This window comes from Prionailurus bengalensis, chromosome B2 (genome assembly GCF_016509475.1).
Source record: "Prionailurus bengalensis isolate Pbe53 chromosome B2, Fcat_Pben_1.1_paternal_pri, whole genome shotgun sequence".
Taxonomy (NCBI): Eukaryota; Metazoa; Chordata; class Mammalia; order Carnivora; family Felidae; genus Prionailurus; species Prionailurus bengalensis.
The window spans coordinates 107,936,291-108,008,379 of NC_057349.1; the positions used below are offsets into that span (position 1 = coordinate 107,936,291).

Consider the following 72,089-nt stretch of genomic DNA (forward strand, 5'->3'; position numbering starts at 1 on the left):
GTTGGTGTGTTGGCCCTCATTTGTCCTTTTGCCCTGGGCTGTGCTGATATTAGGGGAGACCTATTCTCAATTCTACCGAGGAGAAAATCGAAGCCAGCTACTAAATAACAGAGCGGGGATTTGAACACCGATCTGCTCACATCAGATCCTCAGATTTCTGGTAGGGCGGTGGCAGTTTCTCCCTCTAGGGAGCACCTTAAAAATATAGACTTATGTAATAAATAGAGCTTCTTATAGAAGTCTAAGGACAAAAAGCGTATGAGAAAATCTTGTCCTAGAAAGATTTGTCTAGTGTTCTAAAGGCTATTAACCTTAGCTGAATAAGAATTGGCCTTGCTTCTTAATCTAAAGGTTTCCAGAGGACTGTTTGTTAAACCTTGATTCACCAAATGCTAATAGTTTTTACACAGGTGCACAACACAACAGATGTTCTCAAATTAATAAGAGTAGGAAATCCAAGGTTAAACAAAGTGAAATATCATTCTTTATTGCAGCACTTCTCAGAGTCTTAGATTTACTTATTTGAATTTCTGTGGAGTAGATAACTTCCCCAAACTACATGCTGAATAGCCTGTTTTGTGGAACATGGTGTGGATGTAGTGATTTGTAATCCCTCTCGTGGTGACTTTTCCATTGGAGGCAGTGGAGGGAAGCAGCCCCAATAGCTGCTGTGACCCACAGTGGCTGAAATGAATGGTTCCCATGTGTGACTACCAGTTGAGCCTCTGGCCAGTGAAGGAAAGACGGATCAGAACCTATGGCAAAATCCGTTTTCAAGGCACAGTGATGGTCCTGATAGCCAAGAAAACTTATTTGCACCAAAACTTAAGGATGCTTGCTTTTGGGGGACACCTGGGTGGCTCAGCCAGTTAAGCCTCTGACTCTTGATTTCAGCTCAGGTCATGATCTCTTGGTTCATGAGTTTTAGCCCTGAATCAGGCTCCATGCTGACAGTGTGGAGCCTGCTTGGGATTCTTTCTCTCTTTCTCTCTCTGGCTCACACTTGCTCTCTCGCTCTCGCTCTCTCTCTCTCTCTCTCTCTCTCAAGAAAAAGAAAAGAATGCTTGCTTTTAAGGGTTAAGTGCCTAGTTGTTCCACATAAATGAAAAACAAACTGAAAGGCAGTACCTTTACTTTTATATTTCTGCATTCAGAAAAATAAGAGAAGAAATAGCCATCTAAATAAATTTGGACAAAGGAGAAGGAATTGAAATTGTTCAGTATCTGTGCCTCTGGCTGGCAGTATTAGAAATAAAGCATCCTCAGCATGGGTGAAGAAAGAAAATTATGAGACAGAAAGATTTTATATTAAAAAAAAAGTCTTACTGCTTCAGGATAACAGGTCGAGAACATATTATCAGGCAATGTGGTTACCAATGGAAAAGGTGATGAGAGCATATAAATGGGAGCATTATTGACTAATTTTTACATAAGAAGTTTAAGAGAATAAGTTAGTGCTTTTCAAAAAGGCTTAAAAATAAAGCTACTAGGAGAAAGTATATGTTACAGATCTCCAGAAGAAAAGAGGTACAGCAAAGAAATATATGAAATGGTAAGAGAGCAAGAGAAGATAAGATGAGACTTACGGGAGATGTCTAACCCTTTTTGTGATGTGTCATTTGTGAAACTTTTGACACAGGTTGGAATGAGGAAGAAGGATGTGATGAACTTTCCAAATGCAGATCCTAGATTTTCTTTAATTTACAAAGCTCTAGCTGACCAGGGCTGCTCAAGCAAGTTTGGTTAGGGTGAAATTTTCAGTCCAGCTCAGAGTAGTATTAGCTGGCACTGGGTGAGACTCAGTTACTCTGCCATACCCAGACTTCTTCAGGGCAGCTGTGAAGATGTCTTGCAGTTGAGTGCATCTGGTCTAATGAAGTCTCTGCTTAAACATCAAGGTTATGGTCAGTAGGCTTTCAACAAGCTGCTAGAATGTAAAAGCAAAAGAATCAAATTAAAAGAATAATGCAAATAGTTTACGAAGTAACTAAGTAGTTAAACTCCTTATGTGTATATATGTATAATTATGAATATACTGTTGATTTTTACATACTTTCCATACGGTAGGCTTGTTTATTAACAATCCTGCTGAGTAGGATTTGGTGACATCTTTTGAATCCTGGGTAAGTGGGAGCCAAATTGTAGCCGTGGTTCATAAATTCGTCTCTTCCTCAGCCTCCTTAATTTTTGTTCCTGTTCATTGGCTTGGCTTTTTCCTAAAAGATCTAACTCTGAAAATATCTTGGCTCCTTTTTCAATTTAAGCAAGCCTCAATTTTATTGTGCATTTCTGCCTTTACCACAATTGCTGCTAGACTGTTGCTGCTGCTAGTCATTTTCATTTACCTCTGTTTACGCCATGCACTTGCACTGTACTATGGAGTTAGATGTATCTCTCTGTTTACTTAGGAAAAATGACTTTTCCTTTTGTCTGTTGCATTAAAGTTTTTCTAGTATAGAATTATGGGCTCTTTTTCTTTGTCCCAAAGGCATGTTTTAAAAAATTGGTTTACCAATGTAACCGTTTTTTCACCAAAAACAAATTTAAACATTCAGTTGCAAACCACACATATTGATTGATTGCTTCATGTGGGCCAAGTACTAAGTGAAGTAAATGTAAGAGGAAAATATGCCTGCCTTCAAAAAACTCATAATCTAGTGGAAGAACGAGGTAAGAAACAATGTAATACTTTAATATGAGAGCTGCCATAGCGGTTTTTGAAATGCTCCCCTTGTCCTCTTTGACAGAACATGCTCCTAGTTCTCCCATTTCTCTGGCTTCTGTTTATTTTTCTTTTTCCACTTTTACTGTTTACATGGCCAGCAACTTGAGGCCAGTTCCTCAAGGGTCAATTCTGGTCTCTTCTCACCTTGTATTCTCTCTCAAGGCTGTTTTTGTCTATCCATGCCTATTATTTTAATTTATATGCAGAAGACTTGTACGTTTTCTCTTGACTGAGAAATCTACTCTGAGTTTCAGACCTATATATCCTAATTTTTATTTAACATCTTTCCAGGGAACCCCCTACACAACATAAGAAAAGACTGAATTCAGTATCCACCGCCGCCCCCCAATCCCCTCCAATCTGATCATCCTCCATTACCACGATGTCAGTGAATGATACAAACATCCATTCCCTGTTCAAGCTAGAAAAGGACATTTTTATTTGTTTTTTTCTGCTCAATCTATCATTAAGTCCTATTGGTTTTCCTTTCTAAATTTCCCTCACTTAGGTTATTATAGCACCCTTCTTTTTCCACTCTCAAATCTTTTTCACCACTGAAGCCAGCATGATCCTTTTAAAACTCTAATCCTAGTAAGAGAGCTCTCTTCTTAAAATCTTTTATACTTTTCTATTGTTATTTTTTAATAATAACTTTATCAAGATATAACTTACATGCCATAAAATTCATTCTTTTAAAGTTGCAATTCAATAGTTTTTAGTATATTCATAGAGTTGTGAATTATCCCTAATTTTAGAATATTTTTATCTTCTCAAAAAGAAACCTTATATCCATTAGCAGTCACACTCCATTCCCCCTCTTCTTCCAGCCCTGACAACCACTGATGTGCCTTCTGTCTCTGTGGATTTTCTTCTTCTGTAAATTGCATATAAATTAAATTATACAATCCCGTTGCTTTTTGGATAAAGACAAAACTCACTAACCTTAGCTTTAAAACCCTGTAGAGCCTGACCTCCATTTCTTCTCGTGTCTCATCTTAAATTATGTTCTCTCTGATTCTTTTGCTTCTATTCACACTGGGCGACTTTCCTTACTCCCCAGTTGTCATGCTTCCTATTGTTAAGGTCTTTGAATGTGTTGATTTCTCTTTCTCCTCTTTTCTGGTAAAACTCTTGCTTCATTGTTCAACCAAAGCTCAAATGTCACTTTTTCAGGGTCGCCTTCCCTGACCCCTCTGACTAGGTCACATCTCCCAAGTACAGGATCTGAGGACACTGGTTGCTTTCACTTTGTAGCATTTGCCAGTTATAACATCCATTTGTTTTCAGAATTATTGGATTAATGTCTTGCCTTTAGTGGTCCATGCTTCCTGAGAGCAGGAGCCATGTCTGAGTTTGTATACTGTAGTAGCCCTAGTATCTAGCACAGAATCTGACTTATGTTGGAAGGCTGATTAATATATGCTTAATGAATGAAAGAAATTTGGGATAAAAAAGATTTATAGAAAATAGGTACTGAAGTTGAGCTGACATTAGAACAAATATGAAAAAATTAAAAATATAATTAAAATCTTATTAGTGGAAGGATGCAGCAAATATTAATGGGATTGGCTTCAGCATCCTGGAATACAACCGTAGCTCATTCTTCAGCGTCTTCTTGTCTCATTTTCCCAATCTGTAAAACATGGATTACATTTCTCTTTTTATGCCCCAGATTAATTCAAAGACCCAAATGAAGTAATGTATTTAAATAAGGTAAATAGGGGCCCCTTGGTGGCTCAGTTGGTTAGGCATCTGACTTCGGCTCACATCATGATCTCACAGTCTGTGAGTTCGAGCCCCGCATCGGGCTCTGTGCTGACAGCTCGGAGCCTGGAGCCTGCTTCAGATTCTGTGTCTCCCTCTCTCTGACTGCCCCCCCCCCATTTCATGCTCTGTCTCTCTCCCTCAAAAATAAATAAACATTAAAAAAATTTAAATAAGGTAAACAAACCATATGGTATAGAAATGTTCTTATTAAATAACCAATAAATATATACTCAATAATCTTAGTTATTGTAAGATATAAAACTAGGTTACATGGAAAATTGGAGGAATGATAATTTTTCCCCAATTGTGTATATAAAACACATATTTGCCCAATTACATAGATTAAGGCTTTTTTTTTATTGAAAAGAATGTGAAGGTCACTTTGCAATTTTATGAAAAAGAGAAGTGGTTGGATCTAAGGTAACATGACATATGTGACAACAGCATTAGACAGTAGCCAAAACACTGAACATGGGAAGAGATCTCTAAGACCATAGACACTGAACCAATAGGATGTTAAAGGTGGGTTTACTGAGCTGACTGATGTAAGAATGAGTCAGGAAGAAAAAAACAAAACTGTATATGGAAAGGGAGGTTTCGTTAAAAAAAACTGTTTTAGTTTCATATTGTTGATTAAACATTATAGTACTGTAATTCAAGCATTCCTCTGCTTCTGTGTGCTTTAAAACTCATCAATAGGTTGTGTGGGATAAGAAAATCATGTAGAGACCAGTCACAGCATCCTGGAGAGGAGAAAGATAGGTGTCAGCACTAAATACAGTGCCTGTTTAATAAAATGAGTATATAAATGTGTTATATATGTCGATATGTGATTCCTATATGCTTAATGCTTGATTGTGTTGTACATATCCAGGAACAGAAAGACTATTTGTGGACATTTATTTTCATAATATTATAGAATTTTAGGGTGGATAGGACCTCAAGTATCATTGTGTTATGATTCAAGGAGGCTATGGCTTTTCTTAGAGGCTTATAGCCAATTAGTGACAGAAATGCCTAGAGCACAGATAATGAGATTTCTGATCCTATGTTGTCTATTTACTACCCACTATCTTCATTCCTGAATTAAGAAAATTTTCAGTCAAGAGAGGAAAAGTGGTAAAATTACGGCATGTAAACATTTTTGCTGGATGAGGAAGATAACTTTAATTATCATATTGGCTCCATTTCATCTGTGGCTATCTATATTTTTATCTACACCTCCAGAGGTTGGCTTATTTACCTTCCCACCTGCAGGCCATTGTGCAAGAGCATCAAATTAAGTTCCTGAATTATTACCCTTTGAATTTTAGGGCTACCATGATTAATATCCATAGTGTAATTATTCAAGGCTTTCACGTCTAAGAATAAGCACTATTTTAAGCAGCCAGTCTTTAGGTTCATAGAGAAAGCCTCTTGGAATAGCAGAACTATAAACGTGCTGGGGCAGCCAGTGTTTGATGCTTATATTATAAGCTTACTATTTGATACATAAATATAAGTGGGAAATCAGCAATGCACATATATTTGAGTAAAATGAAAAGCAAGAAATAATATAAAGCTTTGAAAATCTGAGCAAAATTATTTTGAACCTAGAAATTTTACCCCAGATAATCTCTCAATCACATGTGAAGGCCAAAGGATAAATATTCAAACTTGGAAGGAGTTTATTTAAAAACATATATTTAAGAATGTACCCCACCAAAACGTAAGTGGAAACTAAGCAAGAGGACAGCACAGAAATAAAAAAAAAAAAATAGTACATTAAACTTGGAATGCTATTAAAAGAAATGTCAAAATGAAAAACGTGCATCAACTTTAGAAGAGATAGCAGGTTTTCTAAGAAGATTGTTTTCAAAAAAATATTCTATTCAACATATTTTATTGATTAAGAAGCTTCATGACTTAGTTATTTGGCCAAGGAGGCAAACATTTCTTTTGTGAACAAGAAAATAAATGTGAGAGTTGGAGGAAAATGTTAAACTTTCAAGAGAAAACAAAAAAACAAGCTAACAAGAAATCTTCCCCAGATAAATGAAACAAATTGAATAACTGAGAGTTTAAAATAAATAACTCATTTGAACACAAGCCTTTGATATACTTCAAGAAAACAGCTTTCAAAATAAAATTGCTTGTCTTCTGTTATTTGTCCAATTGCTATACCGGGTCCTGTAGTGAATAATATTTACATAATAATATTAATGGTTTTCAATCTTTAGAATTAAAACTTAGGCATAAAACATGAGAATAATAGTTATATAAAACAATATAAGTGTTATAAACTTTGATAGTGGAAAAGCAATGGTATATGTTGGCCGGCAGGTTGAATGTACAACCAGAGTGTGGAATAGCATTGATGGTGTTTTCATTTTCCAGAGTAGAGAGTGTGTCTTAAATTCTATCCAGTTTCCAGGGCTAACTTGGTCAATGACTACTTATCTAGTTCAACTAGGTGAAAAATCACTCTGTGATAATGTTTTAATCATAAAATGAAAATTTTAGAGTGTATTAAAGTCATGGTCATTGAGATAATATCCCGATTCTGAATATATATTTTAAGTAGCAATCTGAAAAGGAAAAGAAAATGTCTAAATGAAAATGTAAAACTAACAAATTGCCCAGTACTCTTGAAAAAATGGAAAAATACTTAAAATTTGATATGTATAAAACAATGTGTGTGAAACTGATAATAATGTGTACTTGAATTATTTATCAAGGAAGATAGTATTATGACCATAATAACTAACATTTACCGAGCACCTACTATGTGCTGGATATGTAGCAAGTAGATAATGTATATGAACACAAAGTAAATGCAAATGAATAGTTACCACCAGCATTTGAAAGGACAGAGGTGATAGGAGAAGCCCAGTGGAACCATTGAGAAAAGCATAACAGGAGAGGTGATACTGCAGAAGCTGACCAGTGACGTGGACAACACGGATGATGCTCGTATCAAACTGCCATAGTGTTTGGATTCCCTCTGGCTATATTTTAAAAAGTGAATTTAACTGCTTTTGAAAGTTTTAAGTGTTATTATTTATATTATGACAGAAATTACATCTTTGGTAACCATTTCAACTTAAGATGGAAAATGTAGAAGTCATTTTAATATTTGAGGGAATACAAAATTACTCAGAATTATTTCAGATAATGCCACCAAATAAGTATGAAGACCAGTGTAATAGCCAACCTTTATTTTCCCTTCCAGTTTTTTAATATCATGATTCAAGAAACACTTATTTAAAAATACACAAGCTTTATTTAATAGTTGGCAAATGTTTTGGGATAGCAGTATTGCTTAACTGAGATTTTTGCTTTCTTCTTTGAACTCATATTTCCATTATATTTTTACAGTAAATTTTACTCTAATACAATATAATTTTATGCTGCTTAAAGTCTTTTATTGGTCACCTATCATATTTCTCTACAACAAAAGTAATTGTATAAATTTTTAATTATTTTTATTTTTCTGGCCATAAAGTTCTAAGTGTTAACAAATATCTTTTGGATTGAGTTCGTGAAAATTATTACTACCCAGTTGAACAAAACAACATAACATTATATATTTTTGTAAATACTTATTAAATATAAAAATAAAATATTACTGAAAAATCTCTTAATAAGAATAACTTATTTGCTCCTGAATGAATATTAGTTATTTGATTGAAGCAAAGTTCAACATAAATTATTTTTATATTTTTATATTCTCCATATATGTAAGCCCTGAAAAAACGTATTATCATAAATAAGAAGATAAAAATGGAAAGAGTTCTGGGGTAGCAATAACAATTCTTTGAACTCCTTCCAAGTTTTGTGCCAAAAATTCATATAGTGATCTATCATCAAAAATATTTTTATTAATCTATCAGCTGACAATTCAATTAGGTTCTCATCAATTTTGGTCCTAACTTGCAAAAAGATTTAGCACCCTGTCATTAGAGTCATTTTATTCTTAATTTATAGGAAGTATACCAAAAAGGCTATTTTTTACTGAGATGTATTCAATAGCTATTATTATTAATTTTGATACACATTTAGTGATAAGTAGTCTTGATAAAATGCTTTCTTTTCACACACTTTCAATATATTATTGTTACAATCTCAGAACTATAGAATTAGCTAATATATGGAAGATGTTTATTTTACTCATTTGTTAAAGTCAGTCCTCATGTCAAACCAGTCAGCCAAATCAGATTTACTATCTGTAAGGAAAATGTGACTTTGCTTCTTAATCCAGTTACATGTGTTAATATGTGTATTCATGAAACCCTCTCACATCTGAATTCTAAATCTGAGAGAGGTAGTCACAGCACAGAGCCCTGCCAAGACTTTATTGCTTGGATGGAATAAAGCAGTTTTGGAGTTGAATTCTGTAAATGATTGGAATCTTGGGTGAAAATGTTGTAGGATGCATAAAAGAGAAATAAAGAAGTATTAGTCCCTGTCAAACATACCTCTAGATTTGACAGAAGCTGGGTTCCAAAAATGGGGGAAAAAAGAGACATGCATACCATAAACTGAGGTACTTTTGAAATGAAAAATGTGAAAATCTGATAGTAATATCGCTTATTATTCCTAGGGAAAAAAATAAAGGGGATACCAACAAAAAAAAATCAATGCACTTCACAGAATATGCTGTTATGAATCCAGACTGTAAAGTTCCCAAAATATAGAATGCCACATGTGTGTAAAAAAGTGGCTACGGTCTGGAAGAATATGAGCATAGGTAAAAGGCTAGAATAGTAGAGAATTGTGACAGAGTGTTATTGAGGACAGGGAGTGAGCTGGATAAGGACGAGATCAGCCCATGGTTTCCTAGATGCTGTATTACTAAGAGCTTTCCTCAGCTATTTTTCTTCCATATTCAAGATCAATAAAATCAGTTTTCCAATTGGAAAAGTAAAGTCTGAAATACATTATGAAACAATAAAATACACTAATCTCATTTATTTATTTTTTTTAACGTTTATTTATTTTTGAGACAGAGAGAGACAGAGCATGAACGGGGGAGGGGCAGAGAGAGAGGGAGACACAGAATCCGAAGCAGGCTCCAGGCTCTGAGCTGTCAGCCCAGAGCCCGACGCGGGGCTCGAACTCACGGACCGCGAGATCGTGACCTGAGTTGAAGTCGGACACTTAACTGACTGAGCCACCCAGGTGCCCCTGACACTTATCTCATTTAAACAAAATCATTTTAATTTTAATAAATTACCCTATCATTTATTGAAGGAGTTTATAACAGAGTTGCAGAATTTCCATCAGTAGTATTTAAAAAATCATGATTAACTTGGAGGCACCACATGAAGAGACTGACATTTTTCTAAAATCGTACAAGTTTTAAAGATTGGGTGTTGATATACTCAATGTCAATGTTAAAAAGTTTCTAGAACAAAAAACTAAAATAATTAACCAATGACCTCTTACAAAATACCTCTTTATCTCTCTCTTCCAAGAACCTGGCAGAATCTGTTGGTAAAAACCATGGGGGACCAGATCACAACTCAAGATGAGATAGATTTCATTAAAATTTATAGTGGCCTGAATTTGAACCATCATCATATCTGTATGTCTGTTGAGAATGCATGCATCTGGAAGATACTAAAGCAGAGACATCACCACAGACTGAAGGGCAATTGAGAGGATTCTTTTTTGGGTAGAACTGTATTCAGGCCATCTCAGATTTCAGTGCCAATTCTTAGTTTCTGGAATTCTGTGCAACTGTCTTGGGTGAATGGAATAGACCTGCTTAAGGAGCACAAATTTCTTTGCATGCTTTCTAAGTTTCACCCATTAGCTCTTCGTAGGAGATGGTGTTAGTAGTAGGTCCAGAGAAGTGTGGAAACTCACATGTGCATCATTGGTGAGGGTGGAGTTGGAGAAGGAATTGCTGTCTACAAATCTGTGCTATATGGATCATCAGCATAATCCACGGGGAAGACCAGTGTGGGTGTGGTTTGGATTCTCTTGGTGTTAAAATTTATCTTCCTCATGTTTAATCTCTAAGAGGTCTTTGCTGCTCTTATGGATTTGGAGGCTCTGCATCACTGGCAAAATCTCCTTTTTTGTTTGCTGCTATTGTATCTGCCCCTTACTCCTGCTGAAAAGTCAGTTACATGTTTTATTGATCATTCCATGTGGAGAGTCACATGGATTTGGCCTTATCACCACAGTGTTTTTCGCCTTCAGTTTCTGCCTTGTGGGAAAAGAGGGGTATCCAACTTTCCTCAAAAATTTGAATATATGCATTTGTAGGAATTCATTAGTTTTCCATGATAAAAATTAATTTAAAATTACAGGCCTATGAAAAGCAGGAATGGAGGTATAAGATAGTTCTAAGAGGTGTGTATACGTATATGTGTGCATGAATATTGAGATGAGTGGTTTCAGGCATATGTTGAAGTGAGGTTTCATTTTTATGTGTACAACAGACTCTACTCAGCAATCTCTTAGCTTCCTTTATTTACAAACCAGGAACTTCAGCTGTTTTATTAAAGACTGGATGTGAAAGCTGAAGTGCTTTGCCGACACAGACATCAAAGGGACTTAAGTGTATTTTCCCCCATATGTTTTAGCTACTTTTTCCCTTCATGCCTGATATCAGAGAGTGCTAGAATGTAATACCTCACACCTCAAAGATTAAACACCTTCTCAGTTGGTATTTCTGTTTCAACTTCATTTCCTGCCTGCCACCTTCTATCATAAGCACCTTGCACCATGTCATGTACACACTTGGTTCTGTCTGAGCAATGAGACTGTGTTTTTGAAAAACATTTTTCTGCAAATAAGGAGCCTCTGCGTTGTCTTTGACGTGAGCTTAGTTGCTGAATGAATAGCTTTGTTGGACATCGAGATAAGATTGTAATAGAGTCTATAATAGCAGTGCCAATCACGGGTGGCAGAAAGGCTGTTATTCTTGGGCTGTTGTATTTGTAAATCATGCTAGATTTCCCATGGCTTAATCTAAAAATGCTACACTGTCAGTGGTAGAGGCTTACAGAAAGAACATCCTACTCTTCTTTACTGTGTAATAAATAAGTTCTAAGAAGGGCTCATATCATCTAAGGAGTCACTCAGGTGGCATTTTCACTTCTGTACCTGACCCTGTAGGAGCCAGGAAGTTACCACACTCACTTGCATGTAAAATGATTCTTATTTCTGTTGAAAGTTGTATTTTTTTTTGTTTTAGTTTTCCTTTTGCTTGAATTAGAAGCATATGTCTTGAGATGGGCTAGGAAGTGTGGATTGTAGAGCTCTTTGTCTAGGGGGCAGAACTATAAAGAGGAAGAGGCAGGTCAGAGGATCAGTTAGGGGGTGAGGAAGAAACTCTTACCAACAGGAGGACTTGGAGTTAGGTATTAAAAGAAAGAAGGAAAAACAAAAAGGAAGTATTTTCAAACATTCTTTAGATCTCCATGGAATTGGTATGTTCTTAAGGGTAAAACACCAAGGTATAGCTAAATAAATAAGATTTTGTGTTTCATTGCCTTATACCTTCAGAGATGTTTCATTTTTTATCTGGAGTAGGTGGCTTTTCATATAATTTTCTGTCAACTTTCATATCCCTTCTATATACCCCAGTCACTAAAAGCAAAGTAATCACCACTGCATAGCTATAATAACAAAAGAGCTGTGGACTGTTTCTGTATAAGGAAAGGACCTATTTCAAAGTATGTTCTTATGTAAAGGCCTATTGTGAGTTAGGAATATAAAATCCAGAAATGATAGTAATATTTTATAACTAACCACTTAAATGAGTCAATACTTGTAGGGACCCTCTAGGAAAATTATAAGGAAATAGTCGGCAAATTTAGTTTTAGAAAGAACATCATATTATATTCCTCAATCATTGCAGTTGAAAGATAAACAAAATGAGGCTCAGAGAAATCAAAAACTGTGTCATAAGTTTTTTTTTTTAATGAGTTGGATGTGAAATCCTGATTTCTTGAATGTCATTCCTGCCTTCAAGCTCTCTTGGATATATTTGGTATCTTCTATAATGGAAAATGCTCATAACCAAATATGCTTGTTTTGTAATACATACAAGATTTTTTCTAAACCAGAAAATGTCTTTAATCATAAATTGTCAATTGTAATGAAGTAGCAATCAAGATCTAAAATACAACCAATTTCCTGTATCAAAAAAAAAGAAATTCTAAACATTGGATAACTGAGCAACCAACAAGAAAATTCTGGTTTGTTACAGCTACACTTTCCAAATTATAGCCACATAAGCACCTAAGTGGCTTATAGCCACATAAGTTAGATTAACTTCAGACGCAAACTAAAATTACTAATGTTAGCTTGAAACAAGCCAGTTCCCTCACCTGTGAAAGTGGGGATTTGACCCACCCATGCTTGTTATATAGCTGTTAAGAGGAGAGTTTTCTGACTCAAGGTTCATTAAATACTTGGATAGCATATTGAAGGCTGCCTATGTGGATTGATTGATGCGAAAGTCAAAAAGATGTTGTGATTTCTGACATTCCTGCAGCCTTGCTTAGAGCCCAGAACAGGCTGTGCAGTATACACGCAACTAGCCCCCTTCATGTCTGTAAATCAAGATGTATCTAAATCAGTATTTTTCCCAGATTCATTCTGCTGAATTTTCCAAAGCATATTAACTGATGTGGGAAAAGGATTTTATGCTACATACTTGAGAGGTGTAGTATGCAGTTTCCCAAAATTGTCAACAACGAACATACTTCATTGTGTATCTTTTAGGACAAAAATTATATAAAACACACTATGGGCAATTTATTGAAGACCTGGGATTATTCTGAAATTGTCCAAGTACATTTTTCTACCCCAACCTCTGCACACCTTTAGGAAAGATCCTTCTTCATCAGAGTTCAGTAGAACTTTTCTCAGCCTTTGACAAAAGTTTGGGTGGGAGAAACATACTCATTTAATCCTCTTTGCTACTCATATTTGGTAGATTTAAACTGGACTATATATTGTAATTCTGGTTAAATTTTGGGTATTGAACCTTGCTTCCTCCAAAACATTATAAGATTTCAAATGTTAACAATGTCCTGAGACTGGAATTATGAAAATTAATTCTCTTAAAAGCCTACTACAGGAAAGGAACTTAGTGCCCTCCCTTTACGAAAACAGGAACATGGAAACTTGTGTGTATAGTTCTTACTATATGAAAGTCTTGACACCACATCCTCTCTAAACCTATCTTCAGAAAAGTGTGTTGAAACAAAAGACGTAAAGAGAATAACTAAAATGAACACAGTGTTTTTAAAAGTTCTCTGGCCAGGTTTTTATTTGTTTGTTTGTTTGTTTGTTTGCTTTTAGAGAGAGAGTGAGAGAGAGAAAAGCTTGAGCATGCAAGTGGGAGAGGGGCAGAGGAAGAGAAAGAGAGAGAGAATCTCAACTAGGTTCCATGCCCAGCAGAGTCCCATGTGGGACTCGATCTCATGACTGTCAGATCATGACCTGAGCCAAAACCAAGAGTCTGACACTTAATTAACCACCTGAGCCACCCAGGCACCCCTGGCCCGTTTTATTGGAGAAAAATTTTGCACAACTTACTCTTCATCAGTCTGTTCTGGCATGCTTCTCATGATATTAAAATCAGAAAATAAAACACAATCATTTTACAATTCAGTAAATGAAAACTGGTAATCATCAAACTAACCATGGTTATCTTCAAAAGTTATTACACTAGCTGTGTTCTTGAGGTTGATCAAAGATACTTAGAGTCATAGACACTTCCCATGTAAGATGCATCATATAAAAACCCCTGGGTGGCTCAGTCGGTTGAGCATCAGACTCTTGATTTCGGCTCAGGTTATGATCCCAGGGTCATGGGTTTGAGCACCATGCTCAGAATGCTTAGCATTCTCTCCCCCCACTCTCTCCCCTCCCCCTCTTTCCCCTGCTTATGCTGTCTCTCTCACTCTATCAAAAAAATGCATCGTATAAATCAGACTTGGTTTTATCTCCAGCACTTATAAAACCAGACCTAGGAAAAGAACGAAGTCTGGAGACACATGCATGGTCTTAATTTAGCAAATGTTGAGCTTGCCCTGATGGTTACAAAATCAGAACAGCAAGAATATTTGCAGTATTTTATCAATTAATTAAAAATTCATAAGTTCAAAACATAGTATGTGTTTTTTGTAGGCATTTCTAAGAAAAAGTTGTAAAAGATTAAACTCATTTGAAAGAATAGCATATTATTAAATGATTTGTATCATAAATATTAATTATAATACACTTTCACAAATATTTTCCTATGTATTTGTCACAAAATACAAGTGAGGTGAGTGGTTAGGAACTGTACTTTACAGACAAGAAGTCTGAAGCTCCAAATTGAAAAGGCAGATACCAGGGCTGGGTCTCAGGCCCAGGGTTCCTGACTCATCACACCACAGCTGTTTGCATTGTCTCATAGTTGGTCTTTAATGGTTCATTGACCCACCTTTCCTCACCTCCATTACTTATCTCTCAGATGTCATTCCAGTTCAGGAAATAATTTTTAAAAACCAAGAGGTAGTAGTAGGGAATTTCCAAAACAATTCTGTAACTGAAGAAACGTATCTAGAAAGAGTAAGAAGGGAGGCATACTGTTCTGGTAGTTAGGATGGATAGAGGCAGGGACATTGTGAAGCCAGTTCACACAGGTTCGAAAGAGCCCATTGTTAAATTTACAGCGATTTTGCTTTTTGTTAAATAGCGATTATCAAAAATTAATTTACATAAACTTGTAATTGAACATTATGTTAAAAACAAAGGTAGTAAGTCCTGGACTTGTCACTTCCTACTTATTTTACAGTGGGTTACTATTATCTATGCTTTGGATATTATTTACATCCGTGGTGTCTGTATGGTGGAAATACTGTCATGTTACCTGCTTTTCCCCGTCCTGCATTGGTAGTCCAGAACCAACCACGATGGAAGTATTTACACCATGAAAATGACAAATGCTACAGTTGTTGTTTTGTTCATTGTCTGGACTTTTAAAAAATGGAGAAAATGTTAATGCAGATTAAATTTAAAAATGTGTCTGTAGCTGTTACATTGTGAATAGCTCGTAAAATGGCGAAAATATTTGTCTAGTATTTGAAACTACTATCTGATTCAGCAAAGAGATTGCTCATGTCAGTGAAAACTGAATGAAGTCTGACAAACGTTTTGTTATTTCACTTTAGACTCACTCTATAATGTAAAAGAAAATATCAACTAACATTTATGTCAGAACTCCACTTCTTTGTCAATAACATGAGAGATTTCTTTTTGGAATAAGATCATAATCAAGCATTTAAACATAGTTTACCTTTGTGGCACTATTGTTGGGCATAGGATGAAAAGAAAAAACTGATAATGGATTTTATAAGAAACAAGTCACACTAAAGTCATTGGTATGGAATTTATAGTGATGGTTATCACATATTTTATCACTATTTGTAAATTGGGAGCTAAATGTTCTTAAGGTAGTACATTTTGTAATAAACTTTTTTCACCCCTTGGAGAACCAGTTAAACACTTAGCATACCACAGGATGGAGGACATGCTTTGTTATAAGATGAGCACTCTGCCAATGAGAGAGATACCAGAAAAATCTGTGCTTGTCCCTTTGTAATTCTCTTTGAACAAGAGCTCTAATTATGTATAATGATGCCAGTTTTATGTAATAGACCTCTGTGATTTTTTCCAATATTGTATGGGGAGGGACTCTTTTCTACATGTGAGGTCTTAGCTTTAAATGCCAGAATGCATTTTCCTTGTAAAAGGTCATCAACTTACATAGACAAGTGGAGGACAAAAAGCACTCACTAGCTGTAGGTAAGCTTGATGAGTGGCCCTAATATTCTTTCTTAACACTCTCCTTTATTTCACTTTCTTAGTATCCAGTACCATACAATGATGTTATCTTCTGGAACTAAGCCCCACAGGTCTGGTGCATCTTTGGTCCTTCAGAGCTTCACTCCATTGATGTGACTTCTCCAGAATGAGTCATAATTTATGTTTCATTCTATCCCCTTGGGACTCTGCGTTATATTATGCTACTGTAATAGTAGTCACCAAGGAGTTACTGGCATCCAAGTGATATATGTTCATAGTTATACTTGTTCACTTTTATACTCGTTTTCTGGTCATGATTTAACCCCAATTGATAACTCTGTGGTTGAGATTCTAAGCATGTGGCACAATGGTAGTGGTGGAAAATATTCAATAAATAATTGTGGATTGATTGATAGGATGTCCTTCTAGACTCCTTCAGGCATACCACTTCCAACTTCTGTACTGAAGGCCAAATTAGTCATATGATTTCTTCTCCCTTTTATTGAATTTTGAATGAAAATTAATTTATGCAAAATCCAAAATTGCAGAATGGTTATCTACCAGTTTTCTGGTAAAGCTGTCTTGGGCCTTAGAGCTGGCTTGCTTTGTCATTCATATATGCCCTGTTGGTTTTTATTTGAGGTTTAACTTGTACTATAGTTAATCATACTTAAGTTCCATTTGTAAAGGCCTTGATGAGACAGCAGAAATGTCTGAAGAGAAGACGAAATCATGAGATGCCATGGTCTTTTGACTTCCAATTGAAGAGTGGAGGTTAGTTACAGGTCAAAGTGAATGAAGGGATGTTTTCTTGTCATAAGAAGCTTGCTAAAGTAAAATAGGGGAACCTTACTGAGAATACATACTTCCTTTTAAAGCTTCCATGGCTACTGTATGATTTAAATAGGAACATCAGGGTGTTTTATATATTTAATGTATGAAATAGTTACCTGACTATGAACATCACAGAGAGAGGTGGGTTAAGGAAAGTTATTTGTAATTAGGTGGACTGGCTTCCAGTCCTGGATCTGCCTATGCAGAAAACTTAATCTTTCTCAACTTCAATTTTGTTATTTGTAAAGCTGGAGATTATTTATAACGTATAATACCTACTTTGTTAGGCTGTTTTAAATATTAAATAAGATGAAAAACATAAAATGGTTAGCAAAATTTCCACTCACAGATGTTGATGGAAACATTTTGCAAAGAATATTTCCATGATGTAAAACCTTATTGAGAAGGCAAGTTGGGGAATAGTTTCCCTTCAGAAAATCTTTTATTTCATGGGCTACATACTGACTTTCTCTGTTACTATTCTAAAATGGTGCTACTTCATAAAAATATTTTAATAAACTACAAATAGATTTAGCTACTTTAAAAATGATTTGCTGAGTTTTTTGAGGATTGTTCAATTATATGCAATTTGTGAAGGTTAAATTACATTGGGGATTCTCTTTTTGTTATAGATCATGAAGATCTAAGAACAGTATGTCTCATATCACAGGGGGAGGTTGTGGTACAACGGTCGTCTGGTCTGCTGTCATGGCATGTTTAATTCCAAATCCAGTGTAATAGTTTCCATTTTATGTACATGTTTTCTGTGAATTTTAACTTTTATCTGATTAAATGTCATTCATAGTAGTTTATAGGTGATTCTCTGGCTACTCCTAGAAGATTTATCTATCCCTTTCATTTGAAGTAATTTTCTATATTATCAAAAGATAACAGTTTACATACACATCAAGCCTTTACAATTTATATTTTAATCTATGTTATGTTAACAAAGTGTAAGTGAGAAGTGAATGCAAAGACTAAGACAATCAGGCCTTACTTACTTGGGCAGGTGAACACCGTCACCCACTCCTGCCCCACTGGCACATTATTTCCGCAGTTTGCTCCTTGGAGCCTGAAGAGGCATGCTGTTACAGAGGGTCACCTCAGAGGCCCAAGTAGTTATGAAAATGCTGCTTTTGAAGATTTATGAAGCACACTGGGATATTAAAATCTCTGAGGAGTCCTGCAGTAAAGCAAGTTGTTTGATCCAGCATTTTCCTCTTTTATTGCATAATACCTATACCTGGTATCATTTGTATTTGATGAAACATGCTTTAGGAAACTTTCCTCTGGATTGCAATCCCTCAGCCAGAAGCAGGGGAAGGACTTGAAATTGCCTTTAACAAAGTTCTTAGAGTTAATTTAGAACAAGAAGAATTGGGTTTGAGCCTTTATGTTGTAGTTTTACAGCTAGATAACATTGGGTAACATTTCATTTCTCTCAATCTCACATTCCTTGTCTGTAATAGCATAGAATATCTAATACATATCTCCACGTTTTTATAAATATTGTATAAATTAATGTAAGTGAAAGTGATATATAAAACCAATGGTTGATATTTACTGGCTCCAATACTTCCCTCATAGATTTATTGGGCCTTATTTAATATACACATGTTAATGGACTTAGGTCTCCAGTATCTGAGGCCATGATAAATTAGAATTAGAAAAAACAACTAAAAGGTAGTGGGGCAGTTACATAACAGTGATAATAAGAGCATCAATCCCAAAATTGAAAAGCAAACTTATTATATTGATACATAGCAAATAGTCATTGGCTATAGTTCATTAAGAAATTGTTAAATGATAATAGAAGGTTTCCATTTAAAAATGGACAAGGTATAATATTTTGGAGAAAATAATGTTCCTTTAGATCAAGATTTCTTTTGTTACACATATTTGGGCATCTGCCTTTTGTACTCAGGTCAGGACATACTGAGATCTCTAAATTTCTGCTTAATAATATTTTTAATGTGATTTGACTGGTAATTTCTTTATTTAGGGCAAGTTTTTCTTTGAAAATTCTAGATTAATTGTACTCTTCTTTTAAAAAGTAATATAAACAACTTAATATCTAATTGTTTATAGAAGGTTATGTATATAATACAGTGTGTAACATACATTTGTTAATAATGAAAGTAGAGGAATTATATCTATCCATGTGGAATATATTTGTGATATCCTATTGAGAGAAAAGAGCAAGATTCCAAATAATATAAAGACAACCTTGTTAAAAATATGTACACAAAGAAAAAAATTGGCCAAAAATTTAGTGTTGATTTTGTCTTGATAGTGAAATTATGGTTAGTTTTTACTTGAATGTATTTGCTTATCTTTATGTTCCAATTTTTCTACAATACACGTATAATCCAGTATGGAATATTTCATACCAGTATAACTAAAAATAAAATCTTTACCCTGATATTTCTGACTACCTTAGTCCGTTCAGGCTCCTGTCAGAAAATACCACAGACTGGATAGCTTATAAGCAACAGAAATGTATTTCTCACTGTTCTGGAGGCTGAGAAGTCCAAGGTCAAGGTGTTGGCCAATTTGATGTCTGTGAGGGCATGCCCTCTGTTTTATAGATGGCACCTTCTCACTGTGTCCTCACATGGTGGAATAAGGATGAGTTAGGGATCTCTGTGGGGTCTCCTTTAAAGAACACTAATCCCATTCATGAGCCTAACACTAATCTACCCTCATTACCGAAGCATCTCTCAAACCCTTCACTGCCTAATACTATCATACTGGACATAGGATTTCAACATGTAAATTTTGGGGAGACATATATAATAATCCCATAGCAATTACGAAAACAATTGAGCCGAACAAATGGTAGCCATCACATGAAAGTCATTCAGGAGTGTGAATGTGTATTCTTTGGTTACTCAGATTTCTTTCTGGTGCTCTGCCTACCCACCTCCCTGAGTGGCATAGTCTCTGAGGAAATGGTGGACTGTTATGCCTCTAATCAATCAAGTTCTTAGGTGAACTGGATTTTCTAAAAGATGAAAACACGCACATCAGCGAAAATCTGAAACCCATTAATCTTAACACCCCACAGGACTCTTCAAAAAATTTCTAACTACTATTTTAAATAGTTGAACAAAATGAAAAGAGAGTAATAAGGACCTTGTAAAAACTGTGAACAGTTTTGTAGATTTTCACTGGACTCTCCAAGCAAGTATGTCTCTAAGCTTTTTAATGATTATTCAATATTGGTGCCGTGCCATTGGTGACATAGAAAAGTATGAAGAAGGACTCATCACATATCACCTGGGAAACAACAAAACTAAAAGGCAACCGATGGAATGGGAAAAGATATTTGCAAATGACATATTGGATAAAGGGCTAGTATCCAAAACCTGTAAGGAACTCACCAAACTCCACACCCAAAAAACAAATAATCCAGTGAAGAAATGGGCAGAAGACATGAATAAACACTTTTCCAAAGAAGACATCCAGATGGCCAACAGGCACATGAAAAGATGCTCAATGTCACTCCTCATCAGGGAAATACAAATCAAAACCACACTGAGATAACCACCTCATGCCTGTCAGAGTGGCTAAAATGAACAAATCAGGAGACTATAGATGCTAGGGAGGATGTGGAGAAACAGGAACCCTCTTTCACTGTTGGTGGGAATGCAAACTGGTGGAGCCGCTCTGGAAAACAGTGTGGAGGTTCCTCAAAAAATTAAAAATAGAACTACCCTGTGACCGAGCACTAGCATTGCTAGGAATTTACCCAAGGGATACAGGAGTGCTAATGCATAGGGGCACTTGCACCCCAATGTTTATAGCAGCACTTTCAACAATTGCAAAATGATGGAAAGAGCCTAAATGTCCATGAACTGACGAATGGATAAGGAAGATGTGGTTTATATGTACAATGTAATACTACTTGGCAGTGAGAAAGAATGAAATCTGTCCATTAGCAGCAACATGGATGGAACTGGAAGGTATTATGCTATGTGAAATAAGTCAGTCAGAGAAAGACAGATACCACATGTTTTCACTAATATGTGGATCTTGAGAAACTTAACAGAAGACCATGGGGGAGGGGAAGGGGAAAAAAAGTTACAGAGAGGGAGAGAGACAAATAATAAAAGACTCTTGGATACTGAGAACAAACTGAGGGTTGATGGGGGTGGAGGGTAGAGGGGAAAGTGGGTGATGAGCATTTAGGAGGGTACTTGTTGGGATGAGCACTGGGTATTGTATGGAAATAAATTTGTCAATAAATTATATTAAGAAAAACAATGAGGAAGCTGAGGCAAACTCTTGAGTTAATATCACTGTGAGCTTAATTCCTTTTAAGTCCTTGTGATTTGTTGCCTTTAAAAAATTAGTGAATTATTCATGTTACACTGGTATGAAGCAGTAAGGCTAGTAGGCTAGTTATTGGTTGCATGTGGAAGGACAAGCTATTCACTTTAAGCAATGTATTTCAAAAGGTAGGTGGTTTCCACATGCAAGCAAATTATAAGACTGAATAATTTAAAACTAGGTATATTGATGCCCTTTTATTGATTATCCAAGGGGATAATCCTAGCTTCTATGCAGAGGTTTCTATCTCTCTCATTCTCTTTTGCTGATTAGCCAGAAAAAGTGTGGATTTGCAACAGTAACCCTGGCCGGAGATGGCCAAAAGGATGCACAATCCATATGGATTCTCCTCTTCTTCCTTTCTTTAGCTCACTTGCTTTGCTTTTCTGTTATTTTTATTATCTCCTTTTTAAAAAAAAATATGGTTTTTATTAATTTTTGTTGTCTGGTTCTGCATTCCCTTTCCTTTTATTTTCTCAAATGTTTCTCCTGTGTCTTCTTCTCCCGATTGCTTTTTCCCATTATAGTTCTCATTTTCACCCCACGTCAGCCTTAAATTTGTTTTCTCACCATCTCTCCTCCTGGTAGTACCTGGTATTTTCCCCCTTCTCTCTCATGATTGTTTTTGTTGTTGTTGTTGTTGTTCCATTCTCTCCTTGCCTTCTGACCCCCAAGGAGCCACTTCTGCACGTTCATCTCTGTGCGCAGTGAGATTCATTCAGATTTGTCTGGGATTGAGAGGAGATAAGAGTTTTATTTAGGGCAGGGGACATGACAGTGAGTGCCTCTTGTGTCCTGCTTAGCTGAGATCTGGCATCTGGTCAGAATCAGAAATCAAGCAGTGTTTAGGAGAGGTGAATTTTGATTGCAGGACAAGGGTGATGTGTGATGCCTGCTATGGTAGGTCACAGGGAATGGACACTGTGTACATATGTAGGTCCTGGGCTGATTAGGTGTGTTTCAGTGCTGAAGAGCTCCATGCTGATTATAATAGGGCAAAGTCAGAGTCCCTGTCCACTCCATCATTCCATTTATGCCATATATTCTTGCCAAATGAATTTGTCAAATTTTCTGCCTTAATCTCTCCTCTCTTGAAACCCCTCAGAAACAACAGTTACTGCTTTGTGCAAATCTCTGCTCTTTAACACTCCTTTCTTGTGCCAGTTGAAAGCCCATTCCAACTTTTCTTCCTTTTCTCACTCATGCTCTTACATATTGGTTTTTTCCCCAAAAGTATCCCCAGTCTAGCTTTTCTATGAGAATTTACCACAACTGAACAGCCCTATAGGTAATCCCCCAATTTTCTTTTCCTGTGGTAAAGCATAGCTTTATTTTATGCTTTTCCTACATATTAATTAAAAAAAAATTTTAACGTTTATTTATTTTTGAGACAGAGAGAGACAGAGCATGAATGGCGGAGGGTCAGAGAGAGAGGGAGACACAGAATCAGAAACAGGCTCCAGGCTCTGAGTGGTCAGCACAGAGCCTGACACGGGGCTCAAACTCATGGACCGCGAGATCATGACCTGAGCTGAAGTTGGACGCTTAACCAACTGAGCCACCCAGGCTCCCCTCCTACATATTAATTTTAATCTCATCTTTCCTTCTGTCCAGTATTCTCAGTTCTATGCATAAGCTTTACCCCCATCTTGTCTATGTCTAGTAAACATTCATTTTTAATGAGGATATAATTTCACTTTTTAAAATTTTTATGATTAAAGCAATCTTAGTGATTCTACTGATGTGTGTAAATAAAAGTAGTACAAAAGGCAGTGTACTTGGAAGAATTTTATAATATTTTGTTTAATTTTTAAGTAATAAGTAGCCTTGTCCATGCTTTTTTTCCCCACAAAAACTGCTGAACAAAACACATTCTTTGGTGGACAGGGTCTCCATCCAAAATCACAAAGTTTGGTTCTCATTTGAAGTGTTTCAAGTGAGTGTCTTTAGGAGTGGTCTGTTGGTAGAACAGTGCAATAATCCCCATGGTTTGGACCATTCATCTCTTTCTAGGAGATGTCAGGGGATCTTTTTATGTTTTTTAAATGCCTTTTGTTTTTGTGCCTATGGTATAATTTCCCGGATTGGTTTTTGGACACTATCTTTAAAGTCAAAATCAACTGGATTATTTCAAGTACCCTAATGAATAGTTCCTAGGAGAAGCTGATGTTTTGTCCCCTTATTAAAGTAGACATGTTTCCTATAATACCCATGTCTTTTTCACAGAGCGTGTTCTAACAGCCACTGCTGAGTGGGCAGCCACCCATGTGACACTCACTTCAAATAACCCATAGCTTATCAGTAGTCTGTGTGGCCAGTTAGGTTCTTTCTCATAGAAATTTGGAGCTAGGACATGGGGACTCTCCCTAGTCAGCATTTAAATTTATAAAGGATGTTAAGCTAGAATTGGGAGTAGCAGTCTTTGACTCATATATAAATGAGTAAATAGATCTGGACAACACAGAAGATATGAAGAGACATGAAGACAGAAGCAGAGAAAAGATTAGGTGGCATGGGAGATAGAGACAAAAAGCAGGTAGTTACAGACACAGAGAGATGGACACCCGTACACAGAAATACAGATATAGAAGGAGACACATCTGTCAGTTAGGGGGAAAGAGAGAGGAGGGAAGGAAGCACAGACACCCTCACATGGAATAACAGTCCCAGATCCTAACTGTTCTCCAGTTCCTCATTCCAACCCTCACCACGAGGACAGAGGTAGATCCTCTAGTGCTGAAGCAGGTTGAACTGGTTCTATTCTTTGTATCCAACAGATTCTAGCATAAGATAGAGTCTGTCTCTAGTCTGTCTGTGCCTAACTCAGAGTAGCTCACATCAGGACAGTTCCATATTCCTCCTGTGAATTAAGGGTTCATGAATTCTGCTCTGTATTTAGTAAGTTGCCAAAGCTCATTAGTAGTTATTACCATAGTAAATTCATAATGAGGACTTTTTTACTGAATGATATTGAAAAATTGCTGCCAATTTTTGTAATTTGGAATGCTTTACTTAGTTCATTGGTTAATCATGATAATAGTAAGTATTTAAAAATAATTGCCTAAAAATAACATTAATCATGACAAAGACCCAAATGATGGTCTATCATGTTCTAAATGCCCTATGTAAAACATGTATTTTTTTTCCAAGAAAATAACCATACTGATTAGCATTTAAATTAAAAAATATATACTGGGGTGCCTGGGTGGCTCAGTTGGTTAAGTGTCTAACTCTTGACTTTGACTCAGGTCATGATCTCACTGTTTGTGAGTTTGAGCCCTACATTGGCTGTGAGCTGACAGTGTGGAGCCTACTTGGGATTTTGTCTCCCTCTCTCCCCCACCCCCCCCCCCCCGATTGCTCTCTCTCTCTCTCAAAATAAATAAATAAAAAATATATACTGAATACATTCATAATTATGTGTCCTATGGTCACACTAAGGTTTTAAATTACAATTTCATTGGCTCTGTAGTTTTGCTATCATTTAATTTATAAAGTTTAGATATTTTAGCTCTGTAAGAGTATAAACATAAGAACTTTATACCTATTTTATGTAAGTATATATATATGTATATATATATAATATTAGATAAATTTAAATAATATTGAGTTGTATAATATTTTTCCCTTCAAAGAAGTTTCATGCGTGGTTTAAATTTGAGAAACTTTAGGTAGTAGTTTTTTAAATGAGAGTTTGTTCTAAGTTCACTTTACTTTTTCAGTTTTTTAGATAACATTCTTAAAATTATCCGTGTGTACTTAATATTTACTCATCCTGTGGTAGGCTTCCTTAAGAGTCAAATACATTTATTTTGGACAATTCAGGGGAATTTCTCTCTCTCTTTCTCTCCCTCTCCATTTTCTTCAGTATGTTTCAATCTTTTCTCTGAAAACCAAGAGTTGGTCAGTTCTCCTAGTCTGAACACTGTATCAGTGGAGGCCAAGCTTACAATGTGAAGATAGGAAGTTGAGTGATTTCTATTTATGGTTAGTCTGACTGTGGTGGCTGGTCAGCCCTCCTGGTGACGTTGCAGTATCGTTCATAGGGGTACCCGGTGCAAATAGTCTATCTCAGCTGTAGTAAAGCAACTCATCATTAGACCAAAGCATCATTTTTGTATTTGCAATTCAGCATACCACTATCACTTAACAGAAAAGTGATGCAATGGCATAAGTAACATGAGAGATCATCACAGAGTTTAAAAACAGAGACAAACAATACTCTCCCTTTAAATCCTTCCTAAGCCCCCATATAAATTTTAACTTAAAGTATAAATTAACATTTGGGGAACAATAAGCCCTCTCTCTAAAACAAATGTTTTGAGGTGGCCCCAGAATAAGCCTTCTTCCCTCTGGGTCCTAGAAAAGTTCATCTTCACAACTTGTCCCTGTGTCCTTGTGGTTTCTCCAGAGAACCGGAACCAACTAGATTTGGCTACATGACTGTGGGCTGAAAAGCAGGCAGACAGGTTGGAAACTGTTGGGAGAAACTGATGGCTGCAGTCTTGAGGCAGAATTTCTTCTTTAGGGACAAACTCCATTTTGCTCTTTAGGCCTTTCCATTGATTGAGTAAGGTCCACCCACATAATACAGGATAATCTCCTTTAATTAAAGTCAACTGATGGTAGATGTTAATCAGATGTAAAAACACCTCCAGAGGAACACCTAAATTTGTTTGTTTGTATACCTGAATACTGAAGCCTAGCCTAGTCGACACAAAATAACTAACCATTATAGTCTACAAATCTGATCAGAATTTTACACATGATGACTGGTAAGACCCAGGGTTTCCTCTTCTAAAATGCCCTCAGAATCCACAAGAGGGTAAGATATGATTCACATTTATTTGAATTGCTATTGTACCCAGCTGTTCTCCTCTCATGATAGCTTGCAGCCTCCATGCCACAGCTGTTTTCAGATATCTTATGCTTTATTGAAATTCCTGACACTCTGCTCAAGCTGCCCTCCAGTGGTGCTGAGTCCTTGGTCTTTGGAACCTCCTTTCCCCACCACCCATTCTGTATTCTCTTACCTCTGCCAGTGCTTTGGCTGGTAGTATCCTTTAGGGTGGGATAACCCTAAACTTTATTCTCACAGAATCTGAACACTTTGTAGCCTTACTTTTATTGAATTTCTGCAGATTACCATAAAAATTTATAATGGGAGTAATAGGCACTCTGGTGAATTTATTGGACTCCTCCCATATCCCTTCTTGTTCTTACTCTGTAGCAACAACACAATCACCCTTTGGCAATTGGGATAGATTACCCCAACAATAGTACAGGTTCCATTTCTTCATGTCAATTCAGGGGCATAAGAGCCCTAAATTAATAGGAGGAATTAGCTTTCAATATAATTAAATTTTGACTTTATTCCCAATTGGAAGCATCATTCTCTTAGGAACTCATAATTCCAATTTTATGGAACCCAAGTGTTCAGGAACAGGAAGAAAATTCCTTAACATGGAGAATTCAGGTTTAGTATTGAGGGGCTAATCCCACCTCTATCCTTTGGTTCCTTGACCTGACCATGGGGTAGAGTGGGAAGATAGTATCGTATATTGTTCACTGGTTTAGAGTATCCTTATCTCACCATACTTACATGGTGCCATAGTTGAGCCTTGCTTACACCATCTGCTGCTGGATGATGGCACATGTAGGGAATTCATGTAGTGAATTCCATAAAGTAAGCTCATTGCTGCTTTTCTTTCCTTATAAAGTAAGTTGCTCTGTTGAGGGTGATGTTTTGTGGTATATCACTGAAAAAGGGTACAGATAGGAGTATGTATTATATTCCTTGGGCCACTGTAGCCAACTGGGGGCCTTAAAAGAACAGAAATTTATTCTTGCACAGTTCTAGAGGCTAGAAATCTGAAGTCCAAGTATCAGCAGGCCCAAAATATCTCTAGGATCTAGGGAGAATCAGATTCATGTTGTACCATGAAAGGGAGTATATATGCAAAATGATCTCCAAACGCTCAAGGAGGTGTAAGACTGAACAAAATGACCAACTACTCCAGCTTGACGAGAATAGTTTATTAAGAGGACTTATGAACAGAAGTTGTCTTGGGTAGCTGCAAGACCAGTAGATTTCCATAACCCACCACCTGTAAGACCTGCTTTTATACTCCTAGAGCCTGGGTAATACAAGCTGGGGACCACCTGGAAAGAAATGTTTGAGAATCAGTCATATCTCCAGAATAGATAACAGGTATTGTGGCTCAAGTGTGTACTTAAGGGTGTAGTTAAAAAATGTGATAGTGGGATCTGTGCTCAAGAAGGCTTCAGGTCACAGAAGGGTCTCATGGCAGATTTGTCCAAGGCGGTGTTAGTCGGTTTCACAGACATTCTCTTAGCTTCTGGTGTTTTGGGAAATTCTTGGCATTCCTTGACTTACAGATGCATAAGTACAATCTCTGCCTCTGTTGTCATGTGACACTTCCCTCTGTATTCTCACATCCTTTTCTTATAAGGACATCAGTCATACTGGAATAAGACCCCACCCTATTCCAGTATGACCTTATCTTAACTAATTACAACTTCAATGACCCTTTTTGCAAATAAAGTTACATTCTGAGGTACTGGGGTTTAAGACTTCAACATACAATTTGGGGGGGACATAATTAAATCTACAAAAGGTTACTAGAAAAATCATTGTGGACTGGAAGGCCAGTCCATATCTGGGATAGGTATTAGGTTCCTGAGGACGAAATAGTACCCCCCCCCCCCCGCCTCTCCCAAATAAAAAGGATCCAATGCAATCCAATGCATCAGGGAGCTGGCTGTTCCCCTTGGAGAAAAGTGCCATATCAGAGCTCATTATTGGCCTCTATGGTTGACAGGCTGGACACCTGGCAATTATAATAAGATAATCCCAGATGAGCCTTGGGAAGAGAATGTCTGTGTTGTTGAATCCTATGTATAATCTCCAGCCCTGCCACCGTGGCCATTTTGAGGACACTGGATTGGTTGGGTAAGGAAGCTGAATGGTATCTTCAGTAGGAATCACTTAGTCTCTGGTTATTAAAAGAATCCTCTTTTTTTTTCCCTTCCCCTCCCCCATGAGTTTCTGTTAAGTTTCTCAGGATCCACATAAGAGTGAAACCATATGGTATCTGTCTTTCTCTGTATGGCTTATTTCACTTAGCATCACACTCTCCAGTTCCATCCACGTTGCTACAAAGGGCCATATTTCATTCTTTCTCATTGCCCTGCAGTACTCCATTGTGTATATAAACCACAATTTCTTTATCCATTCATCAGTTGATGGACATTTAGGCTCTTTCCATAATTTGGCTATTGTTGAGAGTGCTGCTATAAACATTGGGGTACAAGTGCCCCTATGCATCAGTACTCCTGTATCCTTTGGGTAAATTCCTAGCAGTGCTATTGCCAAAGCATAAGAGACTCTTAAAAACTGAGAACAAACTGAGGGTTGATGGGGGGTGGGAGGGAGGGGAGGGTGGGTGATGGGTATTGAGGAGGGCACCTTTTGGGATGAGCACTGGGTGTTGTATGGAAACCAATTTGACAATAAACTTCATATATTGAAAAAAAATAGAATCCTCTGCAGTAGAAGCCCTCTGGTATGCTTTTAGATAGGACATGAATATCATAATATTTCATGACTATTCCAAGAAATCTATTGATATACCTCTTCCTCACTTTTTGTTGCCAATCCTCTAATCTTGTTTTTCAAGTCTCTGATGGAATAGTCATCTCATTAGCTTCTCCCAGGAATCATTGATGGATCCATATAGTAGACCAGCTCTCCCCTACACAAAGTAGAAAACCAAATGGACTACCTAAAATTCTGCCAGCTGGGAATATTTTCTCTTACGACTGTCTTCCAGACTGTCCCAGATGGGGCTGGAGTGCAACAGCTTTCAACCTCTGAATGGGGTCAACAGCTATTAAGCAGGCACATAATCTTTCCTCTTTAGCTAATATAGTTAACTGCCCATGAGGCCACAGGTAATGTGTAAGGGACTGTTGACACAGCAGTAGGAGTAGGTACTTTGAAGTCTGATTCTACTCAGAGGGGTTGTTTGAGTTTTCTGGACCTCTCCAGGCCTTTTTAGGTCTATTCCACCCCAATTTAATTATTCAGTGCTGCTGCACATATCAACTTTTGGGATTTGGTTGACCAAATAATACCCAATTAATGACAAGCAACAGCTCAGGTCATACAATCTCCTGGTTGCTGCACTCGGGTGTTGTTTGGTTGAACCAGGGTCAAGTAGCAAAACAGAAATAACTTTACAGATGGAAAATAGTAGTTTTTAGAAGAGAGTTTGGATTTGCCCCAGAGTATAATGGTCTATTCTATGTTTTTTCCTATTGTGGCACACTGAAAGCTGCAAAGGGCATTTCTATTTTTAAGAGAGTTCAAGTATCATTTAGATATTCTAGCTTATGAAGTCTAAGAGGTGGGGAAGCTTCCATCACAACTTGGACCTATTGTAACTCCTTTTTTTTTTTTTTTTTTTGCTCTGGGCAACAATTAAAACTGGTATTCTTATGGATTACTCAGGAGGTGGGTTATAGCAGTGTCCCAAATATAGTATATGTTTCCTCTAAAATACAAAGACTTATGCTAAATTTGGTCCTCTCTCTTCATAGTAGGGAATTCAAGATACAGTTAACTGTTGCTGACTTTAGAAGGGATACCTACACATGCTCTACACCAAAGGATTACTAGAGTTTTTGCAATGTGGCAGCATCCCAAAGCTTTTTGGGGTTTATCTCCTATTCAGTAGCACACATAGTTTTACTTAGAATATGTAGGTGCTTGTGACCTATTCAAGAGGCCCAGTTAGCATAATGTCTTCAGATTAATGGATCAGAGTGATGTTTTCTGGAATTTCAAGATGGTGAAGATTCTTCTGGACTATATTATGACAGAGACCAGGAGTGTTGACATAGTACTGAGGTAAGGACACTGAAGGTATAATTCTGTTCCTACTATTTAAAGATGAACTGTTGCTCGTTGTATTTACAAATTCAGTTGGAGAGAGAAAACCTCACAACAAATCAAAGCACTTCCTAGATCAATAACTACACTCTAGGAGCCAGTAGTTGTATTGATTTGCTCTAATAAGGGAACCACATCTGGATCAGCAGATGTGGCTGGTGGCCCCAATAATTCAGGGTCATTCTAAAGCATCCATTTGGCTTTTGTACAGGCCAAACTGAAGCATTAAAAGAGGATTGGGAAGAATTACAATCCCTACTCCTTTCAGTCTTGATATTACTACTTCCTGCAGTTTTAGTTCAGATAGTACCAATTTCTGCAATTTTTCCAAGGTATTGCTTTCTGTTTACTATTTGACACGGGAGATATCAGGGCTCTCTTCCCACCATAATAACATTTACTTCATTGGTCAGAGAACCAATGTAGAGATGTTTCTAGTAGTTAAGTATGATATTCTACCTATGCAATCAGGAACATGGGAAATAACCACCAGAAGTCCACTGACCACTGCAGGTGGATATGAGCCAAGATTCCATTTATTTCCTGACTTTGTGCCCACTCTGATTAGTGCTAAGTTATAGCCAATGAGTAATAACTCCTACATAGTACAGTTATTCTCTCTCTCAGTTCACTGTGACCCAGTTAAATGGCTATGGATCTTCTGGGGAAAGGTTTGGAGGAAGATTTACAGTGTATTTTTGTGTCTACATTTCAGTGATTCCTTAAAAGAAACTAGCCTCCATCTCAAAAGGCTCCAGGTTTGAGAATGGGGTAAAAGCCATGAATTCCCACTATACTACTTGCATTTGGGTATTACCTACCAAAGGAACAAGAGGTATGATAATGTAGACTAAATGATATTTTAGAATGGTGACAATTGATTTCATTCCTAAGAGTCTCACTGAAAAAGTTAGCCACAACCATATACTCATGTAGATCACAACATTTGTATTGCCATTCTGCCATTCTGTGATTCATTGTGATTCTTGGGCCAACCTCATCCCTAAAATTGAGCACTGTTACCTGGCCTCTACCACTCCAAGGCCCCAACATTCTCACTGAGATTAGGGGGGCCCAAGTCTTATGTAGCATCTACATAAGGCAGTCATGATAGAACTTTTTGAGGAAAACTGGTGCTCAGTACCAAAGCATTCTTATTGCTTTTGAGAAGGAAGTGTCCTTTTGTTTCTCCTGGAGGTATAGTAAGGATGTGGCTGAACAGATTTCAAATAATAGGTCCACTCCAGCATCCTCACTTCCTTATGCTTTTGATCTCTTTCCTTTTTGTTTCAGAGAAATCCCAGCATCTGAGTTTCATTTCTTCAGGCCTCCACTGAATCCAGGCTTCAAGCAAACTATTAGAGCTCATCCTAGGTGTTTTAGCAGACACAGTATATTTAGCATCTTCAATAAACTTTCCTGTATGGATAAATTCCTTTTGAACCAACCTTATAATTTTATCTCCTTGATTTAACCCCCTCAGAATCAGTTTTTAAATATGCTTTCCCCACTCCCATTTCCTGACTATAAAATTTGTCAGGGTTCTATCTCACCTTCAATGTAGAATCTAGCTCATACTTGAGAGTACTTTGCAATTCTCCCTCTGGCCATGGAAGTGATGAATGATGGTGGGGGTTAACTTTGAGGAGAATGGGAATGTTCTTGCTAGGCAAGTGCTCCAAATGAAGTAATTGAAAATAGTTCTTTCAGACAAGCTGGAGGGATTGCTTCAGCCAGCAAGGAAGATTCAAGGGTCTTTGAAAGTTCAAGTTAAGAACCTCATGTCAAGTTTTAGGGTTCTACTTTTTCAAACAGTGACTTATATAACAAGTCTCATAGATTACAGTAAGAGCCCTAGTTACAAAGGAGTGGGACCCTGAGATTTAAGATGTACTGCTAATCTTAACTTCAACTCTCAAGGCCCACCGATTATATGTATTTAATCAGTGTTGCAACTCTTCAACTTATACTATCAGGTTATGACTATTATCATTAATTATGTCTGTGCTACATATACATAAGAGATACATATAAAGCTTATTACAAACTTTATGGTTTTCTATCATGCCTTGGGTCAAAAGTTCAAAGCACTAAGCTTTTTTTTTGTTTTGTTTTCTGTTTTTTTTTATGTTTGTAAGTTCTCCAGTAGACTGAGAGGCAGCCTATAATCTTTATCTCTATAACATGCAAATGATACAGACACTTAACTTCCCAAAAGTTTGTCCTCTGATAGTTACCCATGTTCTTCCTCTACTCGAGTAGGGAAGTCATCTTTATGTTAAGAAATAATATGTGTGGAATCAATACTAGAATTTCAACTTCGGGGTCTGTTTCTTCAGGCCACACCTGCACTCAATTACTGTTATCAGCCAGGGGCCAAGCAAGAGACAGAAGGCACACTGATGGAATTCTGAGAATTTAATGATAGTACTTGTTGGAGATGTGTGGGGTTCAATAACAAAGCAAACAAGAGAAGTTGAGGCATCTCCAAGTAGCAGTACAGGAAGGTGCTATTATCCCTAAACCTGAGGAGAAGAACAGCTCACTAAAGCTGTGTGACAGCCAAAACCATGGAAGAGGGGCCACTTGGCAGGGGCTGTGATCAGAGGGAGTCACAGTCACTGTTAGAATCCTAGCATTGAAGCCCAGTATGAGTGAACTAAGAACAACATTGATCTCTTTTCTCTTTTTCTGCTTTCCTACTGGGTTTCCCATAGCTCAGGCAATGTAGTTTGCAGGATCCAGCCTTTCTGGCATACACCAAATACATGGAGAATGGATCCAGGTTAGGGGAGAATGGAGAATGACAAATGGAGAATACTAAATGTGGTTGGGGGAGGGGGTAGCAGCGGTGGTAGTGGTGGTGGTGGTGGTGGTGGTGTCACTGGTAGGAGTGGTCTATGCAGTAGGGGTAAATTCAAGGAGAGCCTCCTACTGTATTCAGAAATACTACACCCATTAGGTATTGCTTCTTGCAGAGAGTATGTATTTTTTAGGCTCATTGTGCCACCATAACAATCCCTTTCCATATCACATCCTACCCCAGTATGTCAAAAATTCTTTCCTATGGGCCTCCAGGGTCCCCAGGCAAATCAGGAACTGTGGCTAGAAACTTTGAATGTCCTGAAGAATTTTCAGACAGCTAAGGTGATTGTATATGGTTGTAGCATATGAGAGCCTCCGGAGAGATCATTGCCTAGTACATCTGAGTTTCAGCCAAGATAACCTGTTAAGAGTAGTGAAGTAAAAGAAAATTAAGGTGAGCATTACTTGGAAGCAAAATTAATTTATAATGTGATGTGGCAGCAGAAAAGCCGAATGCTTTTTGAAGAACTATATGAAGAATAATCACAGTCCTGAGTATTTCTTCCCACACAATTCAGTTACAATGCTTCAGACATCACATCTGATTTTGAATGTCTGAGTTACAATAAGTTGCAGACATTTGGTGGAAGAAATAGTAGTAGAAAGAAAAAATGTGCAATTAAATACAAGAAAAAAGCCTTACTAGCCAAAAATATCTACCACCATTCCCTTCTCCCAAGAACCAAAGTGAAATAGATTAATTGGCTTGGCTCCATAACTGGGAAATAAATTTTTACTACCCAAATAATCATAAAGAGTGTAATGTGTTTAAGACACATAATAGATGATGCAATAGAGGCTGTAGGGAAAATATACCTTGGACATGAAAAAAAATTACTATAAATGAGCACTCCTGTATCCGTAACATAATCTTTTTTCGAAAAAGAAAATCAGTAATATAGAGACCTGTGGAGAGGATGTTGATTGTCTTTTCAAGAGTAACTTGTTTATTCATAGCGGTGCATCCTTTTCTATGATGCATCCCTCCACTCTGAAGGTGAAAATTCAAACTGGGGATAGATCTGAAAATGAGGAAACAGGAATCTTTACTCTCCTTCCATTCCCATAAGTAGAACAAATTTAGCTGTATTTTGCTACAGGCAAGTTTGCTGAACTTGAATAACCTTTACATTGATTGCTATAGACATTCAGGTAAGATTGCGAGGCTTTTTCTGTGGTGTTGCAGTTTTGCACGGTGTAGGGTTTGGTCACTGTGTCAATCTACATTGCTTGCCTCAGACTATCTCTATTTGAGTTGCTCCTTTAACTAGCGGCCTTTACTTGAGTTACTGGGTTTTTCATCGCTCTCTATGGGGGAGAGCATACAAACTTTGAAGCCAATCGACCAGGATTTGAGTCTTGCTTCTTGTACTTACTAGCTATGTGTCCTTGGACACAATGGTAGCTCCTATGAGCCTTAGTTTTCTTTTCTGTAATACGGGATGATGAATGCTTATAGTGTTTTGAAGATTAGGGGAGATAATATATATAAAGCATCAAACATGGCTGGCATGTAGTGGGGATTCCATGGATGAAAGGCGCTGCAATTCTTCTTCATCATTTTCTTATTTCTCAATTATGGAATCAGTTTGCCTTTCTTGAGAAGTAGAGTGGCAGTACTTTCAGGAGAGAGATTGTTGGCAGGGCAGGGACTTGTCTCTGTTGCCAGAGTTAGACACCATCTAACTAAAGTAGCTCCTCCATTTCTACTTCTCAGAATAGACTGATGCAGCACCCCCTGGAGACCTTAACTTCTTCCCTAATAAATGAAAAGTTTGAATCTGAAGTCAGGTAGCATTTTGCCTCAAAGCATTGTCTTAAATAGATTTTTCTTTCCTGCTTAAAAGGAAGTCAGGAAAGATTTATTATAAATGCTCTCAGGAGACCTTTTCCAAAATGCTTCCCTTAAAGAGGTAGTCACAAAAATGAGCACAGAATCCTGCCTTGGAGATTTGCCAAACCACTTTCCACATGTTTATTAGTGATTTTGAACTGAGTTTGAGTATGCTAAAAATTAACCTAGAATTTCACATTTGATTATATTAAGATCCACATGTGAAGTTACAGATAATTCATTTTATTTTAAAGGGACCAATTACTAAAAAAGAGATATGAAAAGCTGATAAGGAAGCCAGATTAAATTAGGTAGCTTTACAGTTATATGTTCAAGGTCAAAATCTCTTTAAGAGATAATTTCATCAATATTTAGTTAACTTACATTTATATTACATTTGATTCAAGTAGCAATTATGAATTTAATTAAGTAATATAAATATGCTTTTCTTTTACTCTTTGACATTTTATAAGTCTTTGCAAACATTCTTTTAATTTGGGGGGTGGGGATAAAAATAAAAATACGAATTTCTTTTCAGATGCCTCTTTCTATGTCTAGGTTTTGAGTGGTTTTTGAATTTTTGAAGGAAGATGAGAACTTGCAGTTTGCAAACTTGCTTTACCTGTGCCCTAAACTCTATTAACAGCTTAACATTTATTGAGGGGAATGCTGTCTATCTATTCTTCCTAAATTGACCTTTTTGAAACATAATAACAGCCTGATAGATGAGCAAATAAATGTCAGGAAATGTTAGTTCCCCTTATGGAGTATGCTCAGTTGTTTCTTTTCTAGTTTAATAATCCCTTATAATCAGTACTACATGGCAAATTGGAAGTATAGTGTGCATGGCATAGAACCAACAAGTTCTGTTCCTGGTAATTCACTTATTTAACACTGAAGCCTTGTTACAAATCACTTAAATTTTCTTCATCTGTTTCTTCATCTGTGAAATGGAAGTACCAACTCTTGCCCGTGGTGGCTACGGTTGGTCTGTCCTCAGCATCCATTTCTAACTGCTTCTGTGTATCCTTTTTGTCCAGCAGAAGCTAGAAAGCTAAAAATCCATATTTCCATGGCTCCCATGCTGCTAAGGGTTTGGAAACAAGTTAGATCCTATCATTCAGAAGCATTTATTCAAGATTTGCAAGATGTGAGTGATATGGATGCCATATTTCTGCAGCTTTGATTTTTTTTTTTCTTTCAGAGAACAGATTATAAAGATTTGGGGTTTTTCTCAGCAGTGTGCTTGTGTCTAGCTCTGGCTAGTTCCTAAGGTGACAGCGGCAGATACCTTCTCAATTCCAGATGACAGCCAGAGCTGAATGTTCTTGACTTAGTTCCAGTGGTGGCCTCTTGATTCTTACTGTCATATTGTGGCAGAATCAACAGCCCTCCTGGTATTTCAGTCATGTAGTGTTCAAGATCATTCCTGGAGCCCCAGCCTAGAGACTGTTCCTTCCAGATTTCTAAGAATTTTGTAAACATCTAATTTCTTGTATTAAACTCATTTCTCTTAACACACCTGAAGTGTTTCTGTTTACACTATTGAACTCTGACACTTGGCCCAACGTCTTGTGAGGATTGCATGGAATTTATCAGATATTTTAAGGCGCATTGTTAAATGTTGTATGAGTATAGGAATTGTTGTGCTTAACACACACAAGATTTTCCATGCTATTTGTCTAGTGGAATTTAACCAAAGCACACTCTATAATATACCCCCTGGGGCTGTAAGAAATTAGATCAAAGTGGGTAACTCTTCACAGTGGGAAAGGAAATACTGTGTATCTAAGTCATAATAAGCTTTCTGCTTGTGTTGTGGCAGTGGAGTCAGGATAGAGTGGCCTGAGGGGACAGGCAGGTGGCCCTAGTCTTCTTGAATAGGTTGGCATCTGGCTGTGCAGAGCACTGGGTCCTGAGTGATTTCCTTGCTTCCACACTCTATTCCTGATCTTAGCTCTCTTTGACTAGAATTTTCTGCAACACTTGTGAATTAGAAGTTTCTAGAAGAGTTCTGGGATATTTCTTGCTTTCCCCTTTTTCTTGTAAGTTATGTCCCTCAGGAAACTAAAGGTTAGAGGTTTGCAGTGGTAAAGGATTGAGCTGATTCCTAACATCGTTAGTTATTCCAAGATGCAATCCTGATATATTTCCTGCAAGAAATCAAATTACTCAGTTAGAAAATATGATGATTCTTGAAATATAACAGGAAAGTTATACGTGCTAAATCAGCACTTTGGGTCTCAATATTTCTGAGTTATGATTAGCCTGTCTCACTGTTACCATTCACTTCATATAGCTGCCTTTAATATTTGTGGCTTTGGATTTGTGGTTAGTACGGTGAGTCAATTATAATTTTTTTCCTTATAGTTGGGGAAAATAAGATAAACAGTGGACTGCTCTGATCAAACACAATCAATTTTGAAGGAAAAATGTTCCTCGTACTATCCTGAATTGATAAGCACTTACTAAAAATCAAATGTTAGTTTTTACGTTGAACCACGTATGCGTATTTTATGCTGTCATATATCAAAATACTGCTGAAGAGGTTTTTGATGGTAGCACATGGTGGGAATTAGAAAGATAAGACCTGGTAACCCTATTTAACTGTCCAGTGGCTTTAATATTTGGAGGAGTAAAGCAGGATTTTACTTTATGGATTATTTCTACTTTGCATAATGAAACACAATAATTGTACAAATTCTGATATAGTCTGTGCTGCCCCTAGCAAGAGCTTTTCAAATCTAAGCTAAAGCCACTTCTATGGATGAGGCAGACCTACATGGGTCAGTGGTTTTTCTCAACACTTTTGAAATATAAATTGTTACCAGGTGAATTGAAAGATTGCTTGGACAGCTGAGAATTTAGAAAATCACATTTTAAAAATCTTTTTAGTATTTATCTATGAATGTAATAAATGTTGGACAGGTGTGAAACACTTCTCAATCTCTATTCATATTTAGATATACATTATCTGCAGGCTAATTTCTATCTATGTCTCTGTAACTGAATCTATATCTCTACAATGACATTTATAAATATGTGTATATGTATACAGATATATTTGTAGAAGGATGAAATTTGAAATAATAATGATATACCATATAACTTGCAATATAGAATATTTCCTTCTCTCTTCTGTTCCTCAAGGCCATTCCTAATTTAGATCATGAGTTTTTATGGAGTGGGGAGGCACTACTGGGGCCAAGCGCATCTGTTAAGGTGAAGAGCTGAGGAGCCTCTTTTTATTCCTCTTCCCATGCATAAAGGGCTTTGAACCATGTTGAGTATAGAGGGAGAAGAATCGAGTTTTAGATGAGAAAGAGAGTGAAAACCAGCTGCGTGTTGTTTTGTTCCCCTGACCCCTTGTGCTGAATGCGAAATGGGAAAGAAGGATGGAAATATAAGAAGCCCCTAGGGAATATGCAGATACCTGGAAAAGGAGGTGGCTCTTCTGTCTTCTGTCTGCATTTTAAAAGTGGCAGCCGGGCAGATGTGCCTCACACCATCCTGCATTGGTAATTCAAGAGAGATAGCCACATGGTTCATTTAGATGTGACAGGGGCCTCCAACCCTCCCAGTCTCCAGGGTGTCACCTGGTCCAAGAGTGACATGTCCAAGGGTTGCTCCTAACAATGGACTAAAACACGAATGTCATGACTCAGCTGGGAGAGGCAGTGGACATACAAGCTGGCAGGGCAAAAGGAGGAGAGAGGAGCAGAGCAGCTGCATCTCTGAGACATCACCCTTCCAGGTTGCTGGAAGGGGGCCCCCTGCCAGGCCCCCTGCCAGGCTGCTCCTGATGCCGCTGAGAGACCACAAATGTCAATGCCATGGCCATAAAATACAGCATGGAAAATAGGCTGCCACTCCTCTTCACACCCTCTCCCCTCTGTAGGTGAGCAGCCAGCTGCTATCCAAGGAAGCGGGGGGTGGGGGGCTTGATACACTGGAATAATGAGAGCCAGAAGATGAGGTGGGAAAAAAGTATCTAGGCTGCACTATTGAATCAAACCGTAACTGATCTATGCATACTAAGTTGACTATTAAATCACTAGAAGTGGCTAAAATGAACAAATCAGGAGGCTATAGATGCTTGAGAGGATGTGGAGAAACGGGAAGCCTCTTGCACTGTTGGTGGGAATGCAAACTGGTGCAGCCACTCTGGGAAACAGTGTGGAGGTTCCTCAAAAAATTAAAAATAGAACTACCCTGTGACCCAGCAATAGCACTGCTAGGAATTTACCCAATGGATACAGGAGTGCTGATGCATAGGGGCACTTGTACCCCAATGTTTATAGCAGCACTTTCAACAATAGCCCAATTATGGAAAGAGCCTAAATGTCCATCAACTGATGAATGGATAAAGAAATTGTGGTTTATATACACAATGGAATACTACGTGGCAATGAGAAAGAATGAAATATGGCCTTTTGTGGCAATGTGGATGGAACTGGAGAGTGTTATGCTAAGTGAAATAAGTCATACAGAGAAAGACAGATACCATATGTTTTCACTCTTATGTGGATCCTGAGAAACTTAACAGAAGACCATGGGGGAGGGGAAGGAAAAAAAAAGTTAGAGAGGGAGGGAGCCAAACCATAAGAGACTCTTAAAAACTGAGAATAGACTGAGGGTTGATGGGGGGTGGGAGGGAGGTGAGGGTGGGTGATGGGCATTGAGGAGGGCACCTCTTGGGATGAGCACTGGGTGTTGTATGGAAACCAATTTGACAATAAATTTCATATTAAAAAAATTAAACACACACACACAAAAATAAGTCACTAGATGTGGTAGAATTGTAATGCAAGAACTAAATTAAATTGCCTGATATAAGGCTGGCTGTTTGGAGATTCAGATTTAGAAAATAAAATTAGTTGAAGAAAAAAAAAGCATTATGTTTTTAAACACCCAGCTTTATAATTGTGTAATACAATCATATTCTAAATTATATTTATTGATTTTTTTCCAAAAAAGAGATCATGCTATGAATGCACATTATCTTTGCTTGCATGCACATCAACGCTGTAATTTTAATAGGTATCTAATTCACATGTTTAAATTCATGAGAGGTCAAAGATATTTTTCTTTTATTATTGCTTTTTATGTCATTTTTATATTTTGCATTTATAACATAATGTAATATAATATAAAATTATGTAATATATTATACCAGGTATATAAGTATATAAATATCTCTATATTCTTATAGCATTTTCATCATTTTACACTTTTTAATTATTTGTTTATTGGAGTATAGTTGACATACAGTGTTAACATTAGTTTCAGGTGAAAAAGTATATAAGAATATAAATATCCTCTCTATATGCTTATAGCATTCTCATGGTTTTACATTTTTTTATTATTTGTTTATTGGAGTATAGTTGACATATGGTGTTACATTAGTTTCAGGTGATAGTGATTTGATAAGTCTGTGTGTTATGCTATGCTCACCACAAGCGTACCTACCTACCATCTGTCACTATACAATGGAATTATGATACCATTGACTATATTACGTATGCTGTGCCTATGATTTGCTCATTCCATAACTGGAAACCTGTACCTTCCACTCCCCTTCACCCACTTCGCCCGTCTCCCCCACTTACCCCTATCTGGCAACTATTAGCTTGTTTTCTGCATTTATGGGTGTGTTTCTGTTTTCTGTTTCTTTGTTTTCTTTGTTTTGTTTTTTAGATGCCACCTATAAGGGAAATCATATGGTATTTGTCTTTATCTGACTTACTTCACTTAGCATAATATTTTCTAGGTCCATCCATGTTGTCACAATCTCGTTCTTTTTTATGGCTGAGTAATATTCCACAGTGTGTATAATATATACGTGTGTGTGTGTGTGTGTGTGTGTGTGTATGTATGTATCTAACTATATCTAATCTCACATCTTCTTTATATGTGCCTCTGTCAGTGGACACTTGGGTTGCTTCCATATCTTGGCTATTGTAAATAATGCTGCAATAAACATAGGAGTGCATATATCTTTTTAAATTACTATTTTCACTTTCTTTGAGTAAATACTTAGTAGTAGAATTACTGGATCATATGGTATTTCTATGGTTTTACTTTTAAATTTAATCTTTACTTAATTTCCAACTTATTGTAGGGAAAGGATAAAGAGGAATCTACCTGATTTATTTCTACATTGCTCACTCACTGCCCCAACTCCATTTATTAAATTATTCATCTTTTCTGTATCAACTTGAAAATCCATCTTTATCTACCATTTTTTATATATTTGTGTTATTTTCTTCTTTATTTTGAAAGCACCATACATTTTACATTATGGTAAATTTAGACTACATTTTAGAATCTGGAAGGAGAAATCCTCCTGAATTATTCTTTTTCATAATTTTCCTGTATATCTGGAGAACTTTAGGATAATTTTTATCAATTCACTGAAAAAATGTTGGTATTCTGACTAAAACTGAAATAAATCTATAGCTTAATTTGGGGGGAGAATTTGTGTCTTTATAAAGATGTTTCTTTCTATCTCATAATCTTTATGTTTTCTACATATTCGTTTTACTTATATGCTTCTGAATAAATTTTATAATTTTCTTCAAATAAGAGATCTAATTTCGTGTAAAGTTAATTACCTCTGTAGTTCTTTTACATTTTATGTTACTATTCTAAGTGAAATATTTTTGCTTTACATTTTCTAATTTTGAAAATGTATTAATTTTTTGTTTAATTGTCAAATTCACTGAATCTATTTTCTATTTTTAAAACCTTCTTAGTTGGTTCATTTATTTTTTTCTAGGAAGATAAATCTAAATGTTTTCCTATACTTCAGTACTTTTCATTTGAATTTCATTTTCTTACTTAATTGCATTGGCTATCTGATTCAGAATAATGTGTGCATTATTTGTGGATAAAATGAATATTATCTTTTGCAAACTAATACTGGCATTAATGGGCATGCATGTAATGTTTAAGTGTGAAGCTAACTGGAACTGTGATTGATTTTTAACATACTACATCTTTCTATTTATGTTTTTAAGAAAATTTCCATTAGGGGTAGATGTTAGATTTTATCAAATACTCATTTTTAATGTATTAAAATTATTTGAGTTGTTTTTATTATTTGATCTATTAATAATATGAATTCTATTAATAAGTTTGCATATATAACCTATATATTCCTGGAATAAATAAAAAGGATATAAATGTTGAATACATAGATGGATTTGATTTGTTAATTTTTACCTAGGGTTTTGGTTGATTATATGCATTATTAACATTAAGGTGGTTCCCATATCTGCCATGGGATCAGAGTTGCATATGGTAAGGAGGATATTGAGAGAACTTTGTTGTGTACCTTGGTGTTTTTGAAGGCACACATGCAGACACCAGACTTTACCTTGGAAAAGTCTACAGAGACCAGTTGGGATTACCAGTGGTCAGAGTGAGCAGGAAGTCTATACTTCCAGAGTTTTGGGGGCTAAACTCTGTTGCTAGCAGATTGTGTGAATTAGAAAAAAAATACCTCTTGCTCCAGGCACATGTAGTCCCATTCCAGGTTGTACAGTTTGATATCAAGGATGAGGGCTTCTCACTTGTAGAGAAATGAATACAGTACACAATGTTTTGTGGCAGCTTTGGGAAAATATGCCAAATTGTTATCAGGGCTAAGGAGACAGTAGAGAAGAAAGCCCTATTAGAAATATTTTGTAAAGACCTCCTTAAATAGGACTGTCTGCAAAATCACTGCAGAAGAGGAATGCTGGTTTGATAGAAAAAGAATGAATAAAAAAATATAGTTATTAGTGATACAAAGCTTCTCCATAGCCTATGACATGCTTATGGAAGTTACATACGAAATTACTGACCAGAAGTTATGGAAAAGAAAACTAATTCTCTAGCTGAAGTAAAATGAAAACAAATGTATACCACAGTGTGGGACAAGATATGACATAGAATTGGCAGATCTTATTAAATGGAGAAGGAATGCATATGCTTCTATGTTCTAAGGATTCCCACTCCTAGCCAATGGTAATATTTTGTTGACTTAGCCATTAACTTAATTTTTGTTCCAGGGAGGGGGGAAAAACAGTCCCTTAGTTTTTAGGCTAGAGTGTGATTTACATCTGCCCTCTGTGTGTTCAAAGAAAAAAAAAATGGCACAGTATATTACATGGAAACTCTGGAAGTCAACATTACAAATTTGTTCCAGAGTATCTGATTTATGATAAAAGCCTGTGGCATACTGATGCTGTCTGACCCCATGTGAAGTTGCACTTGGTATTTGGACTGTGAGTAGAATTTCCTTCATTTGCAATAACATGAAACCCAGCAGTAAATCTTCACAAGATTATGTAACTTGGACCAATTGGAAACTATCCTTAAGGTTTACTGAGCAGTGTAATGGCAAAAATTTCAAATCTTAGGTGACAAACAGCAAAAGAAAACCCTCCCTATTTTCCTTCCTGAAAAATTCTATACAAACAGAATGATGCTTCTTACCTCAGTGTCTAGTCTTTGGATCTTTATAAAACCACAAAGAAATAATTCTTTATAAATGTCTAGCATCTTGAATTTAAGTGGCTAGAATATCACTAAAAATAGATTAGTGTATGTAGCCTAGGTGCAAAACTTTATATCAGAGATGAAAGGGAGGTAGAAATCCCCAAACTGTTGTAACTTGAAAAATGAAACATATTTAACCTACTGCAAATAGACCATGTGGATGTAAGAAAGGACATATTAATCAAACCTTACCAATTAAGGAGCTGGTACTTCACTATTAAACTGAGATGAATTTCAAAAGCATGGCTTGATGGAATGGATATTTACGTTATTAAGATTTCATAGCAACCGATCTTTATTTGTTCTGAATGCTACATAGAGGTCAAGTTGAAAGTTCTCAGCTGATTACCATCGTGGCAATTAATAAAGATGATTTAGCTTGTCTGTTCTAACTTCTCTGAAAACATCAGTATCTAGAGGTAGGAGATTCTTTCTAATGCTAAATAGTGATGTCTTCTGCTAAATACATGAGAGATAAATGAATTAAACTATTCCTAATCATTAACATTAAAACATTTCATTTCATTATCATTAAAACATTGCTAATCATTAGACAATAACTTCAAACCAATTTTAATTAATGTAAAATTTTTTAGAATTTATGAAATTTGAAGCTGAAGTCCTACTATTGTCTGCAATGATTTTCAATTATATTTTCTAAAGATGATTTATCTCGGGATGTTATTTTCTTCCAGTTTTTGCTCTGATTACTGCTACTTTCTAAAATGCTTCAGATTTGGAATTTGAGGCTATGTTCTTATTACCACTTATATAAACATCTTGTAATGCTATTAATTTGTACTTTTCTGTTTTTCAATGACCAAATTAGCATTTATGGAGCATCTTCTCTTGGAACCCTCTTTTAGGCTTCTTCCCTAGTCTTCCACCTGCCATAACTGTATCACTCTTCAGATCAATCACCTGGAAGTCATCCTTGATTCTTCTTATTTCCTCACAACTCACGTGCAAACCACTAGCAAATCTTATCATCTTGCTCTGCTTTCAAAGTACATTCCGAATCTGACCACTTCTCACTACCTCAATCTAAAACATGACTACCTCTTGCCTGGCCCATTGTAATACCTCCTGACTGGTCTCCCAGCTCCTATTTTTGCAACATGCTAGCCCATTTGCCATATAGCAGCCATAGTAATCTTCTTAAAAGACGAATCAGATTATGTCACTCCCTTGCTGAAAACCTTCCAGTAAGCTTCTTATCACATGAATATAAAATCTAGACTGCTTACCATAGCCCAGATTGGCCTTACATGATCTGCTTTTTCTAACCCCATCTTATACCCTTACTCACTCAGGTTCAGCCACATCATCCTTCTGATACTGTTGGAACTCAGTAGGGCTCATTAACACCTCAGGGGGCCTTTGCACTTGTGTTCTCTGCCTAAAACATTCTTCTACCCAGATCTTTCAATGTTTCTTTAATATATTTAGGTGTTTGCTTAAGTGTACTTTGGCCATTTCATCTTACATAACTTTCATCTTTATCAGTTTCTAATACCTTAGTCTGATATGTGTTTCTATAGCACTTTTCCAGCTAAATTTTTCATATTTGTTTGGTTGCTTTTTTAATCTTTGCTCCACCCCATCTCCCCCGACACACTCAGTATAGCTCCATGGGCGCAGGGACTTTATCTTGTTCTCTACTGTGTATACGGGTCTAGCAGAGTAACTGATACAACAGATACTCAGAAAATATTTGATGAGCAAAGGTATGAAGTGATACTGTAAAAAAGAAGGACAAGGTGATGGAAAGGAGTTAACTAAATGTCAAGGTGTCTGTTGCCAGAGAACTTCAGGTCTAATAAGAGGAAAAACCCCACACCTATGAAAAAGAATATAAAGCATTACAGATTGAATGCATAATATTCAAGTAAGGCAGAGCGAAGCAGGATAGTTTATTATGTATATTACATGGAGCCATCTGTCTCCCTCCTGTTTCTTTTGCATTTCTCCATACTGCCTCATATGGTCTCTGCACATAAATGTTGACTATGACTAATTGATTATTTTTAAAAATATGCAAGTATGAGTAGAAAGTAATATTGAAAGCAAAACTAACGTCAAGGCTTAAATTAACTCTGAATTACCTGTGATTTAATTTTTCCATGCTTGATGACAAATATGTATGAATATGTATTGGCTTGTGTTTAGTGTCTGGACATATATCAGAGCAAATTTTAATGGCATGGTTTAACATTTTCAAGATACTACTAGTTTAAAAAATTGTACTTAAAAATCTCAATTCCCAGTGCTTTATTCTGCTCTGCCATGTCTGTGATCCTTGGAAATTAAGTTTTATATTTTTTTGAGGATCAAGTTCGTTGTAACTTGACTATATTTGTAGAGTGTAAGTGTATAACACACAATGTACTGAATTGATCATTGATTCAGAAAATTGTTGCTCACTGATTTGGATATAAAAACTTACATAAGATATAGTTTCAACTCTCAAGAAGCTACCATGCATTCATTTGTTCACCTAATGTTTTCAAATAGTTGAGAACTAACAGATTCCAGGCACTGTCCCAGGCATTAGGGATGCAACTGTGAACAAGGCTGTCAAGGTCCCTATAGTTACAGAACTTAAAGTTCTGGGAAATAGAAGCTATACAGATGCTGACAAATGTGATTTTGTATACAGGAAGACTACCTCTTGCCTGGCCCATTGAGAACAGAACAGAATGGGAGCATATAATGGGGAAACCAACTCTGAGCCTTTGGGAAGGCCTGCCTGAGGAAGGACATTGAGATTAGTCCCTAGAAGAAATTTAAGGGCAAAGGCGAGGGTGGGGGAGAATGATGGGCATGCAAATAAATCACCATAGTACAGTGTAATCAGAGCTCTAGTAGAAGAAAGGAAGTGAATACATAATCTGCTGGTTGCATTGAAAAAGGAAAGATAAACACTGTTGTTTGGCATCATCACAGCCTCACCCTGGAGGAGATGCTTTGGCCTCAAGAGTGTAGATTTGCCAGGTAGATAAGGAGGTAGGATTTAGTATGTGCACAATCCAACGGTTGTTAACACCGTAGGGAGAAAGTAAACAAGTAACATGACCCAGCTTCACAAAAAATGGACCAGTAGAGTGAACTGGTCTAGGGAGCTTGGCTGCAATTCTGCCTTTCTGTCCACATGCTAGGCACTATGACATTTAGAACAGTGATGAATACTTGGGAAGAGTGCAGGGCAGTGCTCTGGGCTGATCTGACCCAAGAGCTGCCTGCAGCCAATTTGCGGCAAAACAGAGTTCCATGGTCACTGCAGACCAGCCATTCACCCTTGCCTGGTGGCCATGCTGGCTGCATAATGGGTACAGTTATATAACAGAGGGCCGACTTCTGTTCCAGACAGGACTGTACTTGGCCCTGGACGTGGAAACAGAAATAGGGCTAAAGCTTTTCAACATGTTTGAGAAGTACCTAAATGAACAAATTGTGTTGAATAAATGTGGATGATATTGGTGTTATATAAGTGTAGAATAGGGCTTCTTTTATTTTTTTATATAAGAAATAAATAGGGACGATTACATTTCCCTTTAAGAAAGATAGCTTGAAAATTGGTTAATAATATGTTCAGTACTAATAAAGTAGACAATCTTCAAGAGATATTTTTTTCACAAATAACAAAATGCATATCTACTATTGACATCCATTTTTATGAACAAATACAGAGTAGATTGGAAGGAGAGAAATTCATGAAAACAACTTCAATTCTGTAAAGGATTTTTTTTTAAGGATTTTATCTGCTTTAGAGAGAGTTGTTATTTTAAAGGACTATGATTTTCTCCACAGTGCCCTGTTTTGAGAACATGGATTTACTTGGCTGTTATGTGCAATTGCTTGCCTTCCACAGCTCTCTAAGTAACAGCATTTTTCATGTATGCAAAAAGGAGGCAAGTGGGTCTGTGAAATGACATCTCGTTTGATTAGCTATATGAAAGCTGCCTTGTCATGAGAAGTCTTAATTGTAATAATTCTCTAGCAAAACTTAGTGATGTCTTTTAGGCAATGCTACTATTTAAGGCTTTGCTTGTGCCCTAGCCAAACAGATGTGTTTATTTACATGTCTGATCTAAACAGGAAGACAAAAGGGCTCTGCCCACAGCCTTGTACTTCCTCTAATACAGATAAAAGGGGAGGAGAGATGTGAGCAGTTGGGGATCATGGAAATGAGAGTGGGAATAAAGAAAAGCCCCGTAGGTGTGAGTCAAACTGAGGCAGCTGTTCTTTCTCTCTCGGCGCTGAAACAGCTGTGTGGGTGCTGTACAGAACCAGAGGGAGAGCTAGCTGGTGGCACTGGTTTTGTGCGGGTGGTCTCTCTCTGTGTGCCTGAGAGGGAATAGATGTATAATCGTCCTGTCTGTGCAGAAATACTACTGCTGGGGCACTTTGAATCCACATCTGCTCAGGTGCAGGTAAACACAGAGACGTGGCATTGTTGCCGACTGTGACTGCCCACAAAGGGACGCAAAGAGGCTGCTTCTCTTTAAATATGGATGTAAAGCTTTGAACGGTTGGGCAAACTTTGCAGGTAGAGGGCCTGCAAATCTAGAGTAGATAGAATGGAAGAAGTCAGAGTAATGAAGTGGTCTTTTAGGGAAAAAGCTGAGAGTGGTAGGGTAGGATCAGGGGAGGGTCCTTACCCCAGGCTGGGGACTTGGGGATTGAGCCACGTGGGGCAGCAGGAAAATGAAGAGTTATAGTTTTCCTTCACTAAAACACATTTCTTAAAAGTGTCCTGGATTGAGATTTTCATCTTCTTTCACTTCTCAATCTCTTTCCTTCCTCCTTAATAACATTATACAATAATGAAAACCTTAAGTAGAAAGCAAAATCCAACAATTATCGTACCAGAGACGGCTTTGGAATTTACCCTGTTTCTACACAGTGAAGGAAAGCGTGTTATCAGTTGTAACTATTTTTTGAAAAATATATTAGTTTATTGTTCCTTTAGTCATAGGTTAGAAAAATGTAAAACCACAGACGCGTGCACACACACACACACACAAACTATAGAAAAAATGCATCCTGTAGCTTTGTGCAACTTATCTTTTGATTCTAATTTTGGGCTCTTTATCAAATTTTGTTTTCTAAAACTCATTCTCACAGGAAGTCAGGGGATATATTTATTAAAGAGAATTAATAGCACCAATTTTAGTATGACTTTTCTCTAAGGGCATTGATCCTATGTGTTTAAATGGCACCACAAGCCAACTCTGAATTTAGAATTACAGTTAGCCAAGGTTTTTTGGTTTGTTTGTTTGTTTTGTTTCTAATTGGTTTGTTTGCTTACTAATATGAGGACCAGGGTTTTCCTGTTTAATTCTAAATATTTGTGACTTATTGTACACAGCAAGGAAAGTAAGAGTCCTCTGTACATTGGTGATGAGACAGGGTCAAATCTCAAAGGTAAATATAACTTATGCTTTTCATGACACGCCTTGATGTATGTTTGCACATAGATTTGAATTGAATTGAATTGCATGTGTACTCTGGATTTCTGAGTTTCCCTGCAAGTTTGTGTACATTTTGTATGTATGTGTGAGGGTATATGTGTTTATTTGTGCCAATATTGAAAACTTACATGGAGACTGATTTTATTCAAAAAAAGGATCCTGAATACTGATTTTGGGGATTGGTATGAAACTGCATATTCAAAAAGCTTGATTTCCATCAGTAAAGAAAAAATATTTTCCTTATTTCCACTGTTCCTTACTTGGTCTGTAGAGAGGAAGGAGCTCAAGAATGAGTAGCAGGAGGTGACAGGGTTAGGCTGTGTTAGTCTTTATATTTTTCTAATGGAGATGCCACAGTACCTACCAGTACAGTTCTCCCAAGTGCTTGCAGGTAATATGAACCTGTTTAAATGTTTAGTGGAAATAGTGTTTAATAGTTAATAGTTAAAATATGCATTGCCTTCGGTTCCACCATGTTTGTTTATAGTGTAAAGGTTCTTTCAAATATAGTAGGTCCTTTCTTGGTAAGCAAAGTATTCTAACATGTGAACTGTCTTGATCTTTGGCTAGCTATTCTATTTACTAGCTGTGTGTGCCAGAAGCTGTGATTGGTCTCCAGTGATGGGAGCTCTTTCATGGTTATTTTTACAGCACAGCTCTTATCCTTTAAGATAGTTACGTCCACTAATTCTTAGGCATATGGGTAAGTTACCAGTCAATTCTCTAAACTGAAAAAGAGAAGGGATGGAAACAGTAGAAGAAATAAGGTAATTTTCCTGTTTTGGGACCTCTTGCATATTCCCTGTGGTCATTTCAGATGTTTGCATTCGTGCAGAGAGTAAACTGTTTTTTCTCTACCGGAATGTAAAAACATGGTTAAGTAGAAGAGTAAACAGTGAGTTGCACTAGGGTCTATTTTTATTTCTGAATTAAAACTAAATTGGTTTTTATCACATGTTAGAGCTCTTTCCATTTCATTTTTTAGATCAAATATTTTGGCTGCTTTAACCACGAACTGGATAGCTTGTCAAGAGAGTAATGACCTGCTATACTTGGTTTAAACAAAACAGACTCCTAGAAATAGTCATATAAGAAGATAAAACTGGTCCATATTTCTCCCCTCACCTTAGATGATATGTTCAATAGTAGTTCAGTGGAAAGGTTTAGAGTGTAGAATTTCCTAGGCTGTCTATGAACTTGTTGATTTGATGTATTGGAAATGATAATTTGGCTCTTCCTCTCAGTTCTGAACTTTTTCTATTTAGCTCAGCAAGCTGGTTCCATTTCGTTTTCTTCCCCTTACACAACTGAGAAAATAGATTTGAAAATTACCTGAGTACTCTGGTCTATTTCAAAGACCAAGAAAGAGAATTTTGTTTCCATTTCTGATAAATGATATATAACATTTGGAAAGCAGGAAAATTATAACTGAATATGGACATAACTAATTAAAATATTATATTCAGGACTGGGATTGAAACGTAGCTAAGGAGAAAAATCCTACAGATGCTTAAAATCTGTGAAGCTTCTAAATTAGTTGAATCCTCAGTGAATCTTCATTATCAACTAGGGGAAATTATATGGTATTCTCTTTCTTTGCAAGGCTTGAAAATTTATTGAATTGATACTAAAAGCTTGCAAAAGGTAAAGGAACCTTCTCAGAGGCAATTATGCTGCATTTTGCTACTGAAATCTAAGTTTTTCCCATGTGTGACAGAGTTTTAAATGAAACTAAGGAAAACAAAATGTTAAAATAGATCATCATAGGCTTGTTTAGAATTAGTGTATACTCACAGAGTTTGAGAATGGTGGTTGAATATAGATGTCTCAGAATATGGCTTATCTGCCAAATGACAGATGGTCTGAAGTCAGAAGAGAAAGGCTCAAGAAGATGTAGTCGAGGATGAGGCTGGTTCTGGAAAGAGCTGAGCTGAGCAGCTGTTTAGTGGTTGTGTTAACACTGATCATTAGTACAGCCTCTTTTTCATTCTGCTACATTCATTTGTTATTGTTTTCACTTTTGTGATGATTCAACGAGGCTCTTTATTAGAAAGGATGATATCTGCATAAAGGTTCACTGAGTGAAAGTATTCTGAAAGATTTAGACTGAATTAAATAGTTGTTTTTTTTTTTTTTAGACTAGAGGGACACTAATGTTCTGTATCACACATTAGTGAAAAAAATTCAAAACTGGGGGCGCCTGGGTGGCGCAGTCGGTTAAGCATCCGACTTCAGCCAGGTCACGATCTCGCGGTCCGTGAGTTCGAGCCCCGCGTCAGGCTCTGGGCTGATGGCTCAGAGCCTGGAGCCTGTTTCCGATTCTGTGTCTCCCTCTCTCTCTGCCCCTCCCGCGTTCATGCTCTGTCTCTCTCTGTCCCAAAAATAAATAAAGGTTGAAAAAAAAAATTAAAAAAAAAAAAAAAGAAAAAAAAATTCAAAACTGATTTCTTTTTTTTGTTCTTCGGAATACTGTCGAGATGTGTCATTGTGTTTTGCTACTTATGGAAGAGAGATGTGGAAGCCAAAGAAACCTCATCATGTGATGAGGAAGCTCAGGAATTGTCAATTATGACCTTTTAATTTACCAAATATTTATTTATTATGTGTTTTAAGTCCACTTTGTTGACTTAAACAACAAAATGCACTTTTTTTAAGTGTACATTAATGGGCTTTGAGAAATTTAAAACCCCATGTAAACACTATCACAATCAAGATATAGAACATGCCCATCACCTTTAAAAGTTATCCTATGTCTCTTCCCATTCAATCAATGCCACCTTGGTTCAGGTAACCACTAATTTGTTTCCTATATTAGAGTTTCATATTAAATGGAATCATACAGAATGTAAACTTTTATTTGTAGCTCCTTTCACTTTATTAAGTGCTTTGTATATATGCATTTAAGGTATATGTTTCAATGGATTATTTCTTTTTATTGATGACTAGTATTTCATTGCATAAATATACCACAGTTTACCTACTTTAAAACATTTGAGTTGGTTTGACCATTCTGAATAAAGCTTTTTGAACATTTGTTTGTAGGTCTTTGTGTGGGCATATGTTTTTTTCTCTTGACTGAATATCTAGAAGTAGAATTGTTGGGTTACGTGATAAGTATATATTTAGGTTTATTCTACTGCTGAATTGTTTTCCTAAGAGACTGTGTAATTTTACATTTCCTCTAGCAATATATGTGGTTTCCAGTTGTTCTATACCCTTGTCAATACTTGGCATTGTCAGTTTTTCCAAAAAAATTGCCATTGAAATGGATGTATAGTATTATTGTGGTTTTATTTTGCATCACTTTGATGACTAATGATATTAAGCATATTTTTCGTGTGCCTGTTAGTAATTGAATAGTAATTATACACACACATATGGTTCATATCTTTGCCATTTTCTTATTGGCTTATCTTACTGAATTGTAGAAGTTCTTTATATATCTTCGACATGAGTCATTTTCAAATATGTGTATTATTTGAATATTTTCTTCAAGTTAACTTGATTTGTTTAACAGTGTTTTTGAAGAGCAGAAATTTTAAATTTTGACAATGTTAATCATTTTTTTCCTTTGATGGTTCATATTTTTGTACTAAGATACTGACCGTAGTTAATTCTACCACCATATGTACTCAGTGATCCAAAACAGAAACTTGATCATCCTTGATTCATCTGTTCTCTTCATAATCTCTATTGGTTTTACCTTCTAAATATCTTCAGACTTTACCCGCTTTTCTCCAGCCTCACTTCCATTCACCTGGTCTAGACAATCATTCTCTCTTGTCTGGATTGCTCTAATAATATTCTTTGGTGATTTTTCAAAAATGGTAACCTGAACACAATATTTGCTGCTTAAAACCTACCAATGGATCCCCAATGATTTTAGAATAAAGTATAAACTTTTATTTATGGCTCCTAATGATCTGGTCTAACTTAAATTTCCCATTTCCTCTTTTTCTACTTTCTTCATCCCATCTCTACCTGCAATGTTCAACTCTTTTTCAACTCTTTTTTCTTTTTTTTTTTTCAATACAGAGAGAGAGAGAGAGAGAGAGAGAGAACAAGTATGCACATGCAGAGGAGTGTGACAGAGGGAGAGAGAATATTAAGCAGTCTCTGTTCTCAGTGCAAAGCCCCAGCGACTCGAACCCATGACCTTGAGGATCATTACCTGAAGTTGAAATCAAGAGTCAGATGTTCAACTGACTGAGGACCCAGGTGCCCCTGCAGTGTTTAAATCTTTAGACCTAATGAACTATTACCACTTCCTCAACAACTCAAAGCTTTTTCTTAGTTGCATATCTATTTCTTACTCACTTTTTGTGAGTCTAAGTAAGCACCCTTCTTGCCGGAGCCATTCCCTCATGGCCAGGCTGGATTATATGATTGTATGTGTTCTCCATTTAGTGGGGACTATAAATAGACAAATAATGATGTATTTTGAGAAAGTGGGATTAGTCCTATGAAAAGGACCTCACAAAAGGAACATTTTCAAGTAGGGAGTATATTTTATGTACTTTATGATGTAGAGCTTTATAATTTACTTCTGGATACACTCCATATGCTTCACTCTATACACTAAAGTCAGAACAGATTCTTAATGGTTTCTAATAGCCTCAAGCAAGACCAGTGGGTAAAGTGAGCAGAGGCCCTTAGGGGGCAGCAGAGGATCACATACCTAGAAAGCCTTGGGAGGGGCAAGTGTGTAAGCAAAGGGACCTCTGTGTGTCACTAGCTAAGAGGTTAAAAACTATTTGTCTTTCCATTCCTCAATAGTAAATAAGGATAAAAGCTAAAGGAGTTGAAGTGTCAAAACTCACAAATTCAAATGCCTACAGGGGTGTGACAAGAAACATACTTCTGGGAATGAGACCAGTGTTAAGATAAAGCATGATTAAAGATCAGCTACCAACTTGAGAATACATGCTTCATCTGGAAGCATGTAAATGCCTGCAAATGGATGAAATGAGTTTTGTTAATCGATCAACTTGTGGCATCTCTGCATGTGTGCTGCAAATCTGTGACCTGAGAATGGCTGACTACATGGAGCCACATAGGGAACTCCATTTGAAGATGGGAAAAGAAGCAGGAAATATCAGCAGGGAGAGCTCGAATCAGGGTTAGAACAAAAATGGAAATGAAGACTGAGCTGAAGTCATTGTATGGAGTAAGTTAGGATTGTGTTTGATGGTATTGTGAGGAAATGAATATTTATTAGGCACCTACTATGTGTATTAAGAACTGTACGCACTATTAGAATAGTAACAGCCTTGTTTATTGTGAACTTATATTGAATCAGGCACTTTGTTGGGTGTTTTACATATTGTATGCAGTTTAATTCTCAGAACAACATCATGTTATAGGTATTATGTTTTTCCCATTTAACCAACAAGGAAATGGAGGATTAGAAAGGTTAAGTAATTTGTTTGAAGTGAGGGCCACCTGAGACACAGAGAGAGTGAGAGATAGAGAGTGAGAGAGAGAGAGAGAGAGAGAGAGAGAGAGAGAGAGAAAGGAAATTGGTGTAGGGCAAAATTTTTTTGCTGGGCCCCTGTCTGTATAAACAACTTGAGAAATCTTAAATCACTTGGAAGCAACTCACTGGCCAGGCTGTTCTACAACCGGGCTTTCCATGTGGCCCCTGAAGGAATGTAGGAGTGGAAAACATTTCCCTTATTTCCTTCTAGGTTCTTTAGCTGGCCTAATAATTTAATTGGCATAAGACAGATTAACATGAAAAAAATTTGCATGTATGGGAGTCCCATTAAAAATATGAGACTCCCCAGAAGTCAGGTAGTTGAGGCTTATGTACCATCCTGAGCTAAGGAGAAGGAGGTGAGGGTCTGGGCTTCAAAGGGGAGGAAGACAATTCACAGAAATTGGAAGATGATAATAGCAAATGTTTGGTAAACAATGTTTTCCATGTCACACAGTTAAGTTTTTCTGATATTGAAAAGCTATTTCTGGTAATAGCTCTTTTCTGGTTATAGGCCTTCTATCTAAATTCTTTTAGGCAGTTAAGGGGGCAGTTAATATCTCTTCCTGAGTCTGCTGGGCCCTGATTGTCTTCAGCTGGAAATAATCCACATCCAAAAGTGGCACATTCTGGGGTGACCACATATTCTGCTCCCCCTTAGAAATAATAGGCACGATAGGGCACCTGGGTGGCTCAGTCAGTTGAACATCCGACTTTGGCTTAGGTCATGATCTCACACTCCATGAGTTCCAGCCCCATGTCAGGCTCTGTGCTGACAGCTCAGAGCCTGGAGCCTGCTTCAGATTCTGTGTCTCCTGCTGTCTCTGTCCATCCCCTGCTTGTGCTCTGTCTCTCTCTGTCAAAAAAAAAATTACAAAAATTACAACAAAAAAAAGAAATCATAGGCATGAGTCCTGGGAGCTCCTTGTGGCATTTGGCCAGCTCCACATATGGGAGGTGGGATGAAGGTATAGTCTCCTTCCAATATAGGATTGGGCAGCTCCCTGAAGGGGAAGAACAGGTTGGAGGTGAGTGGTCTGGTAGTGGAAGCCTCTAGTAAATAGAACCTGTGTGGGTTGGTCTGGGTAGGGCACACTTCCTAGAAGGCACTCTATTGAAGCTTAGACATTTAAATTTTTTTAAATGTTTTTATTTATTTTTGAGACAGAGAGAGACAGAGAATGAGCAGGGGAGGGGCAGAGAGAGAGGGAGACATAGAATCTGAAGCAGGCTCCAGGCTCTGAGCTGTCAGCACAGAGCCTGACATGGGGCTCGAACTCATGGAGCGTGAGATTGTGACCTGAGCTGAAGTCGGACGCCCAACCGACTGAGCCACCAAGGAGCCCCTCAAAGCTTAGAAATTTTAAAGGACAGTACAGTTAACCCTTGAAAAACATGGGTTTGAATTGCACAAGTCCCTCTTATATGTGGCCTTTTCCTTAAGAAATATGGTATGCTGCTGTAAATGTATTTTCCCTTCCTTATGATTTCCTTAGTATTTTCTTTCCTCTAGCTTACTTTATAGTAAGAATACAGCATTTAGTACATATAACATGCATAATATGTGTTGACTGTTTATGTTAATAGTAAGTATTCCTGTCAACAGTAGACTGTTAGTAATTAAGTTTTGAGGTAGTCAAAAGTTGTACATGGATTTTGACTGCATAGGGGATCTGCACCCCTAACCTCTGCATTGTTCAAGGGTCAACTGTACTCTAGAGTAAAGTCTCCTGTGTGTAATGCAGGGGAGGGACCCTGCTTGCTGAACTTAAGAGCAGCGTTGCCCAAAGTTACACAGCTAATAAGGATTACAATCCAAGTCTTTACCTATAAGAACACCATTCACAAGTCATTTTGAAGAGAGTATGAATTATCTACTGTGCCTCTGATTTGTCTTCTATCCTGGCCAGGACATTAGTAGGACCTAAATAGTCTAACCACTTCTTCTTCCTTCTTCCTTCTTCCCCCTCCTCCTCCTCTTCCTCCTCCTCCTCCTCCTCCTCCTCCTCCTCCTCCTCCTCCTCCTCTCTCCATCATCATAACCACCACCACCATTACTTTAAATTTACAATATGTCGAGGATGGACACCTTTGTAAAATACAATAAAAATGTTCCAGGAATATAAAATTTCTATAGAAGAATAAAAATTAAAATTATCTCCCAGTTTCTAAACTTTCTTAACTAGACCACACTGGTCCACGCGCCCCCCCCCCCCCCCCCCCCCGCCGCTTTAAATAGCTCTGGTCTAACCCAGTGTCAGGAACTTGTCCTGTTCACTCAGGACTTTTCTAATTGTCATGTTCCCATAATTTGCTATTGAAATACATAAATGTATAATTGTGCTTCGCAAAGAATTCAAAGTGATAACGCTTTAATTTACATCCAGATAGGTGAGAGCTAGAGAAGCCATATCTTTAACTGGACTGTCTTCAATTTTTCATCACTTCACCATTTAACTGAGACATTTTGGAGATTTTGGCTCAATGTTTGTGGTAGAGGTGATTTCAATATATAAAGGATTGGAGATTGATAGGTTCTAGTGATTGATATATTTTAAAGTTTGTCTTCTTATCTTCCCACAAATCTTCATCACCTACATATAAAGATATCTTTGTAATTTTCATTTGAGTGGCCTCTCCTGGATATACCTGGTTGGAGGAATATGAAATACCATTTATTGAACAAGAAAATTAATATTGTGATGGCTGTATCTTCCAGATTTTACATGTCTCCATTCATATAATCATTTATATGGAACTTCCTTTAGTGGGCAACAGCTCACAGTTGAGGGAATTTGTCTGTAACAAACCACTTGGCTTATATTACATCAAATTAGATCAGATCAATTTCCCTCATTCTTAATTCCATCCACATCACATCAGAATTCTCCTTAAATGAGATGCCTGTAAACAGATCTGGCTCCTTAAGGACGATAACAAGATATGAACATAAATGTCAAACTGTTTTCTGGGAAGGGAGATTTTCCTTTTGTGAAAGGAGATTTTCCTTTTGTGAATGATCAGTTGAGATATGGCAGAATGTAGATTTAGGTTTAAGGGAATATTTGAAGAGGAAACTAAATATGTAAGATAAATATTTGTACTTTTTGCTAAATTAATTTTTTATTTTTTGCATATGAAAGCTTGCTAGGTCCTTATCTTAACTTTTAAGGAAAAGATGCTGTTACTTCATAGAAAGTATAGAAAAAATATGTTTTATTTGTAAAAGAAACAAGAGTCTAAGCATTAGAGTATTGGAAGGCCTCCTGTGGGTATACCACTTTATAATGTTGATTTCCTGCAAGCATATATCAGATCACATTAATGTGCATATAGATAGGTATGCCATCTGTTACAGCTTTAGATGCCAGAAAACATTTCTGTGGGTTTTCTTGAATCATACTAATTCAGAGACTGTCTGTGACACTTCATAAACTTGCTGACCAAACAAGTTAGGAAGAGATTGAGTTTACCTCCTGACATATCATTTTTTTTCCCTTTTAAATATTACCTGAAATATTGCCATCCTTGAAATCTTTCATAGGATTTATTTCCTTCTCATTTGGAATTTTCATTATATTTCCATTCATACTAATGACTTTTCTTGTGTATGTATGTTCGACAAAAAACTACGTGATAACTCTGGGGGTTGAATGACTGAATCTGTTTTTTTTTATTATTTCTGGTCAGAGAAATTAATGTAACCACCTGGGTAATAGTATAAAGTCTGAGGAAGACCAGATTATTTCAGTTGATTTCCACGGAGGTAAAATTGTGCGGTGAAATATTACATAGGGATTGAATGCAGAGTCCCAAGTGACCGATTAGTAATTATAATGTTTGATGTCAGATGTTGACATGCACTTGATATGTAAGGTAAAAGGAGAAAGACAATGAAAACTTGTAGGTTAGTAACCCACGAAATCTTTAGACTAGCAGATATGTGAAGACATGTTAAATATTAAACAGCTCTGAATTTTTTTTTTTTTTTAGACAATTCAATGATCACCTCAGGGAAAGCAGCAAACGTGAAAATTTGATGGCTTAGGCCATATTTCACATCCTTGGAGGGCTGTTTGTATGTTTTGTATCATAGCTACCAGTCACAGGAAAATCAACAAGAAAAGAAAACTTGTGGTATGTTTAAATCAACTAATACCTTATTTTAAGTATGAATTTTTTTTCTTTTTTTGAAAAGAAGGAGAATATATTAATGTTGATATTCATGCACAGAAATGAGTCAGCTGATATTTTAAAAAACTTTTTTGCTTTGTTTTGCTTTGTTCCTAGGGTCACTGACCAGATCCTGGATAGGTAGTGTACTAAGACTCTAAATGTCTACAAGGGCAGTTTTTATTTGTTCCATGTAGAAATGCCTGAGAAGGCTCTGGGTCTGAAAGAATATGTAGTTTATGGTAAACATTCCGTTAATATACAGTAACAATGATGGATTTGGGGCCAAATATTTTTTGAGAGCTGGAACTTTATTAAGTACTTATTTCAGGCAAGGTGTTAAGCATTCCATGTAGATTTTTAAAAGTTCATGTTAGATAAATATTATCCTTATTTCAGAGATTAAAGCAAAACAATGGAAAAATAATAGAAATTGATTATTAGGCACAACTGCAGCTCTAAAGTGGAATGGTTGAGCCTTGGTTTGAGCCAAGGCATTCCTACACTAGAGCTCACTCTCTTAAGCAACCACTCCATTATTCTGCCTTGCTACCCAATACTTCAGAGTTGTGGTAATAGCATCAAAGAGGTAATCTAAAGGAAGAACTGAATACAAGAAAGAGGACTATCAAAGAAAGTACACATTTGTGAAACATTTTGCTATGGCAGCAGGAAGATTTGATTTTACAGAAGATGCCTTGCTAGATGCCAGTTTAATTAGCCAATGTCCTCTTGGATCTTGATGTAGTTGTTAATTCTCTGTGTCATGGGAATGACCCTGAAAATTGTATTTATCTGTCTCTTTCAACTGGTGATACACCCTAACAAATTTTGTGTAGCAGGTAAGTTGCTTTTTAAATGTTTATGCCATTTTCAGAGCACAGAAATGAATCCCTGAGAAGTGAGTGGTATATGAAGCCAAGCAGATGGTTCCATTTAGTCATAACCTAAGTGACACATACAATATTAAAATGTATAAATAGGGGCACCTGGGTGGCTCTGTTGGTTAAGCATCCAACTTCGGCTCAGATCATGAACTCATAGTTCATGGGTTTGAGCCCCGCATCAGGCTCTGTGCTGACAGCTCAGAGCCTGGAGCCTGCTTCGGATTCTGTGTCTCCCTCTCTCTCTGCCCGCCCCCCCCTCCCTGCTCATGCTCTGTCTCTCTCTCCTTCAAAATAAATAAATATTAAAAAAAAGAGCATCCAACTCTTGATTTCAGCTCAGGTCATAATTCCAGGGTAGTGGGATCAAGCCCTGCATCAGGCTCCATGCTGAGTGTAGAGTCTGCTTAAGATTCTCTCTCTCTCTCTCTCTCTCTCTCTCTCTCTCTCTCTCTCTTTCTCTCTCAATCTCAATCTCTCTCTCTTCCTGCCCCTCCCCCATCTTGTGCTAAATAAATAAATGAAATGAAATGTATAAATGCATATGCTTAGACTAATTTTCTCTCACAGTCTTTCTCTTCTGTTTATGAAACTGAGTATGACTAGTTCTTAGCAGCCTTCCAGAGAACAGGGAAATTCTAGTCTAGAGTCCTGATTTATCATGGTGCTCATTTCAAGATGGAGCAGAGGCTCACCTTGTTGTCTGCTTGGGGCAGGGAGTAGATTCTCCATACATGTAACTGGCCTACTTGCTGTTCCCCACAGTCTTCTTCAACAGAGGTATTATAGGACTTCCAGGAGTTAAGGACCATGTTTGCCAGATAAGGGGTGTATATCTTATATTATTTCTTATAGGTAGAAATGATTTCTTACATAGAGCTGCTATACAAATGACTATAGAGTAATGCTGTGTCCTTCATAGAAAAGTTTGGAAAAGTAAATATCAGAATTCTTAAATTTTAGTTTGTTTCTAACCAGTGTCAATTAGAGATCTGGCTCTTTATGTTAGAATACTTCAATAAGTATCCCCAAATTTATATGGCATTTCTGTGTTTACAGTCTAGGAATCCTCTAACAGATTTGACATTCACCAAAATTCTTCTTTTGATTTTTTTCCACCCTATTTATATATTTTGTTATATTTTACTCTGCACCATTAATGCTCTCTAAATTGTAGGTATATTGTCTTTATCTTGCTTTCACCCTGTTATTTTTATTATTGCAGTTCTCAAATTAGTTGTATAATGTGTTGACAGTTTAATTATTATTATTGTTCCTTAAAGGTTGGATTAAACCCAAAAGATCAGAATATTCTTTTTTAAAAAAAATTATTCTGAGCTTCTTGTTATCTTGTTTGCTCTGTCACAGTGTTCATAGATGCAGAACCATGCTAACTAGAATAGGATTGAAGTCAGCCCTGTCTGCAGAACTATTTCAGCTTTTGTGATATTTTAAATTGTATTTATTATTTTTATGCTGTAATGACATCTGATTTTTTTTAAGAAACAGAAAAAAAACATATCTTTTTATCTTAGGGAGTAGCTGCCTTCCAGACCTATTTTTTGATCAAATTTGTAGCACAGGTGTCAAACTAAATTGTTTTTTACTTCAGCACCCCAGTGTTTTGTATATTAGAGGTAACCTCCATGCACTAGAAGCTATTTACTTCAGTGACTTCCTCTCTTTCTGACAAGCATCTATCTCTTTACCACTTAGTGCCCACTGGTGAAATTTACTAGGTTTTGGATGGAGAGCTGGGAAAACCAATTATCTCTGCCTTGCACATTTCCCCGATCAGGGGATCAGTCATGTGCTTTAATAGTGGTGTCGCATAATGCCCATGCTGCTTCTTGCTTTGAGCTGAATTGCTGCAACTGTCTATCTTACTTGGACTACTCTTGAAAATGTATCCACGTATGTCTGTTTTTATTGTCTAATTCATGGGCATAAACTGTATATTGGTGACAGAGTGATATGATGAAGAGAACATTGAAAATTTCATGTCAGAAGAAAAATTTGGTGTCAGAAAGTCTCACTTTGGTGCTGATGCTACCAGTTGTTAGATGCCCGTTTGATGTTGGGCATGTTGTTGACCCTCTCTGAGCTCCATCAACTTCATGATAAAATGTGGTTTATTACAGTAATAATTTTAAGGATATTTATATCCTATATTTTATATGTTATATAGCATATAGTTACATATGATTATATATATAATTTTTTAATGTTTTTTTTCATTTTTGAGAGAGAGAGAGAGAGAGAGAGAGAGCGAGCATGAGCGAGGGAGGGGCAGAGAGAGAGGGAGACACAGAATGCAAAGCAGGCTCCAGGCTCTGAGCTGTCAGCACAGAGCCTGATGTAGGGCTCCAACTCAGGGACCGTGAGATCGTGAGATCATGACCTGAGCCAAAATCAGACACTTAACTGACTGAGCCCCTAAAAATAATTTTAATTATGTATCATGAATTAAGGGTTACATATTACACAATAAATGTTCTGTGTTATATATATTTTATATGTTACATGTATTTTATTATATAGATTTTGTTTGTCCTTTTCGTTTCATTTCAAAATTGATGTACTTGATGCCGGTATTCACCCCTTTGTGTTTTTTGTTTGTTTGCTTGCTTTTTTGCTTGTTTCATAGTCTCTGAAATCCTCCCTCTTTTGCTATTAAAGCATAGACAGGGGACTTCAACAATCCCTTGTTTGATTAATCACTGCCCCTGACCTACCAGTTGGTCTTAGAGAAAATATCCGTATGGTGTGTCGTAATCCCCCAAACTAATAGTTTCCTCAGACCTAGGAGATTTTTACTTTAGATTCAGAATATTCAAGGAGAGTCTCTGAACATTGTGTTTAATATTCCTGGTGATATAGGTCTGAATGTCATATTGGTGCAATGACTAAAATACCCTGATAGCTCCAGAGAGGCAAAATCAATTATGTCTGGCTCATCAGCAAAGGCTCCATACTATACTTAGCTCTAGTAAGTATGTAGGATTATGTTAGTCAGAACTGGGGTAAAAGTAGATTCTAAGAAGAGAGAATATTATAAGTGATTATACAGAGATGAAAAGTTTTTGTGGAGTCTTCTATGTAGGAAATGGTGAGAAGTCCATTGCAGTAAGAGCATAGAATACTTTCTGTGTTAGGGGAAAAAATAAATTATCTGAGGAGGGATCTGGTTCTTTTGATTTTGAAAGTTCAATATTATGATGATATCTTAAGTTTTATTTATTAACTATGTCACCCAACAAAGATAATTTTTATATATGAATGCAAATATTAGCAAAGATTATGATGAAATATTTAAAATGGGAAAATAGCCACTCTATAATTGAACATAAAATTTCTTGAAAATATGTGTATAAAATACTTTTAGAGTTGATAGTAGTAAGGGAAATTTTAGACATATCACCAGCCTCATAAACTGTCTTAAATTTAGTTCCTCTGTGATTCCTACCAACCTTAATATGAATATTTTTTATCTGGATGTAATATGATGATTTTGAACCCCATTCCCCTCCCCCACAACAAACACACTCTCTTTAATGTTAGAATAGAATCTGTACTCACTTGTACTCAACAATTGGACCATTGAATTTTGTAGGTTGAAGTCTGACATGAAGTGAGTGGCTTTTAAATTTTAGCAGCGTCATGTGAAGGGAAGTCTTCTTTATTCATTTCATGATTCAAAAAAATTCAAGGAAACAATGTGAATTGCTTGTAAGGAAGAAAGAACTGATTGAAGAATTGAAGAACAGAGACTTCAGTTAAGAGGACAAGTTTGATGTTCACTGAAATAATTCAAGTAAAGGCTTTTGAAGGACTAAACTAGGGTAATGAGGACAGAAGAGGCATTTTTGATATAGAATGTATTAAGATTTGAGAAGAGATTGTTAGGGATTGAAGAGTTAGAGAAGTTGAGAGCTCTAAATTGTTTAGTAGCGTGACTGGTTAATGGTCATTCTATTAACTTGGGCAGGAAAAAAAAAGAACAAGCTGAAACCATTAATTGAAAACTGAAGTAGGTAAGGGTGAATTAAGGGGTTGAGCAAAGTGGCAAATATTTTGGAATAGTCTCTCTGATAAAAGAAATGATAACAAAATATGAATAAAAATAATATTTGGCTTCAAGGAGGTCACAGCTAAGGTTGGAATACAGGTGTTGATATTGACATTCAAATTTTCAATGGCTCCTTATTGACTACAACAGCAGTTTTTAATGTTTTCCCATCTAGAACCCAAGAGGGGCAATATCCATATCCTGAATATAATCCAATGAAGTTTTGGCATAGACAGAACTGGATTTATAAATGTAAAATTGCCCATTAACTAGCTATAATTCCACCACTTTGTCTTTAAGTATCTAAGTAAATGAGTGTGATGTTATAAAATAACTTTATATGAGTTCTATTTTATTTTTTAGTAATTTTATTTCAGTTTTGATAGTTGTAACAATAACTTGACTAAATTACTTGTAGTATGCCTCTCAACTAATCTTAACACTGAAATTCAGAACTAGTCTGTATAAGCTAATTGTCAAATTTGTTGGTCCAGTAAATGAGGCTTTCCACAGTCAGATCCTATCTCAGATTTTATTTTCCAAGATAGTTGTAAGAGTACCTCTCACCCATATGGATTTCTAGAACCTTTTCACTAGAACTAGAATCTATTTCTTCTCCCATGGAATCTGGGCCTATTTATGGTTTGCTTGTAACTAAAGGAATGCAGTAGAAACAAGTAGACTTCTGAGGCTACTTCAAAAGAAGACAATGCAGCTTCCACATCATTCACCAGAACATTAGTTTTGGAACTCCAAGCCACCATATAAATAATCCCAACTGACCTCAGGTTGTCATTCTGTAAAGAAATCCAAAGTAGTTCATAAGTAAAGAGCATGGAGAAGCCGTAAGACCACATAAAGAGAAAGATGCTTGTCTGGTCTCTAGCTGCAACAGCTGCCATTATTCCAGCTCCGAAGGGTCTGATTGTAATCATAGGAGAGAACTCTAGTCATGACTATCCAGCTGAGCCTTTTCCGAATTCCTGACCCACAGAATCCATGGCAGACAATAAATTGAATTTTGCTGTTTTAAAATTTTGAAGCATTTGTTATGCAACAATAGTAACCGGCACAGAATTTTGGATCTGAAAGTGGGGTTCTATCAAAACAAAACACCAAAACTTGTGTCATTATATTTGGGACGAGTTATCAGTAGATGTTAGAAGGGGCTTGAAGAAAGGCTGTGAAGAAAGCTTGAAGAGTCCTGAGCAGGTTGTTAGCGAAGCCAGAGGAACTCAGGAAGTCTGTCAAAGGAGGGTCAAATAAGTGTGGAAGCTGTCATTGAATGCTGCGCAAAAGGAGACCCTAGTTATATAATGAGAGAAAGTTAACAAAACTGTTGCCTGTATTAGCATGGAAAAGAGAAAATACACCAAGTGAACTTTACAATATTTCCAGACATGGTCCTGAAGGTACCACCTAGTTCTTCTAGCTACTCATAGTGAAATGAGAGAGGAGAGAAATGTATGAAAGAACACATTATTCACTTTTGAAATGGAATTTAGAAGACAATATAAAAGTGTCTAGAAGGATTTGTTTCCAACAGCAAAGGGTTCTCCAGGTAAGAAAGGGTTTCAACAGAAAGATCAAATCTAGGATAGAAATAAAAATCTTGGTTAAGACCTTAGAATGATTTAAGATAGAACAACATTAAAAACTTTCAGATGGATATGATGACCTCTACATACCTTAACAGCATGCTTCATAGATCCTTTTAATTAAACAGTAGGGCTTCCAAGACTCTTCAGGGTATTGTTCCATAGTTACAGGAAGCCTACAATAGAACAGGGATTGTTTTGAAGAGATTATTGATACAACTTGGCCACTAGTAGGTCTTTATTCAGACTGACCTCTTTATCTCTTTTGACTATCTCTGTTACTCTAAGAGTGTCCTTGTTTTGACAACATGGTATCTCAGGCTCATTTTGAACTGTCCTACCTACATGGATTGAATTAATTGTTCTAAAAGACTTGGCTCCTTATTTCACTTAGCATAACACTCTCCAGTTCCATCCACGTTGCTACAAAGGGCCGTATTTCATTCTTTCTCATTGCCACGTAGTACTCCATAAATAAGCCATACAGAAAAGACAGATACCGTATGTTTTCACTCTTATGTGGATCCTGAGAAACTTAACAGAAACCCATGGGGGAGGGGAAGGAAAAAAAAAAGAGGTTAGAATGGGAGAGAGCCAAAGCATAAGAGACTCTTAAAAACCGAGAACAAACTGAGGGTTGATGGGGGGTGGGAGGGAGGGGAGGGTGGGTGATGGGTATTGAGGAGGGCACCTTTTGGGATGAGCACTGGGTGTTGTATGGAAACCAATTTGACAATAAATTTCTTATACTGAAAAAAAAATAAAAAATAAAAGACTTGACTCCTTTCAGTGGAGAGTAGACAAAGGATTGAGTCTGGATGCTACTGATTGAATACTGTATACATTGCTTTACATGAGCTTTTGAGATAGGATAGGATGACACACAAGCTACAAGTTTCCTTTTTGTCTTGTCAGATAATAACCTTTTCTTAAAAAATTACAAGTTTTCACTGATACTTCCAATTCAACTTTTTCATTCTTATACTGCTAAAATGGCTTTCATTTTTTCAATGCTACATTATATTATCATACCAATTATGTATGTACCAATGTTCTTTATTCATTTGTCTATCAACAGATGCTTAGGTTGTCTTCATATCTTGGCTGTTATAAATAATTCTGTGATGAACAGAGAGATGCATGTATCTTCTTGAGTTAGTGTTTTTGTTTTCTTTGGATAAATACAATGTAGCAGAATTCCTGGACTACATGGTTATTTCTGTTTTTAACTTTCTTTTGACAAAACTTCATAGTGGTTTCCACAGTGGTTGCACCAATTTACATTCCTACCCACAGTGCATGTGGGTTCCTTTTTCTCCACATCTTCATCAAGACTTGCTATTTCTTGCCTTTTTGATAATAGCCATTCTGACAGGTGTGAGGTGATAGATCTCATTGTGGTTTTAATTTGCATTTCCTTGATGATTAGTGATGTTGAGCATGTTTTCAAGTGTCTGTTGGCTATCATTATGTTGGAAAAGTATCTATTCATGCCCTCTGCCTATTTTTAATCAGATTGTTTGTTTGTTTGTTTGTTTTGATGTTGAGGTGTATAGGTTTTTTATATATTTTGAATATTAACCCCTTCTCAGATATGTCATTTACAAATATCTTCTCCCATTCAGTAGAGTGCCTTTCACTTTGTTGATGGTTTCCTTTGCTGTGAAAAAGTTTTTAATTTTGCTTTAGTCCAAATAGTTTATTTTTGCTCTTGTTTCCCTTGCCTGAGGAAACATATCCATAAATATATTGCTAAGGCTCATGTTCAAGAGATTACTGCCTATGTTTCCTTTTAGGAGTTTTATGGTTTCAGGGCTCATATTTAGGTCTTTACTCAATTTTGATTTTTTTACGTGTGATATAAGAAAGTGTTCCAATTTCATTCTTTTGCACGTAGCTGTCCAGTCTTCCCAACACCATTTGTTGAAGAGACGGTCTTTTCCCCATTGTTATCCTTGCCTTCTTTGTTGTAGATTAGTTAACCATACAGGTGTGAATTTATTTCTGGGGACTCTATCCTGCTCCATTGATCTATGTGTCTATTTTTATGCCAGTACCATACTATGTTGACTACTGTAGTTTTGTAGTATAACTCGAGAGCTGATATTGTGATACCTCCAACTTTTCTTTTTCAAGATTGCTTTGGCTTTTTAGGGGGTCTTTTGTGGTTCCATACAAATTTTAAGTGTATTTGTTTTAGTTCTGTGAAAAATGGTATTAGGGTTTTGATAGGGATTGCATTGAACCTGTACATTGCTTTGGGTTTTAATTCTGAGAGTTGTCCACACTAAGTCTGGAGCAACTCATGAATTACAATTCAGGTTTTTTTACTTTATTGGTTGTCACAACAGTGTCCATTCATGTGTCTCTTCTCCAGGAAGCAGTGATTCCCTGTATTCATCTGTCTCTCTCTCCAAACTTTGGGGTGGTGACTTGCTGTATGTCCTTTCCTCTCTTAGGGATCCAAGAAAAGCTTGTTGACTTTTCCAGTTTTTTTATGTGTTAGGATGGGGTAATGACTTCCAAGCTCCTTACATGTGGAACCAGAAGCTAGAAAGTTGTCTTTTTTTTTTTTAATCAGTCTTATCATTAGATTGAAAGTTTAGGACTTATTGGATATTGAATTTGATTAAAAGCAGCACCAAATTTCATTTACTGTCTTTAAATCCTTCATAAATGGCTCTTGTCTCATTTTCCTAAATCTTCTTTCCTTTCCTTATTGTACTGACTTTTTGACAATGTATATACTCAAAAAACACATCTCTGACTGGAGGGAAAATGCCCCTTCTCTCTATAGTGCAATGGGGTGTTGTTTGTGTTGTAAGCAACCTGCTGGAGTGTGCTGAGGGCACACTTTGTAAGGGCAATTGAATGATTAGCATTTGAAAAGAGGATGTGTAAATTTTTAAACTAATCTAGACAGTTGGTGATGGTTAATTTACCTCAGTGCTACCTAGAATAAGGTAGGGCTGCCTACAGTAAGGCCTTACTTAGTGCACTTCACATTTTTTTAGTAGAGTAAATTAACTTTCATTTCTGCATTCATTCATGTAGAAATATTTTAATGTGTTACATGGGCAAACATTGATCAGATTTTCCATTGACATCAATTATATGTAATCCAGGATACATGTATGCTAATTAAGATCTCCCTTAAATAAAGGCCTTAAATAGGATCTCCCTTAAACATGGATGCTACTATAAAAAATAAATGCAGAGAGAGACCATTCTTAGGAAGATGGTTTCCTGCTTTACAGTCTTTGAGAAAAAAAGATAATTAGACTGTAAAGACCCTCTATGCATTATAAATTTAGAGACAAAATTCCTACTTTGTTTTAGTTTGTAATTTTGGATATTTTGTGTGTTGGGAGTGTGAAGAGATAAGTGAGGGAATGAAAGTTATCAAGTTATGAGTCGCCTTTATTTCAGGGAGAACCACTTCAACTAGAATGAAATCCCTGAAGACAGAGTATTGTGAAAACAACTGTGTGTGTGTATGGTGGAGGGGGGGGTTGGGGTGGCAGGCACATAGTAGGCGCTTGCAGTTTTTTCCAATATATTTTAATTCATCAAACTGTCAATTTACCCAAAACTATTTTGTATTTCCCGGAAAGAACAGATGGATGATATGTGTTGTTTACACTCTAGGCACTATAAAGTGAAAGAATGTTGATGAAGTGCTCTTTAGACATTTAAATCTTTGGTGCCAGCAAAGAGGAAAACATAGCCACCAATAGGAGAAGTTCCGCTAGATGAGCATGCATACCGTGGCTGTATGTATGGCTTCTTTCTGTGTCTTTCCTGCGTGAACTCCTTGATAAACCACAAGCAATTGCTTGTCTCTCTATGTTGGTGAAGAAGGGATGGAAACAAAAAAAGAGGCCCACTGATTTTGTTAAAAGAAAAGTCAATGATAAGTTTTTAAAAATTCAGAGATAACACTTGAATTAATTTAATTTCACCGAGTTTGACTACGTTCTCTCTCTGTCTACTCTTAAGAAAAGGTTTTCTGCTGTCATTTTCCTGATGTTCGAAGGTGAGGTTTGCTGACCCCGGAGGACTGCTCTCCCATCAGCACTAGTTAGACACGGTTCTCATCATTCTGTCATGGCACCCCAGAGTTTCCCTGACACTCCACGTCCTTCTGCACTTGTTGCCCTTTTGGTCTCTGGCTGTGTGGAGTGGGTGGCACCTGTCAGAGGTCTGGCTGGGCTGCCTAGGTGCTATCACGTTTCCTGGCTGCCCTGTCTAGGGATGAGGAGAATACATTGGAAATTTTATGTGTTGTCATATTGGCTGGCAAACATGAATCATCAAAGTAGATTTAGTGTATCAGCAGCTAAAAAAAACAGAAAAAAGTAACCCTTTAATCCTTTCAGCTAAGACGCATTTACATGAATTGATTAAGTAGTAATTGGAATAGAATTTCTTGAGCACCTGATATACTCCAGATATAATTCTAGCCCCATGAAATATATGAAAAGAATAAGATACAGAACTTCTGCTCAAGAAACCTATAAGCTTATAGTGGAAATAAAAATTATGTGATTGACCATATTCTAAAGTATAAATTGTCACACAAGGAGTATCTCAGAGAGAAAAGTATCAGGAGTATCAAGAAAGTCTTTATGACTTTATGATTTTCTTGAAGTTTTCTCTCTTTTAGGTTGTTTAATTAGAGTAACAGGAGAGCCAACTCAGATTGGCTTACAGAAGAAGATAATATTTTGGTTCATGTAACTGAAAAGTCTAGGGATAGATGGGATGGCTTACAGGTCTGGCTTCATCAGGGCTCCACACTTTTGTGATTCTTTCACATTCTTATGAAAAATAAATAAGATAATAGGTAAAACCACTGCTCACATAGAGTAAGCAACTAATAAATGTTAAAAAATCCACTATCAGTATTTTATAAGTAAAAATATATTTAGTGTAAAATTCTTAATATTCATGACCATCTAGCTTTCCTGCCCTAGTGATAATTAACATATTTTTAAACTGTTGGAACCATGTAGCACTGAAGAAGTTTTGAAGTCATAGAAGTTTTATATTAAAAAAAAAGGAACCTTTATTGAGTCAACTTCTGCTAATAATATCCACATTAAAAGAAGCATATGCGTATTTACTTTTTAGAGGATGGTTATATAAATATTATTTTTAAAAATTATTTTAGAGAGGGAGAGAGCATGAGATGGGGGAGAGGGGCAAAGGGAGAGAGAGAGAATCTTAATCAGGCTCTATGCTGAACAGAGCCCAATGCACGGCTAAATCCCACAACTCTGGGATCATGACCTGAGCTGATCAAGAGTTGGACCCTCCACAAACTGAGCCACCCAGGTGCCTGTATGAATATTCTTACTAACACCTGTGATACTAATTAAAGATTTTTAATGAATTATCTTAATAATAAGGTAAGTACCCTGGTAGTAAGATTGGAAATGGGGTTTATAGGGATTTTTTTTTTACGTTTATAAGTGATTTGTGCCATCATAAAATAAACGTATAGTTTCTTTTTGTAAGTGGTGATACTTTTACTGCTTCTTATTATCACTTTGGAAACTTAATGTATTTAAGAAGAATTTGGAGAGGTAGTAAGAAAAGGAAACTGGATCGTGAGATATTGTCGTCAAACAAACTAGAATGAAAATAAGTAATATGACAATGTCACCTAAAGCCCAATCTACTTGTACAATTTCCATGAGCTCCAAACTTAAAGTTATTCAGGATTAAATGTATGATCTACCACAGTTGTGTGTCTCTGGACCAGCCATTTCTCCATCTGTATTCCCACGTTACAGTTTGTGCAATTCAGGTTCGGCTAGATCACTAACTTGAACAGTCTGATTCTGTGCCCGACCTTTCCCAATGTGCCATTCCATATATATTTCCCCCCAGAATGCAATGCCAGTAACACAGTCCCGTAAATTGCTGGCAAAAGCTCCAGAATTCTACCTTAAGCAATGTTTCCATCTTGTCTTTTTCTGTTCCCTTTAACCACCATCATGTTCAATAGTTTCATCTTTAGTTTCAAAAGAAATTGATTTGAATCTTGGTTCTGCCTCTTCAGTTTGTCCTATTTGGACTAAACCATCTAACTTTTGGCTCTATTCTTGCTGCTGATTCTCATAATTACTCCTCAGACTGTGACTGCGATGTCAGCTGGAGGTACTGGTTCTAGTGTTGACCCAGTAGGGTATCTTGGACCTCACCAGAATCGAGGATGTGAGGTTCATTGAGCTATAGAATCATTAAGGCTTTGTTTGTTCATTTGGTAAATAATATTAATAATAATTATTATTGTAATAGCAAAACTTTTTTCTGTCTAGGCTGTTTTATAATATACACAGCACTTTCACAAACTTTCTTATAAAAACACTGATTATTTTTAAAAAAAATATATTTTCCTTATCTTTCAGAATTTGAGAGTTAAATATAAAAACAAAATTTGAGAGATAGGTAACCTGCTCAAGATCACGTAAGTTAATAAATGGTGAATTTAGGAATCCAATCTGGTTTTAAAGATAGTGTTTCTAATTTATAACTATCTAAGTAGTTATGCACATAACTTCTCCCAAGACTTAATAATATTACTTCTCCCAAGACTTGCTTTCTGTGTGTGTGTGTGTGTGTGTGTGTGTGTGTGTGTGTGCGCGCTATGTTAAATTTAGAAAGGAAAAGTAGTAATGAGATTCCTCCAAGTCACATGTTGGAGTTAGGAGATTTAGATGGATTTTTTTGTAT

At 36.7% G+C, this 72,089-nt stretch overlaps 1 non-coding gene across 1 annotated transcript; it reads right to left on the bottom strand.

Moving 5' to 3' along the window:
- Positions 1 to 14,439: 14,439 nt before the first annotated feature.
- On the bottom strand, positions 14,440 to 14,571 carry LOC122490696. Its single transcript, XR_006299229.1, has one exon. It is a non-coding gene; the product is annotated as a small nucleolar RNA SNORA72 (small nucleolar RNA).
- Between the last annotated feature and the right edge of the window lie 57,518 nt (positions 14,572 to 72,089).